Genomic DNA, 72,089 nt, shown 5'->3' with positions numbered 1-72,089 from the left:
GTAAAATAAATGCTAACTGCCAGTTTTTTTGCTTTTAACCAAGAATCGAGAGTGTTTTACGTCCATATCTATAAATAATTTAGGGATTTAAGCATTTATTCACAAGAATTTCAATGTAAAAAGCTTTTTGTGGTGATAAGGCGGCGCCACAGTGGCTTAAAGACTAGCAGCGCATTCACATATTTACATTAAATAAATGCTAACTGCCCGTTTTTTTTTTGCTTTTAATCATGAATCGAGACTGTTTTACATCCATATCTATAAACAATTTAGGGATTTAAGCATTTATCCACAAGAATTTCAACGTAATAAGCTCTTTGTGGTGATAAGGCAGCGCCAGAGCGGCTTAAAGACTAGCAGCACATTCGAAATATGTATGTAAAAATAAATGCTAACTGCCCATTTTTCTTGGTTTTAACCAAGAATCGAGACTGTTTTACGTCCATATCTATATCTATAAAGAATTCAGGGATTTAAGCATTTATTCACAAGAATTTTCAACATAAAAAGTTCTTTGTCTGTGTTTCCACTCGGTCAGCTTTGACGGAGATAGCCCCCCCATGAATCGGCCCCGTGCCCCGTGCCCCGTGTTCCATCAATACATTATGAAGGTTTTTGTACAATGAAAGATTATTTTTGTGGACACACCCAGTGCAAGTGATCATTTCATGATTTAAACGGTGGACTTTTACAGAAGTGGGGTCCATATTTTGCAGCAGGATAGACCACTGATCTTGTGTATGAGTGCACAGGTACAGCTCAGCTGTCATATTAGAGTGGTCTAAACATATGCATTTCATTCAATAATACATCGAGAGCATGCATCCCTGTGCATTACTGTCTAAATTAATTAATTTGACGAATAATTCTTTTCATATTTATTACACTATTTCTAAAATCACGTTATGCCATCTCTTAAAGAACGCATGAAAAAGCCTGCATATTGGTGCGCGGGAGTCGGGGTGGTTGCACCATATACCGGCACTCTCCACCTTATTTCCAAAGCTCATACTCACACCTGCCCATAGAATTACCCAATCCTAGCTTAAATGCTCTTCGATTAGCGTAAAATTGCGCTTGTCTTGACTTAGATGGAGCTCAAAAATAGGACGACAGATTCTAGATGCATGTATCATCCTGTTTGAGTGGAAAAGATAAACACTGTTTATCCAAGAAACTGAAGTCATTGTAAAAACTACAAATGGGATTTCTAGAAGTATGTTTATTTTTAACCAAGCAACAATTTTGGAAAGATTGGAAAAGAATAAGATATAATTTTCAAGCTTGTTCATTTTGTGAGTTTTTTGCATTTGTTTTGTGGTGTCTAAACAAGATGAAGAGCAGGGCAATTTTCAAGTCTGTGCAGTGGTGCATCATGAGCCACAGTGGGACTTTCTCAGTTTCCTGAAAGCTACCTCTGGTGTTTGATTACTTCCACCAAGGATTAATTTGTTTGTGAAGTGAAGAGGATTATTCAAAAACTGTTTGACCATTTTCCACAAAGTTTGGAGCAGTTGGGAATTAACCATTGAGACACTTAATATATTTTGATTCATATGAATGTGCAGTTTCTGGATTTTATTTTTTTTAAGATGCCAGCGATGGAGGGTGGATTTGTCTGGTTTATATGCTTTACATTTTCACAACATGGCATTAAAATAGAGTCCAACAAATTTTAAACCAATTAAACTGATTTCTTTACCTCTCTTTAGGTAAGGTTTACACTTAGAATTTAGTATTTATACGTCAATTTCCTTTGTCTTCTACCTTACAGGACGTTGCCAGAAATCCTCACAGCACCAGTGTGTCTGTAAGGTACTAATGTGAGGAGGATCAGAGTTTGGGATGCTATTGGGAATTGTGTTCATTGCAGTTCAATCTTCATACCACCAGATGGATGGATTTGAGCTTCATGGTCAGTGATTCATGTTTGTGCCTTTTGGTGAACTCCCAGGGGGCTGTCATGTGTGCTTTGCAGAGAAATAGCTTCAATCTGGTCACTCTGCAATGAAATGCTGTAGGCACTGACTGTTGTCGCTTCCCCGTGTGCTCAATAGAATTTTGGCAGGTAGCGGGGTACAGTATTGGCTGAGCTTATTCTAACCCAGAAGACAAAAGAAGGTGCAAACCAAGGAATTAACACAAATTGCATTCAAAGCAACACGTTACTGAAATATGCTTTGTTCGTCCGACAAGTTCAAGTCAACACCAGTTGAAAAAATGTTGACATACACATACAAACACGAACACGTAGTTGTTGTGTTAATAACAAGCAGCGGGTTAATATAAGGGGCTGAGGTGACCACTGCCTAGTGATTAGTGTGACTGGTCAGTTATTAGTCTCTTTGCCATCTGCAACCCTAACCATCAATTTCAGAGTGCTAGTCACTTGAGGTCAACATACAGTGGTATGAAAAAGTATCTGAACTTTTTGGAATTTCTCACATTTCTGCATAAAATCACCATAAAATGTGATCCGATCTTTGTCAAAATCACACAGATGAAAAAGGGTGTCAGCTTATTTATATTATTATTATGTATTTTGTGCCCCCCTACCCCCCACCCCCACCCCTTTAGCAGCAATAACTTCAACCAGATGCTTCCTGTAGCTGCAGATCAGTCTGGCACATTGATCAGGACTAATCTTGGCCCATTCTTCTCTACAAAACTGCAGTAGTTCAGTCTGATTCCTGGGATGTCTGGCATGAATTGCTGTCTTTAGGTCATGCCATAGCATCTAAATAAGTTTCAAGTTTGGACTTTGACTTGGTCACTCCAGAATGTTTGTTTTGTTCTTCTGAAACCATCCTGAAGTTGATTTACTTCTGTGTTTTGGATCATTGTCTTGTTGCAGCATCAATCCTCTTTTTAAGCTTCAAGTGTCTAACAGACAGCCTTAGGTTTTCCTGCAAAACATCCTGATAAACGTTTGAACTCATTCTTCCATTAATGATTGCAAGTTGTCCAGGCCCTGAGGGAGCAAAACAGCCCTAAATCATGATGCTCCGTCCACCATGCTTCACGATGGGGATGAGGTGTTGATGTTGTTGAGCTGATCCATTTTTCCTCCACACATGACATTGTGTGTTACTCCCAAACAATTCAACTTTGGTTTCATCAGTCAACAAAATATTTTGCCAAAACGTCTGTTGAGTGTCCAAGTGCCTTTTTGCAAACATTGAACCAGCAACAATGTATCTTTTTATGACAGCAGTTACTTCCTCCGATGTGTCCTTCCATGAACACCATTCTTGGCCATAGTTTTACATACAGTTGATGTGTGCACAGATATGTTGGACTGTGCCAGTGATTTCTGTAAGTCTTTAGCGGACACTCTAGTGTTCTTTTTAACCTCTCTGAGTATTATGCGCTGAATTCTTGCCATCATCTTTTGTGGATGGCCACTCCTTGGGAGAGAAGCAACAGTGCCAAACTTTCTCCATTTGTAGACAACTTCTCTGACTGTCGATTGATGAACATCCAGACTTTTACAGATGGTTTTGTATCCTTTCCCAGCTTTATACAAATCAACAATCCTTGATCGCCGGTCTTCAGACAGCTCTTTTGACCGAGCCATCAGACAATGCGTCTCATCAAGACATTTCTTACCAGGTGTGTGTTTTATTGTGGGCACGGCAGCTTTAAACCCCTCATCAGTGATTGGGCACACACCTGACTTTTAATGTTTGGTCAAAATTGGTTTCAATTGCTCTTCAGGTCTCCTTAGGGTTCACTTATTTTTCCCCCTTCTTTCATCGTTTGCATGTTATCCTCATTAAAATATTAAAACCTATAAATGTTTGAGTGGTTTTAGTTAAAGCAGGCACTGCTTTTACGTCTGTGTGATCTTATCAAAGATCAGATCACCATCCATCCATCCATCCATCCATTATCTTCCGCTTAGTCCGGGGTCGGGTCGCGGGGGCAGCAGCTTTAGCAGGGAAGCCCAGACTTCCCTCTCCCCAGCCACTTCAGCCAGCTCCTCCGGCGGGATTCCAAGGCGTTCCCAGGCCAGCCGAGCGACATAGTCTCTCCAGCGTGTCCTGGGTCGACCCCGGAGCCTTCTGCCGAATCACATTTGAGGGATTTTATGCAGAAATGTGAGAAATTCCAAAAGGTTCAGATACTTTTTGATACCACTGTACATTACTAAGCACAATGTAAACTGTCATGCTGAGGGCACACAGATTTACATTGTTTGTTCAATGCAATATTTACTTCAAAGTGTTTTGCCTTTTGCGGTTATCACCTTTGTTGGATGTTGGTCAAATGGATCAGGCTTTTTTTTTTTCAATCCACTTTGGACTAAAATAAGACACAGACGAAGGATGGGAAAACAGTTGACAAATGCATGGTTGCTTTACGGCATACAGAGAGTACAATACAACAGCATACATTTGTATGCAACAATTAAATAATGACTGTATAATGGGGTTTCACCTCAAACCAGCCAACCAAACTCCCTCAATGCTCTTGCAAGTCTGCAGCATTTCACATTACTGCTCGTAAATAATACACAGATGTCAAAGACTGCAGGAATTATTAGGCTACATTTTGGAACATTAGCAAATATGCCATGCTGCTATAAAGTAAACTGGCAGCAAAGCAACACAACACACAGAATGGTCTGCCTCCACAGTCCTTTCGAATTCTGCTACAAGTTCCAGGGATGCTTTGTACATGAAAACTTTAGAAAAGAATGTTTAAATCTTAAGCATTACCCTTATATTGTATTCAGCTCCTGGGACCTGTTGTCAGGAATTGGAAAAACGGGTTCCACATACCCAAACCCTACATCAGTTTAATAACACCGCCAAATTTGAATAATAGAAAAAACACTGTCGATTGCTGCCTTTCCATTGCCTGCCAAAGGCACAACTCTGCCTCTTTTCCCCCCAGTACAAACAGCACTTACACAGCACTCAAATAATGTGTCTTCAAAGTATCAGCGCCAGAAGAGTCAAGTGGGGTAGAAATATTATACAACTAGTATATTATTATAATCAAGATCAAATTTCACAGCTTTCTTCAGTTGTCATCAATAATAATAATAATGTTTTATTTGTAGAGCGTTTTTAAAGATGCTCAAAGATGCTTTACAGTTAAAACAAAGAAACCAAAAAACGACCCAAGCAGAACAAAACAACAGATAAAAACCGAATTATAATTTAAAAGCCAGTTTTAAAAGGTGCGTTTTAAGCAATTTTATTAATTTAGGAAGGTTTGAACAGGTGCGGATGGGTTTAGGAAGTAAGTTCCAAAGTGAGGGGGCAGCAACGGAGAAGGCTCTGTCCCCCCAAGTTCTGTGTCTTATTTGTGGGGGCTGTACAAGGATGTTTCCATTAGATGAGCGGACGTGACGAGAGGATATGTGTGACAGAGAAGGTCTGTTAGGTAAGGAGGGGTTAAGTTATTCAGTGCTTTGTATGATTTTCAACTGTGGGGGGTGGGGTTGGGTACCGTGTCCCCTTATCCTATCCCTGAAGGCCAGTTGATGTTGATGGGAGCGCGGATGACACTGGGGACCACCCTGGGCTGCGCCGGCTCACCCCTCGATTGGCTGCGGAAGGGCCATGACCCTAGGGCGGCACCCATGTGGCATCTCCACTCGTTTGTGGGACTATCACATGTTAGATGGGACTCACGCATGACAATTAATATTATAATATCATATTGTACTATATTATATATTAGAAATTAGACACACTCAAGTAGAAAACCTCGGGTCTCAGGATTAGCGATCAGACAGCATAGAATAGGATGCCAAAATACCTGTACACTCACAAGGGATTCACACTAATACTGGGTTCTAGACCACATTGCTGATTTGTGTACTCTCCACCCCTCCCAATCACTTATCTCTCAGACCCCCCCCCCTTTCCTTGGTTATCAGGCCCCCACATGGTGTCAACCGGATATACAACTAGCTAACGATAGCACCAACATATTCATAGTAAGTTGAGGCGTTCAATTGATTTCTTCTTGTTGTTTGCGCTTCTTCTGTCTCCCGCGCCTTCTTTTCTTCTGTTCCCCCATAATCCCTTCCTGCTCGCTGCTTTCTCCTCATCAACGAGGTAAAAAAAAATATATCGTCTGATATAGGGTATGTTAGGATTGAGCTTTCATCTTCAAACTGCTTGGAAAATGGCAGGGAAGGCAACCACACGTGAAGCTGGGTCCCCGCCTCTCTTTTGCCTGCATGCTGAGCACTGGCTCGCCCCATGGCTGTGTACTGACCCCACTACTCTACTCACTCTACACGCATGACTGCAGCTCCACCTACCCTGAGAACATCATTGTGAAATTCGCAGACGACACAACGATGGTAGGGATGATCCCTTAGGTGAACGAGGCGGCCTACATAGATGAGGTCCTCAGACTTAGTGAGTCCAACAACCTGGCACTGAATATCTCCAAGAATACCTCAAAAAAAAAACACGCCTGCCCTCCTGTACATCAATTGCGAAAGCTGATGCAAGCGGAGGCCTTCAAATACCTTGTGGTTCACATCTCTGCTGACCCCTCCTGGGCAACCAATACCACCGCACTGGTTAAGAAGGAACAGCAAAGGCTACACTTCCTAAGACTGCTCAGGAAGGAGCAACTCGACACCAACCAGCCAGGCATGAAAATGGGTCAGGGGTTAAAAAGGTGAGAAGGGTGTGGAGGAAATATGTTCCAGTACACTGTATTGTACACCCCAACAAAATATTGAGCTCTGTTGACCCACACTGTGTTTCAGCAGGGCCATGCAGAGACCGGTGGAGGGGTGGGTGCTCGTAGATCAAAAGGGGCACATGAACAAGTATTTAATACACCTTAAAACAACATAACTTAAATTTTAACCAGCTTTAGATAATAATTGGCTGCGACTGTGACATACTTTAATTGGGAGGGGGCAACAGTGAATAGAAATCAAAACTGTCATCAACACTTTCTGGCTGTGACTCAGTCAGTCTGCCTCTTTTCTTCCTTCAACCTCTGCATCAAAACTTCCTTCCTCAACTTGTTCATCTGAGAACAAACCACATCAGATGGTCACTGAGCCACCAACAGCACAGTTTTCTTAAAACTATTATTTCATTATTATCCATACTTAACAACTCTAGCACCTAATGATTAATAAAGCAATGACATAAAATTCTTATAGAAAAATAACATTGTAATTGTGTTTATAATTGGATTTAATACCCGACTATCCTTGCAAACTTGTTCTTACCAGGTCTGCTATTCACCCAGCTGATGAGGTATCCACTGCCTTTAGCAGCCTCATCTAACTCCTTTTTTTTTATCCCTCAATCTCCCTTCCCTACGACGCATGTCTATGTAATGAAATATAAATATTTAAAAAAACAGACTCCCCGGTGGCTTTTAGTTTTAAAGCTTTCTTAATTTCTTTCTCACTCAATAACGATGGAGTTAGATTTGTGTTTTTATTATTCAATCAAAAAACAAAGTTACTTCTATCAAAAACAAAGTTGCTTCAATCAAAATACAGTATATACTTTTAATCCCAAAAAGTAGCTTCAATTAAAAAAAAAATGTTTTTGATTGCAAGAATAAATTTGAGACAAAAAAAGCATTTGAAAACTATTTTTCTTGATTGAAACAAATTTTTCCATTTAAGTAATGTTTTGCGTTTGGGCCACATTTTGGCTAGGACACATTTGTGTCTTTATTATTCAATCAAATAAAAAAATATATATAAAAAGAAAAACTTTGCACATGTGCCAATCACCGTTTACCAAAGCCTGAGAGGGTTTGAGTAGACTCTCTATGAAGCTTTTAATAAAGCCAAGCATTTTCTAACTACTTTATTCTTGTTTAAAAATAATTCGGTGGGGCAGTAACATGTTTGAAACTTATCATAATTCTTACATTTTGAAGTGCTTGAAAACCATTTATAAATGATACTTTGGTGAAAAAAGTGAAAAAACATGTCTTATATATATATGTATCTTTTTTCCAATGTAAAATCTGAATAAATGCATTGAACACGCACCAAAAAAATTGGGGGGGGGGGGGGCGCTACTTCGCGGTTTTCACTTATTGCGGCGGGTTCTGGTCCCCATTAACCGCGAAAAACGAGGGATCCCTGTATTTCTGAAAAGCTTTAAGAAGCAGGACTCATTCCCACCACTCGTCGGGCCGCTGTTGTGCCGACACCGGCCGTCAGCTCAAATCCAAGCCGAAAATAACGCGTCTCCGGCGGACGACGGGAGCGATGTGAGGCGCCCCCTCCATCCGAGAGAATGCCGCTTAATTTGACTCAACAGTGTGTTTCTTCATTTATATTACCGCTAAATACACAAGCTTGACGCCAATTTAACGAGAGCTATTTTTTTTCATGGGAGATTTGGCTAGCTCTGGCAGTGTTCAACGCAAGCTGCAACGAATGGCAGTAACTTTTTTATATCGCAAAACGTGAAAACGATTGAAACCATTACTCACCAAATTCAATCTGCTGGCAAATACAGGCAAGCGTGTATGCTGCGCTCTGGTCTGCCCCGATGTGGATAAGGCCTGCTTTTTGTTTTCGCTGCTTTGCAATGCAACCGAAGGCTCTCCGAGCACTCCATGTACACGCGTAAGGAGTGCGCGCGTTTGGAGTAATGGAACGCAGCTTGGGCCGATGATTGGTTCTCGTCAGCGAAGCATCTAGAAGGATTTGCGGACTGTGTTCTTAAGTGCTCAGTTTACGTACTAAGTTAATCACATGGTGATAATAATAATAATTAAATAAACCCCCCCCCCTCCCAAAAAGAATTTCTCCTCGGATCTACGCAATTCACGTAGGTCGCCCTTTTTGACTTCAAAACGGCGAATTTCGCCGAAAGGTGAGAGATTTTCATGCCTGAACCAGCTGATGACTGTCTACCGGTCAGCCATTGAGAGTCTACACACTGCAGAGGGTGATCAAAACATCACAAAAGGTCATCGGCTGCCCCTTTCCTCTCTTGCCACCATGTACAACCTTTGGTGCAAAGGCAAGAAAAGGAGCATCATAAAAGACTATGCACACCGCGGCTTCCACCTCTTCAACCTGTTGCCCTCTGGCAGGCGTTACAGGGTCATAGCGGCCAAAACAAACAGACTGATAGTTTTTCCAAGAGCTATCACCATAATCAACTCAAATTTGCACTATAAAATTGCACACCACTGACAATGTCAATGTCATTGCACTGCTAATGCCACAACATTGTCACATTCATCTCACAAAGTACTATGCTCTCAAACATCAGGTCTCAATCTGGGTACTGCATGCAATATTTGCAATATTAAATTATAGTATTTTCGTACTGTTACATCAATATCTATGCACAAAATCATATCAGGTCAACCATCTGTCTCCTACTATGAGTACAGTGGTACCTCTAATTATGAATGTCTCTACAAGCAGAATTTTCAGGTTAGGTTTTGTTAAGAAAGAAATTTCAGGTTACAAGAGCCAAAAATACTATACAGCATTGTAAAAGATAAGTATGTACTTCCTGCTTTCTGCTATTAAATGTTGCACCATAAGGTCCTACTGCCCTATTGGTCATAATATTTCCCATCATGCTTCAATAAAGCGATTCTGCTCTCCTATTGGCTTAGTGTTGTCGTTTCAATTTGCGTGTCGCAGTATGATGATATGTTCAGGCGCGAAAGTGTTGTTATTTGCGGGTCAACGTCTTCGCTAAAAGAGCACAAGTCTCCTCGAGTTTTTGTCTCATGAAGAGTTTAAGCCCACACACAGCTCATTATATTAGTAGCACATTAAAGAACAGGTCTCCTCGCGTTTTTGTGTCACAAAGAGTGAGATAGGCGATAGGTACCATCTTGAAAGAGAAGGAAGCCCGCAAAGCAGTAACACTTTAGCTTCACTCAAAAGGTAAGATTTTTTTTTCTTTTTTCCTTTGCATTATGTTTTATTACCTACAGGTATTAATGGTTCTGTTAGGTATATGGAATGATTGAAATGTGTTTGGCTGTTGTTTTATTCCGGTCTTACGCCGATTATAGCATTTAATGCAGCATTTCGGTATGGCTTGGAATGGATTAGGGCATTTAAATGGAAAATGTGTCTCTACTTACAGAATTTTCTGGTTATGAGACTACTTCCAGAACCTGTTAATTTTGTAAGTAGACGTACCACTGTACTGCAAAATTGTCATTTATGCACTGATATATTAGTACCACCACACCACTTGCTGCTAGTCATTTATTCACTTTATTTCCAATCTATGTGCCGTGTAACCTGTGTTATTATATTAGCATTATTCTATTTTTGTTTTATGTGGTGCACGTGATGGCAAAGCTTTAAATCTTGTTGTACTCCGTGTAATGACAATAAAGGCTTTCTATTCTATTAAAAATATTTATTTTTACAACAATGATGAACCCTCAACTCTGCACATCATAAACACTGAGGATATGACATTTGTTTAATATTTACACACACACACACACACACACACACACACACACACCCACACACACCCGTATATGTATATCCATATATACACAGTGGTATGAAAAAGTATCTGAATGTTTTGAAATTTTTCACATTTCTGCATAAAATCACCATCAAATGTGATCCGATCTTTGTCAAAATCACACAGATGAAAATACAGTGTCTCCCTAACTAAAACCATCCAAACATTTATAGGTCTGCATATTTTAATGAGAATAGTGTGCAAACAATGACAGAAGGGAGAAAAATAAGTAAGTGAACCCTCTACCTAAAGAGACTTAAAGAGCAAGTGAAACCTATTTTAACCAAACAATTTAAGTCAGGTGTGTGCCCAATCACTAATGAGTGGTTTTCAGCTGCCCTGCCCTCTGCTGCTACTGCCCACAAAATATTAAATGTCATGGTTCACTGATTTATTTTCCCCCTTCTGTCATTTTTTGCATACTATCCTCGTTGAAATATGAAAACTTATAAATGTTTGTTTGGTTTTAGTTAAAGCAGACACTGTATTTTCATCTGTGTGATTTTGTCAAAGATAACATCACAATTGATGGTGATTTTATGCAGAACTGTGAGAAATTCGAAAAGGTTCAGAGATATATATATATATATATAAATGGCGGAAAACACTCAGGTGACTTGAAGTTCCACTCTGAGACCCCCAATTTGGCCAAATTTCAAAATTGGCTGATATGCTCGTGTGATACATCATTGGAAAGCTAAAAATCTCAATTTTCTGGGGGAAGAAATGTTTTTAACAGCAGGGCATTTAAAAAAATAAAATTAAACAGCGAAACCCTATCTGGAGGTGGGAGCACGCGAGAGCAGAATTAAAGACGCCATGACTTTAACGAGATATTATTGCGTACTTACCTTGTTCCGATCCAAAAACTCCATGTAGCATGTATCACTGCGTGTCAAGAAACAGCTGTGAATGGCCACAGCTGGATTTTTGGGGGATTTTATGGGTGAAACATGGTAATACAACAAGGGTTGTAATGCAGAAATCACAGACATCAAGGAGTGGTCGAGATTTTTTTTTTTCATATATTTAACCTTTTAAACATTTTTTTCAGTGTTTGTTGTTTGGATCGATTATCAGAGAAAATGCGACAGTAACAAAAAAAATACCATCAAGCGATAGTTATGCGGTAGGTATCCGTGACTTTTTTTTACCGACACCATTTTTTTCATTGTGACGTAACGTAATTTGTTTAAAAGTTTAAAATATGCGAGTGAATAATTTTTTAAAGTCGTTTTTTTTTTTTTGAAAAAATGAAATATCAAGCAGACATTTTGAATAATAAATATAATTAATTACCTTCATATTATGGCTGGGTTGAAACAAAAGCGGTTGCGGACGTCTGTACACAGGGGTTGCCAGGGTAAAACTGACAAATTAAAAATAGTTCGGGGGCTTATAAATATATATATATATATATATATATATATATATATATATATATATATTAGGGCTGTCAAACGATTAAAATTTTTAATCGAGTTAATTACAGCTTAAAAATTAATCGCAATTCAAACCATCTCTAAAATATGCCATATTTTTCTGTAAATTATTGTTGGAATGGAAAGATAAGACACACGACGGATATATACATACAACATACTATACATAAGTACTGTATTTGTTTATTGTAACAATAAATCCACAAATGGCATTAACATTCTTTCTGTTAAAGTGATCCACGGATAGAAGGCTTGTAGTTCTTAAACGATAAATGTTATAGTTACAAGTTATAGTAATTTTATATTAAAACCCCTCTTCATGTTTTCGTTTTAATAAAATCGGTAAAATTTTCAATCAAAAGTAGAGTTAATATAATAAAAATAGAGTGACCAAAGTCTAAGTTTTACGTGTATTTTGCATAGCTATTTTGATATGGAATGCCAGTTCATTTTGCATTGTTGTTAAACTATGTCAGAATAGGGCCTCATTACTATAGACCAGTACTTCTCAAATAGTGGGGCGCGCCCCCCCTGGGGGGGCGCAGAGCAATGCCAGGGGGGGCGCATGTGACCTCGGGGAACATGTTTTTTTTTGTTTTTTTTTTTTTGCCGTACTGGAATAAAGTGTACTTGCACATCCACTCAGTAGGTGGCAGTGGCGCTCTCATTTTCAGAGTGCGCGCAGTATTTTTGAACTAAGGAAGAGCACTCAGCACACACAGACAACAGATATGAAGAGCAGTGTGCCACCGCTGTTTTCGAAAGCCGTTTTCCGACCGGACTCACTCAGGCAGCGACCCACTGTCTTGTCCGGTTCTCACGTCGCCGCCCGAGAAGTGCCATTTTCGGCTTGGGATCGTCACGACGACTGCCCTCACCTACGGTTCTACCTCGGCCGCCGTGAATGCGCTTTTTTCGTGCCGTTTGCCTTTTAGCTTTGACTTTTAATACAGTGGGTGATGATGAAAGACCACTGTTTACTGTGTCTAAAAATAATTATAGCAGACAGCAAGAAGCCAAATCAATTAAGACGCCACTTAAAAACATTAGACCCCAATCTCATTGTTAAGCCGCTTGATTTTTTCAGTGAAAACGTGCCGAATATAGCCAACAATCGTCCTGCTTTGTCAGTGTTATATCAGTAAGCCAGTGAGCATTGTTAGCATGCTAATTGCAAAATAACTCCACACCATTGCAACGGAGGTAAATACTGTGAGCAGCAAAAATAAAAACTGTCCTGTCCAAGGACACTTTTTTCCCCCTTTTATTCAGATTTGTTTTTTCGGTCAAATTTTTTGGCACATTGTCCTCATGAGTGAATGTTGCTAATCAATTTTAATTTGGTATTATTTACTGATTTTATTAGATTTTATTTTTCTGTAACAAATGGTCAGAAATGTACCTTGAGTGTATTTTTTAGTTTGGATGTGAATTTTTTTTTTTTTTTTAATTCAGGCAAATTGATGCACGTCAAGTCTTCTCTGTTACAAACAAAACAATGTTAATAATACTAATAATAATGTTAATAATACTTTATTATAATTTGATCTATGTTACTTTTTTTCTTTATTAGAAAAAAAGGACACAATGTTAGGCAGATGCGTATTTATAATATTAATTTTATAGACAAATGATACTATTTACAGTGGCGGCAGAGAGTTTGGGGGGGTGCGAAACATTTACGTCTTCCTTGGGGGGGGTGACAGAAAATAATTGAGAAGCACTGCTATAGACTGAAGTGCTTTTCTTTTTGTGAACATTATTTTTTTGGGGGAGAGATAGCACAACAAAAATAATATTCCTTTCACTAAACGATACTTACAGTGAGGAGAACAAGTATTTGATACACTGCCAATGGGTTTTCCCATTGGCAGTGTATCAAATACTTGTTCTCCCCACTGTATGTTTGTTGTGAAGGAGTTGCCAATAAACGGCGCGGTCCAAAGAACGCCTGTGTCCACTCGCCTTTACTGTATAACATATATCTGTACATATCTTACCCAAAATACAACAAGAGACACATAATTGCCACTAAAAGAAAGAAAACTTACCGAAATATGTGTGGAGCACAAATAGCAATCTGCATTGCATTGTGAATACAGCATAAACGTCTCACAACTACTAATTCTCCCACGTTTAGAAGAAATAACATGAGTATGGAACGGCGCTGCCCCCAAGCGGTCGGTGGCATTCTCTTCACTCTTAATGTCCATAAACGGCCTCATTGTAATCTGTTTGAGGCAATATGCGAGATGGTCATTCACCCAAGCGCCAGCAGAGGGCGGCAAAACTCCATAACAACAAGTAAGCATTTCACTGTACTGTCATTTAAATCTGTCTGAGCGGGACATCTGCGTTAATTGCGTCAAATATTTTAACGTGATTAATTTAAAAAATTAATTAACGCCCGTTAACGCGATAATTTTGACAGCCCTAATATACATACATATGTATATATTATATATGTATGTGTATACACTGTATATATAGCTGGAGTTGGCTACCTGGACAAAACCATACCAGCACAGGTATGTACATGCAAACTTCACACAATAGAGCTGGGGCTGTGATTTGAAGGCCACCAGGACACTTTGTTGCCCAATATACTTGTACATTATATAAACAAAACCATCCATATACCATTCTTGAATTGAATTAATAAAAAGCTGTATTAGAACAAAAAGCAGACTAGACACAGACAACCAACGCTAAGGTGGGAAATGAACTCACATTACTTGTGAATGCAAGGCAAGCGAATCCCCATCAGTGACAGGACTAGCCTGTGGAACATCTATTTTATTATTATTATAAGTTAGTTATCCAAGGTGGGATTTCAATATAAAGAAATATTTTTAAATTACCCTTCACTCAATCTTCTTAACAACGCTGCCACTTGCTGGCAGCTCTGTGCTACTGCGTTACAAATTGTATTTAGTGCAATTTAATGATGGTTGAAATTCTTGTATTTCTTTTTTTTTAATTAGGTGGTTCCAGTAATTCATTATAAGATGCGGTACAATTCATGATGTTCAAACATCATACAGCAACAGAATAACAACAAATTAATTAATATATGGATGAAGTGAAATGATGTATTGTGAAGGAACCAATTAATGGCCAGGCTCAAATTAGTATTGTAAGATTCATAGTTTTGTGACGACAATTCCAGAGTTTGTATAACATTAGCTACATCAAGTCAACATAATACCACTCAATCAGTCTGGCATTGAATATAATTAGACCCTTAGTATCTTTATAAAGTCAGTTTTTGATACATTACTTTATACCAGTACTTCTCAAATAGTGGGGCGCCCCCCGGCGACCGCCCCCCCCCCCCCCCCCCCCCCAGAGCGATGCTGGGGGTGGCGCATGAGACATTGGGGAACATACTTTTTTGCCGTGGCAGTGCCGCCTTCATTTTCAACGTGTGCGCAGTATTTTTTGAACCTAACAAGAGCACACAGCAAAGAGCACCGGAGATATGACAAGCTAAGACAACAAAACATGACGAAGCGTATGTAGCGTTTGGCTTTGACTTTTAGTACAGTGGAAGATGAGGAAAGACCAGTCTGTTTACTTTGTCTATAAATGTTCGCAGCGGACAGCCGGAATTATTTTTTTCAGCGAAAACGTGCCGAATATTGCCAACAATCCTCCCGCTTAGTCAATGTTAAATAAGTAAACCAGCAAGCAATGTCGGCATTATTTAACGTGGCATACCTAGCTGCTCAATGCAAAATAAAACCACACCATAACAAAGGAGCTGACACTGCCTGCAGCAAATATAAAAACTGTCCCTCCATCCAATGACACTGCCATTTTTGTTCTATTAATTTTGTTTTTTTTTCCCGGTCTAATTGTGTGGCATATTATCCTGATGAGTCAATGTTGCTAATCAATTTGAATTCATTATTATTTATTGATTTTATTAAATTTTAATTTTCAGCATCAAATGGTCAAAAAATTTATCTTGAGTAATTTTTACAGTATGTTTTATTTTTAAAATTTTTTTTTTTTTTACACTTTATTGTAAGTTGATTTATATTACTTTTTTCTTTTAAAATTAAAAAGAACACAATGTTATGCAGAGGTGTACTTACACTTACAGTGCCCTCCATAATTATTGGCACCCCTGGTTAAGATGTGTTTTTTTTAGCTTCTAATTATTTTTTAAATTCAAATAATATGGGACCTTAATGGGGGAAAAAAAATCCAACCTTCAATACAAGTGCATTTATTCAGTGGGGAAAAAATCCCACATAAAGAAATAATTATTTGACATCAAATAATGTGTGTCACAATTATTAGCACCCCTGGTGTTAATACTTTGTACAACCCCCTTTTGCCAACAAAACAAGGTCTGCGGACTGAAATGGCCTTTTTCTCTCAATCTTCACACGGTCCCAAGCTTCAACTGGGACCGTGTGCTTTGGTCAGAGGAGACCAAGAGTGAGCTTTTTGGAACCAAACACTCTAAGTGGGTCTGGCGTGCCATGAAAGATGCGCATGCTGAAAAGTACCTCATACCCACTGTGAAGTATGGGGGTGGGTCAGTGATGCTGTGGGGCTGTTTCGCTTCCAAAGGCCCTGGGAACCTTGTTAGGGTGCATGGCGTCATGAATGCTTTGAAACACCAGGACGTTTTAAATCAAAATCTGTTGCCCTCTGCCCGAAAGCTGAAGATGGGTCAGTAAAACCGATGAGCCTAGTCTACCGCTGACGTCATCCACCTGTTGGGGACGCTAAAGCCCTATAATTGTAGGCGTGGCTAACCGGCAGATTAAAAGACTAATTTCTCGTCATCTGCGCTTTGCTAAATTGTTGTATATGGTCGAATCGTCTCAAAATATGATTCTAATTCACATAATAATGCCATTTAAGACTTTTTTTCTGGTGTCGTATGCTCTTTAAAGTCCTAAATAGTCACATTCAGAATCCTTTATATGAAGAAATCCAATATAATATAATCATTCATATTTGTTTTGGATTTATACTATGCCTTACCTCTGGAAGTAGGAGTACTTAATTCTGAAATAAAGAAGCAAAATTAGGACAACAGACACAGAACTGCCTATTTTACACAGTAACAGAATGCATTTATTTCACACCTAATCAAAGTCTTACATAGTAAAATATAGGTATTAGATGCAGCTACAGCAGTTTAATTACAACATACTGATTACAATGCTGATTTCAAAAGCAGAAATGCCACTCGATGACAATAAAAAGACCCGCTGAAAATATAGTCCCTCTTACAGATGAAATATGAACATGTAACAGCCTATTATAGAAGAAATACATTCGTCCATCAGCCCTGCATGTCTTCCTACTGGTACTTAAATGCCAAAAGTGTCTGGAAAACACTGATTGTGCTTTCAAATAATATTACGCATCTGTCTTAGCATCATCTGGTGGTTGCAGTCAACACAGCAACAAGTGGTAGGTAGCAAGAAAAGTCATAAAGGCAAATGATTCCGTTGTCCTTTCATCATCAATGAATAATGATAATACGCCTAGTTGCTTTTTCCTATATTAAATAATGTGCATATTGAATTTAAAAAAATTATAATAATTATTATTATTATAAAACAGACTGAGGCAAAAACAAAGTTATTTACAATTTACTATTGAAAGTAAAGGTGACGTCTAATGTTTTAAAAAAAATAGAACACAACCATTTAACACACGTCAGTACTTCAAACTTAGGCGTTCCTCCCACAAAGATGGGCAGGACACAGTTGTCTTTGGTTCAGAAATAATGGCGTAATCACTGCCTCTGCTTCTTGAATAATTTTTCTCCAACTGTTGGAGTAGATAAGACACCAAAGAAGCTAGACAAATTGCTAAGAAGCACACACGTCACCCCATTGAGGTCACAACAAACATTTAGTGGCCTCTACTGTAGTTTACTCTAGTAGCCTTTTTTAACTAACATACTTGACAAATAACTTTCAGGATAAATGTTAAATTTGAATAGTAAATGTGAAAAGATTATGAGACAATACATTGACTCATTGGACACTCCTGAGTTAATACAAAATTCTGCTTTTACACAGATAATAATGCTTTTGTTTGACACGGTCAGAGGTAATGATACTACATTGATAAACTATAGACTGTATACAGTATATACACGTTGCATTTTCGTTTTTCCCAAGCTAAAATGAGATTCAAAAACACCAGAACTTCTCAACTTTGAGGCAGATGTTCCAACCATTCAGTTACTCACTGTGCTGCCCACAGATGATTCAAGTTGTGATCCTCATGCCATGGCACCCACTCTAAACAACTGCTGAAAAAATTGCATTGTGACCCATTCTGGCAATTGGGTGTAAATGCATATGCCAAAATCTGCAAATTTGGGCGTGCTTTTGTATCGGATTGCGGTTATGTATCATCCTCCTATGATATGCTGTGTTTGTGGAGTATCATCTCAGTGTTACTCTATCTCTGTGCATTCAAATTTACAATATGCTTATACACTACAGCGTGCTGAAAGGTTTCTCCAATTTGAAGCAGCAATGTGAAAACTGATCATCCATGCGTTAAGTTTTCTGATGCAACTGTGTGTCTGCACAGGAAAACATCATGAAGATTTATATTTATACATGACGTATGTCAACATTAAGATCATATTGATCACCTTAATATGCTATGCCTAGGTACATCAAGATAATATAAGGATATACAATGTCTGATAGTACACATACAATGGCCCTACTGCCACGCCACATTGTTTTTGTAGGATAATATGCAAGTACTACATTTTTATGGGTATCAAACTGCATTGTTAACACTTTAAAGATGTAGCAACATTCTAACAAAAATGGCCTCTTAGAATAAGTGCTTTATGGCAAAAATATGTAATCTATATCAAATAGTAATTCTTCTCTGGAGTTGTGCATTCACCCTGACTAAACCATGTTGATTAGAGCTGCTTTATACAGTCCACCATATATTGTTAGAAATCCACCCAATGATCTCCATTAATAAACGTCCAAAGATATCTTTGAATTTTGAGCGAACATTTCAATTTTACATAAGGAAATATGGGTTGCTAATTCACAGTCATCTTACATATTTTGATTTATTTCAAATATGTAATCTCGATTTTCAAATAATAATTTTCTAAATTCAATTTAATCTGTACATTTTGATCGTTTCATGTTTTCCTTGACTATCAATTTTTGGATGTCATTTGTATTTTCATAAACTGGATTTTGACACCAAGAATACCAGATTTTCCTATTAGAATTTAAAAAAAAAAAAAAAAAAACTTTCTAAGTATTGACTTTAGTTTTTAGAAATGGTTCTGTATTCCCAATAACCTATATTTGTAAAATTGATCCAATATCAGTTTAAATAAATGTTATGGATTCTCATCTGACTTCTTCATATGTACAATGTAAATATACAGTATACACTGTTCCTATTTTCATGTCTGTCGCATTGCCAGTAAATATATGTGGCACATCAGTGCTTTTGGATGCAGGTTTTCATGCCTTTGTGTGTCACGAGAGGGCAGCGTTGAGCTATCTATCCAAAAGCTGCGATTGATTGGGAACTAACTGGGGAAAGGGTCACTGGGGGTGGTATTTGAGCTTATGAAAGATGCAACTTGGCACTTATTCATCTCCAAATTGTCACTTTGAGATTTAGATTGTCCATCCTCTGCTGTAAAAGTAGAACAGTAGAATCACGAAGACTGGACATTCTCACTTTCGAGTTTGTGCTTCGATGACCAGGAGAGCAGATTAAGCGTTCATCATCTTGGTTTGCGTTTCTCCAAATCTTCAGAGCTCCTGCTGCAATTCTCAATTCAGCAGATTTCCGCAGTCATATTTCCTCCATGACCTCCATGACGATAGTCCTGGGTCCAGTAAGGATTAGGTTGCTCACAGTTCGGTAGTCCTGAGCAAGGACGTTCAATCCGTTTACTGACACCACAAACTGACAAACCTGAGGAGAGATAAAAAAAAAAAGGCTTGGATATTTTGGAGGTCAGTCAGAACACAGAGGATGAACAGAGTCAAAATTTGAACCCATGTGAAAGACGTTAGGCAGATGTCCACTGGTTCAAAGTGTTCCCCTTAACTCATCGGCTGCCGTTGACTGGGAGAGCTGACAGTGATCATTCATTGCCAACTAGCCATCAAAATGAACTGGATGTCTATCACTGTCAAAGGCAGCCAATGAGTTAATGTGAAAGCAGCTGTCTCAATTGTGACATTGGTTTGGAAAGAGTCACAGAAGCCGCCAACTTGCTGATCTGCTGCGCGTGACAGATTGAACATTCTTCCGATCACTTTTTGGGAAAGTACACGGCTTTTTCTAAATAATTTTCTGCTGGCTGTGTTCCAGTTGGATTTAAGAAAGAAACATTTTTGTGAAACAAAACCCATCTGGCATGTCAGGTTGGAAAAGTTAATTATACTGCAGCAATTCCTTGAGAGTTATTTTGAGCAACTCTTTTTCATCAAGTTTGCAAAAAGGCAGGAAGGAGGGCTCAAGTGTTTGACTAAAATCCCACTTACTTCAAGATCAGAGACTCAGAACTTACTTTTGAATGTTGGTTGTGTGTATTGTGTGTACTAAATGTTGTTATGCTCCTCCCAAATGAATGTGTTCATGTGTGAGATGTGAAATTGGCATTTGGGAAAAGTGTACACAGATGACTAGAAGGGACAGCTGGGTAAACAGGAGGCAAAAGAGAATCTAGCCATAATGTGAGCACCAAGAAAAGAGAAATTGTGTAGTGTACATGTTGGTTGTATGCGCTTCAAGTCCATTTGTCAAGTCAATTTACTTAAATAATAGGGAAAATAATATCTATTTATATAAAATAATTTCTTCTAATTTTTACTCTTGGAGTAGGCTTTTTTGTGTGTTTATGATATTTCACCATGGATGGAAAAAAGTGCTAAATGATAGCCTTTATTCTCCTATAAGGGGAATTCATTTTCACAGTCTGTCAGTCACCGACATTAATAAAAGGACAGTAAAACACATCATAAAATTGACCATAGAATCGTAACGGGAACTAGGGCTGTCCCAAACGACTAAATTTCTCCCGATTAGTCAGCCGACTATTTTTACGATTAGTCGACTAATCTAATAATTAAAAAATTTTGGGGGGGGGTTTTGTTTACTAATTTAGCAATGAAATTTTTGTTGACGCTTATCAATTCACAAAAAACATATTGGAACACTTAAATTATTTATTAAAGTACAAATAAACACGTAAATAACAATAATAACTCACAAATAAACAATGAGTTCAAATGCTGATAGAATTAACTAGTTTAGCATCCCGATTGAAAAGGTGGTCTCTTAAACTGATGGTTTACAACTTTTATTCCATCCTTGATGTAATCACACCGTAAGACCTGCGGTGCACACAAATAAAACAACACAATTAGAAATTAACAAAAACTTTTCACCTTTTTCCTTTTAAACCTTACTTATATATCAATGAATTGCCTTTACCTTAATTTATTACCTTATCCTTGACAATCTCTCCCTTGAGTGCAATCACTGTATATACTGTATATATTTATGACCTTTTAACCTTATATAATTTTCTATACCATAAAATAAACCATAACATGAAATAAACCTTTCAGTTAGCATTAAGGACAATACCAATAGCACTTATAGGCCCATTGTCAATGAAACATTATTATTCAGTAAGGCGACAGCACCCTCTGGTGTACAAAAAATGAAAAAAAAAAATAAAAAATTACAAACTGGGTGACGGCATTTGAGGTGTTTATTCACGGCCGACGTGCAGCCAAGCTTGGCATTGAAGAGACAGGACAGAAGAGTGTACCCTCCGTTGTTTCTTTGAAATAAGTCAATGTTTTGGACACTCTGGTGCGCTTTTTTTTTGGCTTTGTGCCGCTTTCCCCGCTTGCATACAGAGCATCCGACATTCTGAACTTTCCACGGATATATATATTTTTTTTAACCCTTCATTAACCGTCGACGGGATGTTGTGCTCGTCGACGGATTTACGTCATCGATGACGTCGACTATGTCGACTAGTCGGGACAGCTCTAACGGGAACTTACTCCAAAATAGGATTTGAAACAAATTTTAAATAACAGCAGAAGAATGAAAAAAGCTGTAGATTTCAGGGCAAAATGGACGTCAACCATAAGCGGATTTTAAGGGGGGAGCCGGGGGGCAGCCCCCCCCCCCCCCCCCCCCCCCCCGTGGACGAAATGTGTCATTGCATGAAATTGACTTTCCTATAGATATAAAAGTTGTAAAGCAATAAAACTGCAACAAAAATGGATGAAATGAACAAAAACAGATCATGTGACTAGCACCTTAGATGGTCTTTGCTTTGCATATAATTTTCACCCCCAAAAAAATTAGGGAGGGCAATTTTATTTTTCTAATGATTTTTTTCTTTGATTGAAAATGGCTTTTTTGATTGAAGCAACTTTTTGGGGGATTGAATGATTTAGACACAAATATCCTACCCATAAAATGGCCCAAACACAAAAAGGATTGCTTCAATCAAAGAAAAATTTTTTCAATGAAAAATTAAGTGTTCGCATTCAAAATGTTTTTTTTATGATTGAAATTTTTCTTTTTTTTGATTCGTTTTTTCTTTTTAAAAGTATATATATTTTTTGAAGCAAGTTATTTTTTGATTGAATAATAAATACAAAAACATCCTGCCCAAAATGGGGCCCAAACACAAATCAAAATTACTTCAATCAAAAAAGTTGCTTCAATTAAAAAAAAAAAATTAAAAAAAAAAATCCATCAAAGAAAAATATCTTTCACATGCATTTTTTCGAGTTTCAAATGTAATTTTTCATTCAAACTCATTATTTCTTTTGATTGAAGTGAATGTTTTTTTAACTTTTTTTCAATTGAAGAAACTTTATTTTGATTGAAAATATATATTTTGATTGAAGCAACTTTTTTTTTTTTTTTTTTTTTTTAATTGAAGCAACTTTTTTTGGGGATTGAATAATTAAGGCATAAATCTACCTCCATATGGCTCCGCCCAGGGGATACAATTTTTGACTGGGGTAACTACATTGGCACGACACCGACGGGCGTACCATATTTAATGGATGACGATCTTGGCAAAAAGTATTGCCTAAGCAGCCTGATTTAGAATTCTCCTCAAGAATGGTTGGAAACAAAAAACGCTCATTATCAACTTATTATTATAAATATTCTTGTGAGTTAATTTTATTGCTGACACTGCGTTTCGGGGTCATCAACATGTTGTACACCCCCCCCCCCCCCCCAACCGCCCCAAAAGTCAAAACTCCGCCTATGACGTCAACCCTTTGAAAAGACTCTTCTGTTTTTTTGTTTTAACTCCTTCAGACCTAAGCATGCTGCTGAAATACATGACGCGTTCGCGTCTCCAAACTAATAAATACACTGATAGTTGCTATTGGCACTCCTGGGAGATGATTGGATGAAACTTCGAAACCATCGAAATCAAATCAAAGAGGTTTGGCACGCCCTCTTTGCAATTTTTGGCTCTTTCAAAACGGATAACATGAAGTACTATTTTCTCATCAAAAACACATTACCATTAACATTAATAATAACCAATAAAAGCAGTAAATATCTATAACCAAAAAATGCACGTTGTTTTGGTGCTTGAGTAGAGTAAAAATCAGTGCAGATTTTTTTTCCCCCCAGCAGAAAAAATGCAGGTCTGAAGGGGATAAATTATCATTACAAAATAATATTATTGTGACATTGGTTTGACAAATGATTTCAAGATTAAATAGTGGGAGCAGTTGATTTAGTAACATATTTATTAATTTTTTAAGGGCTAAATGAATAAACAGTGAACACCTACAGCGTGTGGCATGGGAAAAAAATGGAGGTACAGTTGAACCTCCATAGTTTACAATGCTGCTGCAAAGACTTGTTTTATTTATGTTTTTTTAATTGCGGAAACAACTAACTTGTAAAAGTAAGTTACAACCTAAGACATGGCAACAAGTTGGTCCTGACAGTTTCAACCATCATAAACTGCTGACTACAGCTAAAATACAACAAGAGGACCGCAGGCCATCTGGCTCCCTGTCATGCCAGCACCCGGCCTTCCTAATCATTACCAAACCACAACTGCAAACTGCAGCCAATAAAAGTATAGCCCTGCTAGGATCATGACGTCACTTCTGCAATTTATAGTTATCGATTTAATCCATTCTGAAATGTTTATAAAAGTTTTTGCAGTCTGTTTTAGCAGTTCACAAATCAACAAAGAGCTGATCAAGGCAGGAAAAATGTCCAAAACTGTCAGCAAGGTTAAAAGAAATAAAGGAAAAAAGTTACTTTTTCTGAGGAGGAGGGGAAAAAACTGAAACCGCGAAGTTCACATTTCAATGATGTTCTGGAGGAGTGTCGTGTCCCCAGCTGATAATGCTTAATACGCTTTCTGAGTTTTCAGGATAGGTTGTAACAAGCATAAAGGTACTCTGAACAAAAAAGCATAACTACCATAATTTTCGCACTATAAGGCGCACATGAGTATAAGCTGCAACCCACCAAATTTGGCACAAAAACGGCATTTGTTCACGGATAAGCCGCACTGGACTATAAGCCGCGGCTGTCCTCACGTTTAATGGGATATTTACAACAAAAGATATTAACCTGTAACACTTTATTTGACAGCGGCATCATGCGAATGTTATAAGACACATTGAACACCCATGAAGCTTTAAACCAATTGGCTGCAAAGCTTCACTGCTTCAAGAAGCTTCATTTGGCCATCACAGCTCCCTTGGGGGAGACATTCAACCTCTGCTGCCCCCTGCCGTCAACACTGTTGTTATCCAACATGCCTCCTAGCATGCATTGCGGCGCTACAGATATAAATAACAATCAAAATTCACGTTCTGTGCTAATTATTTCGTCAGTTACTGTTGCAGTTGTTTCATTAATGGCGTACCGCAAGCAACACGTCACTTCCGTTTATTAATATTCATGACATTAGCTACTGTTACTAAGTAGGGACAAATAGGGACAAGCCACTGGTTGTCCCTAATAGGAAATGAATGGAAATCGTGTACGAAGGAGATGTTTACAGAGCTAAACCTACCAATTCTCTCCGAAAATGATGTGCCTAGTGCCAAATTCACTTGCAAAGATGTGGAAGAACATAAAAATGTTCAGTTAAAGAGATGGCTTGAGTGTCGAAGGCTGAAAAAGACGGAAAAAAAACGAGCCGACCTAAGCATAGCCTTCGCTTTTTTATCGACGCGACTGACAACAATGACATTCTCCTGTTTCAACAAGCTATCCTTTACCATCAGCCCTGTCTTTCTTATATATCCTCTGGTTGTCCTACGTCTCTTACCGTTCTTGGGGGTAATTTAGTTAGCTTTGTGTAGCTATCGCAAATGCTACTCAGTGACAGCCAACAAACACTTTTAATTTTTTCCATTGTTAACAAATCTTAATTCTATAACTTATCTACACTTCCTCCTTACTAAAGTTTTTTTTTTTTTTTTTTTTTACAACAGAAAATATACCAGTGGCAGTCAGATACCATTTTAATTCTTCCTAGGTCATTCATTGTCAGACAGAAGCAGCACCCGGCACGTCACGCCAAAAAATAAGTTAAAAATATCAAAATGGCTTACCTCTTTGTCCTCTGAAAGACAATGCCAACCCAACGAAATGTTTGCTGCATAAATGTTTACTGCCGAGCTGGCGTTAAAAGTCCGCGCAAGTTGATTCAGTCTTCACATTTTCTCCTCCGAGTTTTTAGTTTCGGGAAACGTATGAAGAAAACTTCCTTCATATGTCGTAATGTCTAGAGTCGTTTCTACAAGTTAAAAAAAGTGGCAATGTGTGATCAGCATGCTCGTTTTTGAAAGATTACCGGAGAAAAGTAGCAGATTTTCCATTGCTTCTATGCGAGGGCGGGTCTAAAATGTCCCACTTCTACTCTACTTCCGCTTTACGATGCGACGTCATGGTCTAAAAATAGCATGCTTTATTTGATGGTGGCGTCATAAGTCTGTTATTAGACAATCATAATTATGACATGACATTGCATTGCCATTACTGATAGCTTTTAACAGATGTCATTTAGTGTTATTCGGCAAATTATCTCACTTTTGAATGGATATAAAAGATTCAAGCTGGACATAAATGGAGTTAGTGACATAATTTGCTGGATGACACTTAATGACATAAGCATTCTGTAATGCCTATGATAGTGTCATGTCATAATTATGACAGTCTTATGACAGGCTTTTGACGCCGCTGTCAAATAAAGTGTTATCTATTAACCCAAATAAATCAACAAATAAGCCACACTGGACTATAAAATGAGGGGGAAAAGTAGAGGCTTATAGTCTGTAAATTACAGTATGATGTTGCTACAATTCTGTCCAATGGCTTAAAGGGTAAAACAAACTTTAACACACTCACAAACACAAGCACACTTGAACAGATTCTCATCTTATCTGCATACATTTTTCAGTTTGGTTTCTTTCAGCTTCCTCCCCAAATTCTCTTAATAGCCACCCCAAGTTTCGACCTCCTCTCATGGCTGTGGGCTTGTTACTCTTGGCTGGGTGCCATTGGACAGAGAAAGAGGGAAGAGAAAAGTCTCTCAGAGGAAGGAAGAAAATGTGCAGAACAAATAATAGCCACATGCTGAGATATGTAAGAGCTTGTTTTTCCTGCACAGGTGAAGATTTTGTCTGCAGATGCGTAAATCATTTATTGTGACGTTTTTTTTGTTTTTGTTTGTTTCCTCAAATGTAGTAGTAATTGATCAATGTTTAAATACACTCAACAATAATAACTATATAGTATCTTAAGGGTGCGCCTCTCGAGCCTTTTGGAGGATTACAATTACTAACATAACCTGCATGAAAGTAACTCTGCCGAGTCTATAGGTTCTTGTTTGCAGTAATTTACTAGCCAGCAGACACCCCTACATCAAGAAGACTTCTGAAAAGGGCTCAGCAAACAATAAACAGTTTCCAGCAGAGGAAGAGAGGAAGGAAGGGGAATTGAGGGACACCAGAGGGAGTTTATAAATGGACCACACAAAATAAATATTTAACAAAACAGATTACACATATTAGCATTAGAGGCAGTTTGTCAGGTGTGAAATGTTAAAATACATTTCCCGCAACTCACAAGTGCAGTTAATGTTTGTAGCTGAAATAACCAAAACTATTAAAAAAAAATTATTTTCTCTAATAACTCAACTTAAAAATACATTGTCGCAGTACTGAGGAGTGAGAATCCCTACTGCACGGGTGTTTATAATATATTGCAATATTACATCATGCAATTCTCGTATCGATTCAAAACCCGCCCGTATCGATCCTTTCACTTGTGTTTTTGGTAGAAATAAATAATTCAGTGGTTGGACTTCTACTCCCATCCAGTAGTGGGCAGCGCACAGCAGCTTTGCAGTCTGCTGTAACAAAAACATTAGACTAATCTGAGGAGAGATTTGTATGCGTAGCCCTCTAGTGATTGGCCGCCATTACTGGGGTGTTTACAGACCTATGGCCGCCCACTGTCAGTCAATGTACCGTATTCGCCCGAATATAAGACAGTGTTTTTTTGCATTGAAATAAGACTGAAAAAGTGGGAGTTGTCTTATATTCGGGGTCTAGACATTATACCCATTCGCGACGCTAGATGGCGCAAGATATCATTGAAGCGAATGCTGAACTTGAGGAGTAATACTCTGTCATGACAGATCTCAACTACTCTCAAGTTTAACCAGTTTGCATTATTTTAATGTAATGTTTTTCCTTGTTCAGATTTGTTTCAAGACTACAGTTAGTTAGACCTCACTTTGATGATTAATGCAGTTATTACAATTTTGTTGTTTTATCACAATAGATTGATTTAATTACATTTAAAAAACCAGAAGCCATTCATTTATGAATGCTATTGCACTTTAGTTTACATATTTAAATGTTCATTTATTAAGATTTGAACGAGGCAAAATAACATGCTTTTTCTCTCAAATATATTGTTATAATCATTTGTTTCAGATGTACTGTAATGATTTTCTGTATAAAAAATAATTTGGTTGTTCATAAAAAAATTTTTCAAACTAGACTCTTGAAAAAGAGGGGGTTGTCTTATAACCAGGGCGGTCTTATGTTCGGGCCAATACGGTAAATAGTAACATTAGCTGCTGTTGGCTGTGTGCTGTGGGCAGCACACCTCAGCAATGGCAGACGGGGTACTTTCGGTCGTTTTGCTCGGATTAGTCCTTTTATAAACCTGAAATTTGGGATTATTTTGGCTTTTACTGCAAAAATGGAGGCATGGAGTATTTAGAATCCTGCATTCAAGCAGGTTTGGGCTAAAGCAGATTTGCACTAAAAAAGAGAAAATGTTATAATGACAGCCATACATAAAACAAAAACATTTTTATTTGTGTGCTAGATGAGGTATAAGGAATAAATTGATATAAATGTACTTTTATGCTTTCGTGGAGATTGAGAGAAGGCAGGCGGGGCAGTGCCCCCACTAGTGGCCAAAAAATGTAATTGCATGTAATGGACTTTCCTATAGACCCTACTCACATGACGTCACAACCACGTCTCCGCGCCATATTGTCCGTCAACTCGTCGTGTTTACGCATTACCGCTACGTAAATTCCTCCTATTATGGCGTGTTTTTCTGCTCGTTAACATTAATAATCAAAATGGTGAAGGCGTGTGTGGCGGTTGGTTGCAGTAACAGAGAAGATAGACGGAGAGACTTGAAGTTCTACCGTATTCCGAGAGACCCGGAGAGGAGAGCGAGATGGACGGCTGCAATTCGACGAGAAAACTGGGCACCAAACGATCACCACAGATTATGCAGTAGTCATTTTATATCTGGTAAGATGCATTTAATATATATTTAGAGGGTTTTGGGCTGACAACCACAATTAAGATCATTGCGAGGCTAATCGCCGACAACATACAGTTTCAAATTCAAGATGCATTTTTCTTCCACCATCATTATTTTTTTAATATTATTTAGCTGGTACCAAGTGAAAGAAGCTGGCCTCGTCTACGGATCATCAGTTAAAACGGTGTGTCCAAGCCTTTTGCAAAGGGGGCCAGATTTGGTGTGGTAAAAATGCGGGGGGCTACCTTGGCTGATTTACATAGAACAATATATTTAAACAAATTTTAGCAAGCCCTTCTGTGTGTCACATTTGCTTTATTATTATTTTTTTTTAATTCATAATTTCAACAATCTCGTCTTTGTGGCATTCTCTTTCAACACTCGGGCTCTTGCGAAATACTGCTGCTGTGAAATTAAAGGAGCTTCAAGTTGCTTCAATTTCTCACTGCGTATATCTTCCCTGTAATGTTGTAGATGTTAGCTTGTCTTGTTTGGCAATATCGCGTCACATCGAACTCTTTGAAAACAGCGACTGTCTCTTTGCAAATGAGGCAGACACAGTTGTTGCGTATTTTATTGAAGAAATAGTCCAAAATCCACCTATCCTTGAAGCGTCGGCCACCGCGGTCAACTTTTTTTTTTTAATTGATTGTCGCCATTTTAGAAAATTGGAAGTAAAGGGTCACACAGGGGTAATGTTGCTTAGAGTGCTGCTGTTAAAGTTTTTCAAACTTTCGTGAGAATACGCTGAGTTTCTGTGGACAAGATAGTTGTAAATATCAGGGTAGCAGATGTCAGGCAGAGACGGCGAAGACAGCGGGTCGAAAAATATCGATTTAGGCATCAAATATGGATCTGGCGAATGGATCGACCGAAGCTTTTCCACATAACGCCTTTTATGCAACACATCCAATGAGTTTATAGTGTCTGAAAGCACCGGGGCTTCCATGAATTGCACTATAAATTGCACGACAAATTGAAACCATTGAGAATACGGATAAACAATGACGGACAATATGGTGGCCGGATACAGCGACACGTCATTGTGTGACGTTGGTGAGTGGGGTCTATATACTAGTATATGAATTAAAAAAAAGACCTAGCTGGTAAAATGTATACATTTATAAGCAATAAAACAAACAACAAAAATGAATGAAATGAACAACAATCCTACAACGTATTTCATAATGGGTCAAAAACATTTTTCGAACAGCGACTAGCACCTTAGTCTTAGGTCTTTTGCTTTGCTAAGCCAAATCTACACCTGAGGAGGCAAGGTGGATATTTGGAATTTCTTTGTTTCATGCTTTGCCCCCGCCCCCTTCCACAAATCAAACTCCGCCTATGCTTTTCTGTCCATTTTGATTTGTTTTATTTCCTAAAGTGACATACAAATACCGCAATATTCGAATCATACCGATGATCTAGATATGAGGCAATACACACCCCTACTCTACTGCGGAATTGTTTAGTATATGAAGTAATACCTATAGAATTTTTAACACAGATGGTATGAGATACAGTAGATAGTATAGTGTGTGGTATTTGCTCTTTAAAGTGACAGCGTCAGCATGCATGTATTAATTCACCCTTCGACCTCTTACGTGGATTGCCGTGTCACCACCTTGCAACGTGGCCTTCCTTCTGAGGATTAAGTTGCTGCTAACCAATTATCCATCAATAAAATGAGTCATGTGTGGTGGAAAAGGGTGAAGGGCAAGGAAACTCCTTATGAACATACTCCAAAGCAGAACAACAGAAATGCAGTATATAATTTTTTTTCTCCAAAGGCAAGACCATTATATGACGAGAAGAACAACCGATGCTGATCAGGCATCAAGCATCGCCTTCAAGTAAAAAGATACGTAGGGAAAATATATCACTTGATGTCCACTGTTTCATGCCACTCTAAAATTTTCTTTTCTAGGAACCATGTCAGTAATCATCACTTCTATGCCCCCTATCAGTGCTCCTAAACTGGTCAGTTTTGTGGATTGTTCCAGATTCAGCATGAGTTGATGACAAGTGTACTAAATTTACAGAAGGGTGTGTTTGTTTTGGTGTCACACTCAGCTCAAACATAAAGTTATGTGGATTGTCCAGATTAAGCTTGTTTGCCATTCTCCAAATAAATTACTTATTTACACTAGATGTGATCATAGGTTACTTATATTTAAAACCCTGAGAGCTGAGTAATACAACACATACAACAATTTGTATTCTGATTTTTTTACTTGTCGTATATAATCTGTAAAATCAAAACAATGTTTTTTTTCTCTCAAAATTGAATTAAAATGAATGTAGGATGTAATACAAAATAATGTGGAGGGGAAAAAAATAAAGTGCTCATAAAGACGGATAAAGTATTGATTGTATTTTCACTGGTGGAGGCAACTCTTCATCACCAAGTGATAAATAACAATTGTCAATTGTTGCTGAGATCAGTCATGTGGCACATGCAACAAACATTGCTAAAAACAAAGACCACAAGACCCAACTTTTTGTATGTAAGCAAACAGTAAACTTTAAACAATATGTGCCTTCTCAATACGCACAAAATATTGCAAATAATTTGTGATTTATATTTCCACTATTTATGTGTGATTGTGCCACAATAAATTAATGGACACACATCCAGTAAATAAAAATGTGTTCTGCACATAAAATCAATTGTATCCTACTGGGGTATAACAAACACCCCTTTGAAAAGGTGCATTTTAGAGTAAAAAAGTTTACCTTTAGGTCACACGGTCAATCCAAGTTCAGGACAGTTAATTTTACATTACAGATACATCTTATCAGCTTATCACATGAACCATGACACACATTTCCAATGACCAAAGATGACCGTTAAAGCAGAAGTGGTAAATTCCACTGCCCGTTTCCTCTTTTTTAGGTTAAAAAAAAACAAAAACAAACTTTTTATCTAGTAACGTTTTCCTTCCGTAACGAATAAACCAACAGAAGATCTTCCTTTAATCTTCACCTGTAAGCACTCACATTCGCATTTATTGTATGTTGTTATCTGAAACAGATTGGTTTGCAATTTGATTTTGTTTGCTTGCAGCCAGCCTACTGTGAGTTGTTCTCTCCTGCCCTTCCAAATCATGGTAGCAACAGAGCAAAGCATTCCCAGCATTCCTTGCTGCCACTGTGCTTACACAACTTCACAGCAAGGGAAAAATGAACCTGCCTTTCTTTGTTATAGCACTTTAATCACGCTCTCATTCCTTATATCACTTCCCTTTCACTGCTTTGATTTGTGTACAATAATTTTTTTTTTTTTTTTTTTTTTTTTGTTGTACTAATGCCATCTTTGGATGCATACTGTGCATAAATGTGTAGTGTGGGCATCCTTACTTTCATGCCAGCAGCTGCTGCGGGACCTCCGGGGTCCACCGCCTGAATGTGGCAGGGCTTGCTACCTCGCACGACGAAGCCCCATCCCACAGCATCACCAACAATCTGAAGAAGGCCAAAACGAAAAGTTGTCTATGGTCGTATCACATGATGCTTCATACTGTGATCCTGCTCAAGGTATAATCATGTACTTGCAGGCAATGTAACAACTGAATGTCTACCGGTATATTACTTTAAGTTGGCCTAAGGGACTTGTGATCTGCGTGTGTTCATAACAGTGCATTAATGTGTGACTCTTGTGTATCCTATACAAGTGGGGGTGTGCGTTCGTGGGTGTGCTCCTTACGGTGAATGTCTTCTTTAAAAAAGGTCCTCCTGGAGTCTGGAGCTCCTCTGGACTTACGTGTCTCTTCAGAACTGTCCAAACAGAGTACGTTTATTAAATGATTAATGCCAACGCATAAACACACGTACTGTGGGGAGAACAAGTATTTGATACACTGCCAATGGGTTTTCCCACTGACTGTGTATCAAATACTTGTTCTTCCCACTGTACAGTGGGGCAAATAAGTATTTAGTCAACTACCAAATGTGCAAGTTCTCCTTCTTGAAAATATTAGAGAGGCCTGTAATTGTCAACATAAACCTCAACCATGAGAGACAGAATGTGAAAAAAAAAACAGAAAATCCCATTGTTTGATTTTTAAAGAATTTATTTGCAAATCATGGGGGAAAATAAGTATTTGGTCAATACCAAAAGTTCATCTCAATACTTTGTTATGTACCCTTTGTTGGCAATAACTGTGTGGTTCTGGGATTTTTGCTCACCGTTCTTGTTATCATTTTGACGCCACAGGGTGAGATCTTGCATGGAGCCCCAGATCGAGGGAGATTATCAGTGGTCTTGTATGTCTTCCATTTTCTAATAATTGCTCCCACAGTTGATTTTTTTTATACCAAGCATTTTACCTATTGCAGATTCAGTCTTCCCAGCCTGGTGCAGGTCTACAATTTTGTCTCGGGTGTCCTTCGACAGCTCTTTGGTCTTGGCCATAGTGGAGTTTGGAGTGTGACTGACTGAGATTGTGGACAGGTGTCTTTTATACCGATAATGAGTTAAAACAGGTGTCATTAATACAGGTAAAGACTGGAGCCTCGTTAGACCTCGTTAGAAGAAGTTAGACCTCTTTGACAGCCAGAAACCTTGCTTGTTTGTAGGTGACAAAATACTTATTTTCCACTCTAATTTGAAATTCTTTAAAAATCAAACAATGTGATTTTCTGTTTTTTTTTCCACATTCTCTCTGTCATGGTTGAGGTTTACCCATGTTGAAAATTACAGGCCTCTCTAATCTATTCAAGAAGGAGAACTTGCAGATTTGGTGGTTGACTAAATACTTATTTGCCCCACTGTATGCACACATGCAGTACTACACGCAAATATGGTCGCGAAACAGCCAACATGGTGTGCCTTAATAAATGAATTAACTAGTTAATAATTTCAGGTGGGGCTTTAGTGCACAGCAACTACACAGGGCACACCATGATTATATGTGAAAAGATTGTGTTCACCCCTTCAGACCCGCATTTTTTCTGCTGGGCAAAAAAAAATCTGCACTGATTTTTACTTGACTGAAACACCAGAACAAAGTGCATTTTTTTGGTTGCGGATATTTAATGCTTTTATTAGTTATTTTTAATGTTAATGTGTTCTTAATGAGAAATGAGCACGTTATGTTATCCTTTTTGAAGTTGCGTTTGGTCAACCATTTTCAAAGAGTCAAAAATGGCAAAGACAGCATGCCAAACCTCATGATTTGATTTCGATAGGTAAAGTTTCATCCAATCATCTCCCAGAAGTTTCAATAACAACTAAATTCAGTGTTTTTATTGGTTTAGAGACGTGAATGCATGACGCATTCACGTCCATCAGCAACATTCTTAGATCTGAAGGGGTTAAATTATTGCACAAACGCTGGAATTCAAATCAGATTCCTACAAGCTCTTTATTTACTTTGTAGAAACAACATTAAATATTGAAGCAATAACAGATACCAGTTGTTTAGGTGGTTTGAATGTGAAATATATGACTTGGCTCAAAGGCAGTTGGAAAACACTAGTTTAGTTTTAACTGTAGTGTGGGCATCCATTGGACCCTGTGGTCTCTTATCAAAGTTTCTTTTTCCCCCCCGAGATTTAAAAAAAAAATTGTTTTAGGTTTTGTTTATTTAATTCCTTTTAGTTTTTTCTTGCCCTACAGGAAGGGAGTTGGGTGTGGGGTTTAGATAAGGGGATCTCAATAACCATCATTAATCAATCACTTTTATTATCAAAACTTTTATTTACGATCATATTTATTTTCATTATTGGCACTCATTCATTTAATGGTTATATTATTATTACTCTTTCACTGTTAATCATTTATTCATACTTTGACTAATAACTATCATTATGATAGTGTTTTGAATGTCAATAGTGTGCTTGTATAGCCCTGTTTTGGATGACTTAAGGTTCTATAAATAGATTTGACTTGACCAGTGGTGAGAAGGACAAGAAGAAAAACAACAGGAAAGTGAGCTGTCATGCTTTCAAAGGTATAAGACTTTAGGTTGATCCTAGAAAAGATCATTACCAATTACATTTGCTGAATCATTAGTGCTCAGCCTTATGCAGCTTTGAAACGTTTAATGACGGATTTTCTTGATATAATTTCAAATGAGTGAGTTTTATGACAGTAACGTTTAGGATGATTGAATGTGTTCATGAATCTTCTTAACAGCTGGAAGTGCTTGCAACATCTTTTCTGTGACTTTGGGTGATTTAATAGCATGTCTTAAAAAAATCACTTGATTGGTGTGGGAGTGATAAACATGCCCATGCTTGTGTTAAGAGGTTTCTGAATGCATGGTTGGTTATGAATCTGAAATAACTGGTAATTCTAACCAGGTAAGGGAAACAAAAGGCCACACACAAGACATTCCATTCTTTAATCCGATCCACCCTGCATTTACGTGATCAAAAGTCTAGTAATATTTCTTGCGTTCATTGTTTTTATTCCAAAATAGGCAGCGGTACATTAAAATCCATGTATTCATTTTATTAAGTCATACATCACATTAGATGAATATATTGATTTATTGCATTGTTTAATTATCTATTCAATTGAAAACTGTAATGATTAAATATAATTTTAAATTAAGTACAAATATATTTTTTAAAGTTATATGTATTGTTATTTTATTGTATTATTTTTTTCCTTATGTATTTTTTTCTTTTTTGCCCCTTTTTTCACCTGCTTTTAGTGCAAAATGCTTCTATGTTGCTTAATAGTGTGATGGTTGTTTTGTGTGTGAGTTAAATGAAAAACAAAAAGAATAAAAAATACATATTTCATACTTTTTTAATGTCTTGTCTACATTGTCTCTTGCTGAACTCTTTACTAAGGGTAAAACACTCAAAGGTAGAAATTTACTCCTTACTTCTGACACTTAAGAACAGGAAGCATAGTAAGAGTATTTCAAATGGTTCCCCTTATTTCCTATACAAGCATAACAAAAAAACTGTGTGAGCTGTATCAAATATTCTAACATTAAATTCATATTTCTGTCTCGGCATTTTAAGTTCAAATTGAATGATGTGATAGGTGAACTACAATGGCAATGCTTGTATGACTTGCCTATATTGTTGACAGTTTTCCCTCTTTTTTTTTGTTTTTTTTTGTGTTTTTGTTTTGTTCGCGTGCAAATGTATGGCAAAGGGGAGATTCTTCTAGTTCACCCGTGTGTGTAAGTGTACTCTATGTGCGTGAGGGGAGTTCCTTTTCCTCCTTTTGTTGTAAATGAGAAGTTTTGTGCCAATCAAAGGACCACCAAGGACACCTCAAACACGCACGCATGTGCATTTGTACATGCAGACAAGTGTGCGCAAGCACAAAGACAAACACACAAATTATTAGTCATATGCTGAAGGTTTCCTCCTCCACGAGTCACACTGCATAACTGGAACAGAACGTCTTCAATACCCTTTCATGAAATTTGTTGCAATGTGAGGATATTAAAAAAATGAATTAATCTAATTTGATTTAACCCAAATTAACAAATGACATAGAAGATAGTGGCCGCCGGAGCTGTTTAGTAAAGCAGATGTCGCATGCTCACCAGATTTGGGGTTGCACAGGACCGGTGGGCTGCTGCTGAGTGTGGGACTACTGCTGTAGTAGCCGCTGCTGCCACAGCTGCTGCTCATACTGCTGCGACGGACCCCGACTGCCATCTTTATCTCTTTAGTCGGACTCACTGTGGACATGGCACACACCCAGAAAAATAATAAAAATTCAAATTTGTGTGAAAATGTTAAAGGTTAAAACAATACAGTGTACAAGATTCTTTAATATCAAAACATTTACAAAAGCTGTGGTGGGTAGCCCATTTGGTATGTGGGCCTCCATTGTGGACAGGGCACTATTTTACAAAATATTGTGCAAAAATGCATTTTATCAACCTCTACACTGAATATCATATAGAGCAGTTCACAATGAATATTCATCTAAGAATATGACAAACATAAAACATGCATGTATTTATTTATTGAATACTATATCAATATTACTAAAATATATGGTTATTAAAATAATGTGCTTTAACCACCTTAAAAAAAACTTTACAAACGTGTCCCTATCCATGGCAAGAACAAGTAATGGAACATGAAAAACTAAACAATTTTAAACAATATAAAGCACCACATCCAGTGAAACCTCTGAATGATCACCCATCAAATCATTTACTACCTGTTGCATTGTCCTCTAATCAATTTTTGGTGCACAAGCAATCACAGTAGGTAAAATGCCATTGTCAGGGGTGGAGAGTACATTAAATTTAGCTTTGTTTCAGTCACTAAGTAGGTTTATTTTGTGCATTTTTTAAATCATTAATTTAAGTCAATTTTGTTGTAAGTAATTTACTCAGTTTATTTAACTTACTCATTTAAAGACAAAAAGAAAACATATGAGTCGAGCAAGCAATCCCTTTTTTAATGTTGGCATTGACTTGAAAGAAGGTCATTTTATGAGACCTGCCAATGTTGCTTCTTAACTTCTGCTTATATTAGATTATACCGAATAATTTTCAAAAACAGAGACATTCGTATTATTTGACTGAATTGCTTTTAAAAGTGTAATAGCATTATAGTATATATTCAGATTCACCTGTTTTGGCATGGTTCACAACAGCCTCAAACTCAAGCCACATGTAAGCAAAAACCATGCTGCTCAGCCTCTGGCAGGAATGTGAATATCCACGTATTATGGAAAAACAAGCATTATTGTTGAAAGCATAATTCCGAATGATCAAACAGTTACTGCAGCAAATTGTGCATAAAACATTTTATTTTATTAGTTTGATTTTTTTTATAATTGATAATTTTATCAACAAATTTGCTGCTATCAGTCTAATTTTAAACATCACAAAATCTGTTCCGCAAGACAATAATTTTCAAACTCTTTCAGTTCAGAGTGAGTGTGTGCGTGTGCTCGTGCCATGCATGTGGCAAAATGCAGACTACCTGATAAAAAGCTAGTGTTGCCTCCGTCAGAGTTCTGCTTTCGGAGACAGAAGGGGCTGTCGTGGCTTTCAGGGATTCCACGACCCCGCTCATGGAGCAGCTCCATTAACCGTCGCCTTCGTCGAAAGTTCATCCTGAACTGGAAGAGGAGGGGCCCGTCCACAAAGTGATGCTTGTTTGTGACTGGTTAAAGAAAGCCAGAGTACAATTTAAGGAAAGTGGATTACAAGATAAAGGGCTTTCTGAAAGAGCCACAAAGGATTTTGATTAAAGTCAGATGATATTGAACTAAAGAGCAAATCATCTAAGCTTCATGAATATGAAACAGTACACTGCAAGTCTGCAAGTACTCTGCCTTTCTGTTTGACGGCAAACCTAATCAGACTTTTGGATGCAACTAAAACCCTTTTTTTAACCTGTCCTGTTCAGCTGCTAGGACACAGAGAATAGGAATCTGAGTGTGGTTTGAACCATTTTCAGGTGTCACATGGGAGTTTGAAACAGTGTATCACAAAAGTGAGTACACCCCTTGCATTTCTGCAGATATTTAAGCATATCTTTTCATGGGACAACACTGACAAAATGACACTTTGACACAATGAAAAGTAGTCTGTGTATGTAATAGAGTTTTTTTTTCTTCTCAAAATACCTTAAAATATAGCCATTAATATCTAAACCCCTGGCAACAAAAGTGAGTACACCCCTTAGAAAATACGTACATCCCTAAATCTCCAAATTGAGTACTGCTTGTCATTTTCCCTCCAAAATGTCATGTGACTCATTACAGGAGTGCTGTCAGCATTGCTGCAGAGATTGAAGAGGTGGGGGGTCAGCATGTTGGTGCTCAGACCATACGCCGCACTCTACATCAAATTGGTGTGCATGGCTGTCACCCCAGGAGGAAGCCTCTTCTGAAGACGGTACACAAGAAAGCACGCTCGTCTCATCTGACCATAGGACATGGTTCCAGTAATCCAGTACTTCTCAAATAGTGGGGCGCACCCCCCAATGCCAGGGGTGGCGCAAGTGAGCTCTGGGAACATGTTTTTTTTTTTTTTTTTTTTCGTACTAGAATAATGTGTACTTGCACATCCACTCAGTGGGTGGCAGTGGCGCTCTTGTTTTCAGAGTGCGCGCAGTATTTTTGAACTAAGCAAGAGCACACAGAAAAGAGAGATGAAGAAGAGCTGTGCGCCGTTGTCGAAAGCCATTTTCCAACCGGACTCACGCAGCGACCCACTGTCTTCTCCGGTTCTCACGTGTCCGCCCGAGAAGTGCCATTTTCGGCTTGGGATCGTCACGACGACCGCCCTCACCTACAGTTCTCCCTCGGCCACCGAGAATGCGCTTTTTTTCGGGCCTTTTGGCTTTGACTTTTAATACAGTGGGAGAAGAGGGAATAACCACTGTTTGCTCTCTAAAAATGATTATAGCGGACAGCCGGAAGCCAGATCAATTAAGACGCCACTTAAGGACATTAGACCCCAATCTCATTGATAAGCCGCTTGATTGTTTTTCAGCGAAAACGTGGCGAATATTGCCAACAATCGTCCCGCTTTGTCCGTGTTATATCAGTAAACGAGTGAGCACTGTTAGCATGCTCAGTGCTAAATAACCCCACACCATTGCAAATGAGGTGATACTGTGAGCAGCGAAAATAAAAACTGTCCTTCTGTCCAAAGACATTCTTCCTTTTGTCCAGACACTTTTTTTTTTTTTTTTTTTTTTTTTTAATTTATTCTATTCTATTCAGTTTTGTTTTTTCGGTCATTTTTTTTTTTTGGAATATTGTCCTCATGAGTTAATGCTTCTTATCAATTTGATTTTTTTTTTAAATTATTTACTGATTTTATTACATTTTATTTTTCAGTATCAAATGGTCAAAAATGTACCTTGAGTGTATTTTTACAATTTGGATGTGACTTTTTTTTTTTTTTTTTAATTCAGGCAAATTGATGCGCATTAAGTCTTTTCTTTTACAAACAAAACACTGTTAATAAAGTTATACTTTATTCTACGTTCATTTATATTATTGTTTTTTCTTTAGTAGAGTGGCGGCAGAGAGTTTGGGGGGGGCGCAAAATATTTACGTCTTCCTTGGGGGGGCGTAACAGAAAATAATTGAGAAGCACAGCAGTAATCCATGTGCTTTGTTGACATGTCTTCAGCAAACTGTTTGCGGGCTTTCTTGTATACCTGCAGAAATGCAAGGGGTGTACTCACTTTTGTGATACACTGTATACTCCCATTGTGGCTGTTCATTATGTTTTATACATTTGGACAAAACAGTGATCGGGACGGGGTTTAGAGGAGACAGAAAGAAAGGGAGCAGAAAAAAGAGGGGAAGAACAAGCAACAACAAGAAATACATTTTTACATGCCTATAGTAGTGCTATCATTAGCTAATACATTTACCCATGGACACCATGTGGGAGGCCTGATAACTGAAGAGAAAGAGGAGGGGAGGCAAGTCAAAGGGGACATGATTAGGCAGGGTGGAGCGTACACAAATCTGCAACTGAGGTGTAGAACCCAGTATTATGTGAATCACATGTAAGTGTGTATATATATTGATATCCTGTTCTATGCTATCTGATCGCTAATCCTGGCACTGACAATCTCTCTACCTGAGTGTGTCTAATAGCGTGCTGCACGAATGCTATTTTTAGACCGCAGGGCTGCGTGACGTCACCATCGTAAACCGGAAAGGCGTCAAACAAAGCAGCGCGCTCGCATTCAACCCATGCTAGTACTGCTTGTTTTCTGCCGGTAATATTTCAAAAAAAGAACATGCAGATTAAACACTGCTGCTATGGAACTTGTAAAAACGACTCTAGATATTACAACCGCCCACATATGAAGGATGTTTTCTTAATACGTTTCCCGAAGCCAAAAAAACTCAGAGGGAAAAAATGTGAACAATGGATCAACTTGTGCGGACGTCCGAAAGACCGGTTTAACGCTAGCAAGGTGAAGCCATTCGCCTTCATATGCAGGAAACATTTTGTTGGGGGCCACTGTCCTACAAAGTACAATCCTGATCTATTGCCTGCCCCGAAGATGTAAGCCATTTTTATATTATTAATTATTTTTTAGCGTGGTGTTTTGCCGTGCTGCTTGTCTGACAATGAATGACCTGAATGAATTAACATTTTATTTATATACCACAGTTATGTAGGCCTTTTTTTCTAAAATACGGATATTTAAATAAATTAGCCATGTTTGGCCTTGGTCTTCTTATAGTAACCCTGCTGATGCCGACAGGTAGGCTCTGGATTTAACAGTTTTACCTTTTCTGTTGTAAAGAAACAATCTTAGTAAGGGGGAAGTGTCAATGAATTAATAAAAATTGAGATTTCATATTAATGAAAAATTAAAAATGTTCGTTGGCTGTCACTGAGTAGCATTTGCCTTGTTACACAAAAATGGCAATATAAATTACCCCCAAGAACAGTAAGAGACGTAAGACAACCATAGGATATAAAAGATAAGAAAGACAGGGCATATAGTGGTAAATGATAGCTTGTTAAAACAGGAGAATGTTATTGTCAGTGGCGTTAGACAATGCAGACAAAAAAAAGGTTTCGATAAAAAAGCTACCTCTGGATAAGGTCGGCTCTTTTTCCTCTTTTTCAGCCCTCAACACTCAAGCCATCTCTTTAACTGAACATTTGTATGTTTTTCCACATCTTTACTAGTGAATTTGGCACCAGGGACATCATTTTCAGAATCGGTAGGTTTAGCTCAGTAAACATCTCGTTCGTACTTACATGCATCTAGCACAGGGGTGTCCAAACTTTTTGCAAAGGGGGCCAAATTAGGTGTGTTAAAAATGTGGGGGGCCGACCTTGGCTAACGACCTTTACGTAGAACAATATATTTAAGCAAATTTTAGCAAGCCATTTTGTGTGTCACATTTGCTTCATTGTTTTTTTTAAATTACGTAATAATTTCAACAATCTCGCAACTAGCCTTGTGGCGTTCTCTTTCGACTCTCAGGCTTGTACGAAATACTGCTGCTGTGAAATTAAACTATCTTCAAATTGCTTCAATTTCTCGCTGCGTATCTTCCCTGTAATCTTGTCGTACATGTCAGCGTGTTTTGTTTGGTAATATCGCCTCACATTGAACTCTTTAAAAACAGTGACTGTTTCTTAGCAAATGAGACAGACACAGTTGTTGCGTATTTTAATGAAGAAATAGTCCATTTCCACCTATCTTTGAAGTGTCTGCCTTTCGCAGTCAACTTTTTTTTGTTGATTGTCGCCATTTTAAGAAAATTGGGAGTAAAGGGTCACACGGGGTAATGTTGCTTAGAGTGCTGCTGCCTTTTAGTGGGTAAATGAGGAGCAGCATTTAGTGTGTAAGCTACTTCATATGCTGGTGGCAGTACTGCTGACCAATTTATTAAGTCTGTGTGCGGGCCAGATAATATTAATTTTATGACAGTGGCTGGGGGCCGGATGAAATTTGACCACGGGCCGCATTTGGCCCCCAGGCCGGACTTTGGACATGTCTGATCTAGCATGAGGGACAGATGCGAGTTTGACCCCCCCCTTGCAACAGTTGCAAATGTCATGAATATTAATGAGCAAAGTTGACATGATACTTGCGGTACGCTATTGCACCCAGTCATGCGTGAACCCACTCAATTCTTAATTAACAAATTTATTGATTAAAATGAGTCTTGATAGTCACCCATACCGTATTGTGGTTCAGCTGGAGGTGAGTTCTCACAAGTCTTACATCTTCCCCCAAAATATTTTCTTTAAATAAAAAACCGAACCTATGAGGCAGGTCTGTCTCACGCAGCTTTGTGTGTTGTTACATGAAACAATGATCCCCTCATGTTTACTTCCTCGAGAAAGGGATGAACACAAATTAGGACTACTTTCACTTTAAACTAATTGTAATCTCACATCACGATGAAGGACAAAATGCTAAAAGGGGAGTTTAAACAACCAAGTGATATCACGAACAAGCCTCATGACACACTGTCTTTCGGTGTGTGTGCAATGTAACACAGCACATTCCAAGGCCATGGAGATGCTTGGCTCTGTTCCAGGGACGCACACAGAGAGAAAGAGTTCTTTGTCTGCTCTTTTTCACTCACTCTGTCAATTACTCACATGGAAAATATTGAGGACAATTACGTCCAATAATACTATGTTTATTAGACATTGTTCCCAACAACCGTTTACTATAACAGTAAGTTGTGGACGGTCACATACATACAATACAGTCATGTGACCGTTTCTCAGTTAAGACTAATTGAATCATGTATGACATCCACATCAAATTGAATATCATGTGGACACTTGACTGAAAATCGTTACAGATTTCCAAGTACGCCTCAGGGCCAAAAACTCCAGCCATTATATTTATTAACTTTGTACTGCATACATCAGCGGGGACTTAGTTCTCCTTTTTAGTTGCTATTGCCGTTACTTCCCATTTTAATCTACCGTAATTTTCAGACTATGAGGAGCACCTCACTATAAACTGCCACCCTCCAAATTTGACATGAAAACAGCATTTGCTCATTAATAAATTATTTGACAGCGGGGTCATAAGACTGTCATAAGACAGTCATAAATATGACGTGACACTATCATGAGCATTAATTAATGCTTATGACAGATGTCATTTAGTGTCATCCGGCATATTATCTCACTTTTGAATGGATGTAAAAGATCTAAGCTGAACATAAAGAGTCAATGACAAAATTTGCCGGATGACACTTAATGAAATCTATCATAAGCATTTAATAATGCCGAAGACAGTGTGATGTCATAATTATGACGGTCTTATGACAGTCTTATGACGCCGCTGTCAAATAAAGTGTTACCTATCAGCCCAAATAAATCAACAAATAAACCACACTGGACAACCGCTACTTTTTTCCCCTCATTTTGAATCATGCAGCTTAAAATCCAGAGGGGTTTATTTGTTGATTTATTTGGGTTAATAGGTAACACTTTATTTGACAGCCGCGTCATAAGATTGCCATAAGACCATCATAATTATGACAATACATTATTAAGGGCATTAATGAATGCAGATGTCATTAAGTGTCATCCGGCTAATTATGTAACTAACTCCATTTATGTCCAGCACGGATCTTTTACATCCACTCAAAAGTGAGATAATTTGCCGATTGACACAAAAAGATGTCTGCATTCATATGATGGTCTTAAGACTGTCTTATGGCGACACTGAAATAAAGTGTTACCAAATTCCACAACTAGCAATTAATCAAACAACTACAACAGTAACCAAAGAAATAATTAGCACAGAACAGGAATTTTGATTGTTATTAACATCTGTAGCGCTGCAATGCATGCTAGGAGGCACTTGGACGACAACACGTCGCAGCAGCGGTTGATTGTCTCCCACAAGGGAGCAGTGATGGCCAAATGAAGCTTCTTGAAGCAATGAAGCATGGTGTTTGATTTGGTCTTATCACTGTCCTATGATGCCACTGTCAAATAAAATGTTGGTGTAAATGTCCTATATACCCTACCCACCGACGTCACAAAACCACGTGCTCGCTGTATGGTTCCGCCCACTTGTCCGTCATTTTGTCTCTGTATTAGCATTGGTTTCAATTGATCGAGGAATTTAAAATGCATTTCATGGAAGACCCGGTGCTTTCTGATGCTGTAAACTCACTGGATGTGTTGCATAAAAGGCGTTATGTGGAAAAGCTTCGTTCTATACAGTCGCCAGATCCATATTTGATGCCCAAATCGATGTTTTTCGACCCACTGTCTTCGCCCTGTCTGCCTGACATCTGCTACGCTGATATTTACAATTATCTTGTCCACATAAAATCAGCCTATTCTCACGAAAATTTGAAAAACTTCAAGAGCTTGGAGGCTTATAAATACTTCGTTGCTGGTTGGGTGAAACAGGTCCTCATCCACGAAAATTCGGCAGGAATCCAGCTTGTGCTTGGAAAGGTGAGTTACGAAATTTTCAATTCAAAATCTTTTGTTATTGCTAACATCCACTGTCAAGTCTAATGTATTTCATGTCGTTTGTCAATGGAGTTAAGGCTTTTAATGTTTATATGGTTTAGCGATAGCACTCTCACTACATACATACGTGTATGTTGTCGGCGATTAGCCTAGCAATGATCTTAATTGTGGTTATTTGTCAGCCCAAAACCCTCTAAGTATATCTTAAATGCATCTTACCGGATATAAAATGACTACTACATAGTCTGTGGTGATTTTTTGGTGCCCAGTTTTCACGTCGAATTGCAGCCGTCCATTTCGCTCTCCTCTTTGGATCCCTCGGAATACGGTAAAACTTCAAGTCTCTCCTTCCATCTTCTCTGTTAGTGCAACCAACAGCCACACACGCCTTCACCATTTTGATTATTAATGTTAAGGAGCAGAAAAACACGCCGTAAATAGGAGGAATGTACGTAGCCGTAACAGGTTAACACTATGTTTTGACGGACAATTGGGCGGTACCATTCAGGAGAGCGGAGTTGTGACGTCACGTGGGTAGGGTCTATAATACAGTCAGGACAGCTGCGGCTTATAGTCCAGTGCAATTTATCTATGAACAAATGCGGTTTTCATGTCAAATTTGGTGGGTGGCGGCTTATAGTCAGGTGCGCCTTAAAGTGCGAAAATTACAGTAGTTTGTAAACAAGAAGTAGCTTGAAATGCCTGTTAATAGGGGCAGAAGTCTTATTGACAGTTAACAAAATTATTTGATTGTGCTGATATTCACAAAAGGTTGTGCAAAAAAATATTAAACTAGATTTCACTAGTTTACATCCATTCTAGGGCTGTCAAACGATTAAAATTTTTAATCGAGTTGATCACAGCTTAAAAATTAATTAATCGTAATTAATCGCAATTCAAACCATCTATAAAATATGCCATATTTTTCTGTAAATTATTGTTGGAATGGTAAGATAAGACACAAGACGGAAAATACATTCGACATACTGTACATAAGTACTGTATCTGTTTATTCTAACAATAAATCAACAAGATGGCATTAACATTTTTAACATTCTGTTAAAGCGATCCATGGATAGAAGGACTTGTAGTTCTTAAAAGATAAATGTTAGTACAAGATTGAAATTTGATATTAAAACTAGAAATCCGATCACATCATTTTCAAAGTATCTGAATCGGCAAAAAAATATCGGACATGCCTTTTTTTAATATAGATATAGATTTTTTTAAATTAAATCGTTTTCTAAATGTATTTAACGTTACAGACATAATATGTTAAACTCATCCAGAGTCTTTAGTTTTGGCTTAAGGTAGGGTTATCAAATTTATCCCGATAATGGCGGTAATTAATTTTTTAAAAAATGTGTCATGTTAAAATATTTAACGCAATTAATGCATGCGCTGCACGACCCACTCACGCATTGCCGCGCTCAATCTGTAATGGCGCCGTTTTACCTATATAGAGAGCTAAAGGGCAGCGTAAAATGAGTAGAGTGAATTTTGGAAGCCTTTTGAGCCTTTTTTAATTGGCTAAAGCCTTACAATCCCTCTCCCTTTGATTAGAAATATCGTGGGAAGCAATGTGGGGAAGCAAGGCAGTAATTGATATTTTTCTTAACACCCTATGTTATTTCCCAACGCAGAGAAGATATATCAATTGGTAGCACTACGCACAGTCATGGTTCCACTTCCCATCATGCATTTGGGCATGGCTACAGTATCATTTACTGAAAGCTCAACAAATACACTAGATGACAATATTTAGTCACAATATACAAAGTCACATTTGTCCTTTAAGAATTACAGGTCTTTCTATCCGTGGATCCCTCTCACAGAAATAATGTTAATAATGTAAATGCCATCTTGAGGATTTATTGTCATAATAAACAAATACAGTACTTATGTACTGTATGTTGAATGTATATATTCGTCCGAGTTTTATTCATTTTTTTCTTAATGCATTGCCAAAATGTATATGATCGGGAAAAATTATCCGGAATGATTGGAATTGAATCGGGAGCAAAAAAAAAAAAGCAATCGGATCGGGAAATATCGGGATCGGCAGATACTCAAACTAAAACGATCGGGATCGGATCGGGAGCAAAAAAACATGATGGGAACAACCCTAATTAAAACCCCTCTTAATGTTTTCGTTTCAATCAAGTTTGTAAAAATTTTCAATCAAAAAAAAAAAAAAAAAACTTGTAGCTCGTCATTGTTGATGTCAATAATAATTATGGTGCTGAAACCCATAAAATCAGTCGCACCCAAGCGCCAGCAGAGACAAACAAAAAAACACAAGTAACAAGCGGAAATGACACTTTGCTGTCATTTTAATCTGCTTGAGCGGTGCATGTGCGTTAAATGCGTCAAATATTTTGATGGGATTAATTTAAAAAATTAATTAACATCCGTTAACGCGATAATTTCTACAGCTCTAATCCATTCATATTCTTTGGAGCTTGGCCTCATTCAGTTCACAGATTAACTGGAGCTTAATTCGTCTTTCAATCAAGTTGTTCCCCAAAAACAGCAATGCAACAGCAGATGCCCCTTACCCCACCTCACCATGCTGGATGATCCCGTGTTCAAGCAGGCGTCGACCCAGTTGCTCCGCCTCTTCCCTGGTCGCAATCTCCCCTTCCTGGAGGAGCCAATCGATGAATTCGGAAGCTACTAACGTCCGCTCAAAATTTCCACCTTCCTCCTCCCTGCTCTGTATTATGTTGTTCTCCGTGTTCATCAACCTAGACAGCATCGGTGGACTGAAGTCAGTGGTCATACAACAAACGTATGAGTAGGAAATACAGTTTTAATTTTTGAGCAACACAAAAAATGTAGGGGGCCTCAACATTCTTTATCTGTTGAAAAGAGGACTTATTTTTTTGTTTAAAACTGAATCTCTAAGATTTATGTACACAGGTGATCAAAAATTAAAGAAAAATAACATTATAGTGAAAATTATTATGTGATTTTTTTCCCCTAAGTAATACAAACCAAAGTTGAACACCTTCCAAATTAGCAAGTCAGACACATTCCCGACTTTATAATCTGAATAACTGGAGATTTGAAAGATTAACAACGTTAGTTCTTGAAGCTCGCAAATCTTTTAAGCTGCTGGGAAATAAAACTAGTACTTATGCAAAAAGCCAAGTTAGAATATAAATCATTCATGAATAAAGGACAATTTACAAGTATAATTTCCTAAATCAAAACAAAACAAATACTACATTGTAATACGTGAGTTACTAGTATGAAACAGCAAAATATTCAAATACAAACAAATGAAACCATAAACCAAAAAGATGACCTAAAATTGAATAAAAACTCAAGAATCCTTTAAAGAGTAAATCCAAATGACCACAAAATGTTGTTAACATTTTCCACTTTAAGATTTAAACAAAATGATGTAGGACAGATTCACAATCACAATAATACTTGAAATAATAATTGAAAATTAAAAAAAAAAAAAAAAAAACACACACACAAGTAAATTAAAATCTATAAGTGTGTCCTATTTGGATGAGTGTAATTGCCTATAAACATAACGAACGTCATTAACGTAAGACAAGTATACATGTAACGTAAGGAGCAAAATTGCTGATTCTGTACATACTCTGCACAAAAACACGTCACTCAAGAACTGCCGTCAACTCAGTGAAACAACAGTGCACGCAGACATACTGTGGTCTGCTGCAGCAGATGAGTGAGTCACCTTTCAAGCAGAACATGTCCAAACATGCACACGCTGAGGCAAAGCCATGCAATAAAACACACTGTATCTTATCTGTTTCATGCTCGTTCGTCACACTCAAAACTGTAAACTTTCTCTGAGGAAGTACAGTACACGTAGGACAGTATTTACAGGATCCCTGTTCTTCATCAGTATGATATCAAACGGCAAAATGATTATTCGCGGTACGTCTGAGGAATGTATCACAAAGAAGCACAAAATTTTCTCCGATGATTATGTCATAGTGTACTGGATTTTCGTACACAACGCTGTCTACACAAAATTATTGAATTAATGGTCTAATGTTTTCCATACAACTATTTATGATATAGATTTACAAACATTGGTAATTTATACACTATCATTTATAATTTAATAATATTTTTTAAAATTTAACATACCTTATTTTTTATGTTTTTTTTTTTTGTTATTTAAATTTTTTATTATTTTTTTTTGGATTTTTTTTGTTATTTAAATTTTTTTTTTTTTTTTTTTTTTTGTCCATAAACCCCTTATGGATCTTTCATGATTCAGGGTTATGAAAATAAACATGACATGATTCCAAACTATGCACATATTCAGGTTATGCCATCAGCAGGTAAATGAGAATACAGTCGTACCTCTATAAACGAATTTAATTCGTTTTAGGACCTGGTTTGAAAGTCGAAATAGTCATATGTCGAGCAGGATTTTCCCAGAAGAATACATTATAATACGATTAATTCATTCCACAGCCCAAAAACCTACGCTAAATCCCTAAAAAATACTGCAGGTTCAGTTACTAATTTTTTACTTTTTTATTTTTACACATTTATACACAATTACACATCGCAAAACAAATACACAATAAATAAACATTGAAATAATAATAATAATAATGAATCGGAAATAAAGTGTTTTTATTGCCACCTTAACTTATCAAGACTGGCGAACGGAGGGCAGAGGAGACAGCAATTGGAGGTAAAGAAGGATACATCTGCTTGAGGACCGTTGAGATCATAGACATTTCTGCCGTATTGCCAAGCCAGTTCACTAACGTGCACACCACATTCAGATTTTTCTATCATTTCCTTCTTAACTCAATGGTAAGCGTAACCTTTTTCCTTTTTAACCACCTTCACTAACCTTCTTGGGACCCATGTTGATTACTCCAACAAGAAAATTTGCCATGCTACCGTCTTATAGGAAAAAATTGAAATTGCGACGCTGTCGTAAATCGTCGTATTTCGAGCATGTCGCATATGTCGAGACAAATGACGAGTCAAATTTTAAGTCGGATGTCGAAAGGTTCATATGTCGATGCGATCGTATGTCGAGGTACAACTGTATATAGTGTCAAAGTGCTTTGAGTGCCTTGAAGGTGGAAAGGCGCACTACAAGTGTCAATCCATTTAACATTTCTGTCACCATCTGAGGGATGGAACTCCTTTGTGAACTGAGAACTCCCTGTACCTGATGACCCTGAGACATTTACTACACAACTGAGCTGTTTTGGGCTGTTGATGCTGTAACATTATGACATCTGCAAAGGCAGATCAGTTTCCAAAGCATCAATTTGGCATAATACAAATGGTTCGGCATTGCAATTGTCAAAAGCCTCACTTTATGTCAACTTACCAAAGTGCTATGGTAACTAAATGGCATTGCAGTCTTTAGAAAAACTAAAAACATAGAGCAAGTCTTCTGGTTGTCCCAGACAGTGATATACAGTGGTACCTCGACATCGCATCGCATGGACATACGATCCTTTTCGACATCCGACGTAAAATTTGACTTGTCATTTGTCGCGACATGTGATGATATGCTCAAAATACGACAATTTATGACAGCGTCGGAATTTAATTGTTTTCCTGCAAGACGGACGCATGGCGGATTTTCTTGTGAGAGAAATCAACATAGGTCCCAAGAAAGTTAGTGCAGGTGGTGAAAAAAAAGGAAAAAGGTGATGCTTATTGCTTACCATTGACATTATGATGGAATTGATAAAATATGAGCGTGGTGTGCGCATCAGTGAACTGGCTCGACAACAAAAGGCCGGAATATGTCTATGATCTCGACTGTCCTCCTCTTACCGCCGCTCACCAGTCTTTATAATTATTATTATTGTAACATCGGCAAAGAAATCGCCAACTTTGTCAGGTTTTTAATCGTTTATTTGAGAACTTGTGCAACACAACACAACTACTGTTCGCCGTAGCCAACGCCAGCAACAAAATGAATATAGAAAGTAAAAACTCTACCGAACCGCTCTCACGCTGTCATAAATCACACAGTGCATCCAGGAACAGCATGCAAAACACAACCGCCTCATTACATCCCGATTCGTTATTATTATTATTATTATTATCATTTATATTATGAATATTCAAATTTGTATTTATAATTTATTTGTTTTGCTATGTGTAATTGCTATTTGAAATTATTTCAGCAGTATTTATTAAGGGTTTAGCGTAGGTTTTTGGCCTGTGGAACAAATTAATCGAATTATAATGTATTCTTATGGGAAAATCCTGCGTTGACGAAAATTCAAATAATTTTGTCTAGTTTTAGTCACCGTTTACTCAAAAAATTTTTGTCTTTCAAACGTGTCAGTCCTAAAATAAAGGTTTCCATTTTTTTCCCAACAATTTCCAGTGAACATTGACAGACGAGCACATATTGTAGCGTCTTCGAGGACAACCCCAACATCCTGGTGATAAAACACTCTAAGCGGCAAAACAGTACATTACTTTCAATTAATTATACCCACCTGGACGCCATATAACTGTGTAAAAAAAAAGTTTAGCAGTATGCGCGCCATTATCACTAGCCTAATGCTAACGCTACGAGTTACAATTAGTGTGTGATGATCAGTGATGATCACTCAGCACAGACTTTTAAAGGCTAAAGCAACATTGCATATTCTCTCTAGACAAGCTAAGAAAACAAATCTTACTATGTGTTGCAAAACAAGCAAGCCTGGAGAGGAAAGGACACCGTTGAGCTGGGGGTGGGGGAGTGCACACGTCACACAACCAGACTCTGCTACGATGCAGGCTAACTACACATAAAAATGTCACACATCATGAATATGTGACAGAAACTATGGCGCATTTTCGCCTCGTTATCTTCAGACGAAAACTATCATTAGTTTCGTTATGTTTTAGTCTCCGAAGACACGTTTTTAACTTGTTGTAATCTCGTCATCGTCGTGAAAAAATTGTTTGTCGATGCAATATTTTTGTTATAGTCATCGTCGATGAAAACAACACTGGTATGTAGCGGTACCACTGTTTAATTTAAAAAAAAAACACACACAAAAAGATTGACGTCCTCATATTTGTCTTTATTTTTACTGCATCGTCTTTGTCTTGTCATAATTTTATCGCACTCATTGTTGTGGTTTACTGATGGCTTCACCTCCTGGATTTATTCAGCGTATGTAGGTCATTGTGTACATTTCATTGAAAGATAATGACACAGCATGAAGGCTTGTTCCAGATGTCAATGCCTCTGTTTCAAATAGATATTGTCCTCTCTTGAGAAACACAGAAGGAGCTGCTTTCAGGTTGCTAATGGGTGAAATTAAACAAAATTACACTTACATCAGCTGAGTACGTTCTGAAACTCTGGGAAAATAAATTGGGAGTACTTTCAGTCTGCAGCATCCTCTCAGAGGGGTTCATTAAAGGAGATTGTCAATACTTATCCCAGCTAGTGTCAAAACAATTGCCTGTTGTTCAGTTCGTTTCCATTGTTACATTTAGAGGCTTCAAGTAAAGACAATGAAATAAATTGTTGAAATGTCATATTGTGATGGAGTAGGACCTTTAGTAAGAGGAGCCTCTCTGCTCAATATGCGTGTACAAATTGCGGGTGAAATGTTCCGTGAAAGCTGACTGTGTACACAGTAGTCATTCAGCCTGCTTAAAGATGTTAAGTCAACAGCTTGTGTTAGCTCAAAGGGAGAAGCACAGCAGTTGTACGAACAGCACCTACAGGGTTATGCAAGTCATACAGTATACATAAGTGTATGGGTTGGGCTTATTCAAAGTGGAACAAAGCAGGCAGCAATGACCTATTAAGCACTATGCATGATTAAGTCTAACCCAGTGCAGGAGATTTGAGCGTTATCTCTAACAGCCTTTAACAGAAACCTTAAAAGAAAGGACATTTTTCAATATTGTATAGTGATAAAGACACATAAGTAGGCCTATGAACACCACTGGGCCAGCAGTACACTAAATGGGACAAGTTATACAGTCAATCTTATCATTGTGATAAAAACATTACTCTGATCCCAACCCCTATCATCACTTGATAGCTATTCTGGATATTTTGATTTTATCAGGAACATTTGCGTCTCAGCCAAAACAAACACCAACCCACTGAAGAGCCATAGACTTCATAATGATATTGACGGGTCATATTCGACCTTCAGTGCACCACGCCTTCTAGTAGGGGGCCATCCCACAATCCGCTACAGTTATTCGCAGTCGGTCGCAGCGACACATGCATCGATCCAACACCCGATTTATGTTGAAAAAGTACGAAAGCTATACTATATACAAACAGGAAGGATTGTCTCAGGAGTGATTTGTTGAAGGATTCAAGGTAATTATTTTATTTTTCGTACCAGGCATGCATTTTGGAACGTGAAAAAAATCAATGGGAGAAATTAGCCGCGACAGCATTGGCATTATACTTCGCAATATTTACGTGAAATAAACGATACCTGCACGTTTTTTTGTTTTTAACCAAGAATCGAGACTCTTTTATGTCCATATTTAGGACAATTCAGGGATTTAAGCATTTATTCACATGAATTTTCACCTGAAAAGCTGTTTACATATGGCGGCCGCCACACTGACTGACAGACTAGCATCGTACTTTGACATATTTACGGAAAATAAATGCTAACTGAACGTTTGTTTGTTTTTTTTTTTTTTTTTTTTGCTTTTAACTAAGTATCGAGACTGCTTCATGTCCATATCTATAAATAATTCAGGAATTTAAGCATTTATTTACAAGAATTTTCACCGGAAAAGCTCTGTTTTCATATGGTGGCTGTCACATTGACTGACAGACTAGCATCGTACTTTGACATATTTACGTAAAATAGATGCTAACTGCCCTTTTTTTTGTTTGTTTGTTTTTTTGCTTTTAAGATTCTAGACTTTTTTACATCCAAATCTATAAAGAATTCAGGGATTTAAGCATTTATTCACAAGAATTTTCAACGAAAAAAACTCTTTGTCTGTGATTCCACTTGGTCAGCTTTGACGGCCACGCCAACAATGCAGGCCTAACCCTAACCCTATTAATAGACCCAGCGCCCCATGTCCCGTCAATATCATTTTAACAGTGCACTAAAAACCTTTTTTTCCCACAAGGTAGAAAAAAAATATGGCATAGATAATATCAGCAAAATTTGTGATGGTCTGTTAGTGTCTGTGTGTCCTGGGTTGCACTGCTCTTTATTACATAAAGCTTCGAGGGTGGGGACGGCAGATGTCTGTGCTTGGACTCTTATGCAACTGGTTTATACGCATTTGTTTGTGTGTTGTCTAGGAACAGAGAAAATTTTGAAGTTTGTTGGGAGCAGAGTGAGTGTTAAGAGAGATAACGAAGGGAGGCAGGGCGCGGGAGTGTGTCAAGATGGAGTTGATACAGCAGAGACAGCTGAAGACACACTCACATTCAAAAAAAGTAGACACAAACCAGAAGAAAAACAAAACAAAACACTCGTTCCATTCGCGCTGTTTGGCCATGCCTTTAACTTAACTGGCATTCCAATAATCTTATGTTCCACTGCCTGAAAAGCTTTTAAAATAATTGTGGTCAATGTAATCTCAGAAGAATTAAAAAATAATAGTGCTGCAACAATTAATCGATTAACTTCAGTATTCGATTAGAAAAAAGATTCTAATTAAATTTGGCTGCTTCTAATATTCATTTAATTAAAGTGGCATTGTAATGGTTTGTTTTGAAAGTGTTTGCGTTTAGTTTTATTGATTTGGGTTGATACACAGCCTTCAAGTCTACCTCATTTCTCATGGCTGAATCCATCTGCTCCCTGTTAAGACCAACATAAGCTAAGTTTTTGTTTGAGTTATTATTTTTTTTAAATGCATTCGTAATTTAGTTTATAGGTATATTTAACCATTTTTTTTTTGTGGGAATATGTGTCCAAACCATTTGTTAAGAGCATTGTAAAAAAAAATGTTTAAGCTAGCGAACTTTTGCTATGTAAGTTAGCCAACTGTTCTTTTGTTGTAGATGGATCCTCATTTATTTTTATTTTTTTAAAATAGTTTGAGGCTCAGCTCAGGTAATTTTATGTTTAATTAAGTTTATGTTCCCTAACCAATTACTCGATTATTTGAACTAAAAAGTTAATTGATTAATCGACTACTATAATAATCGATAGCTGCAGCCCTAAAAAATAATGTTTGATGCATTATCACATGTGTTTTAGCTACATACTTCTCATAGATGCGTTGCCCCCTCATGAAGACCTTGGCTTCGTTGTCCAATGGAAAGGTACCGTCGTCCTTACGGAAGCGATAGAACAGCTTCATGTCTTTGAACTCCCGATGCTCGTCACACACTGTAAAAGCACAAGTATGCAAGGAGCATAAAGCTTTATTCTAAAAAAAAAAGTGGACTTGAAAAGCACATATAGGAACAAAGTACCGCCCAAAAAATTGCTGCTAACTGTAAATACATTGGATACTCTACATCGCATTCCTTTCTGGGAGGCTGACCCAAAATGCCTTCGGTAGGAAAAAGTAGGTCAGCAGATTTCAAAGACGATGTGTTCTTGCAGTACATTAATCCATTATACTATTATGTAAAAACACATCCAGAACTATAGCATTAACTATGAGCACCTTCATGTAATGACACGCAGTAATATACTGGCCCATCCTGATTCCTAAAAACAGAGAACAATACCATATGGGCGGATGAAAAAAGTGCTCGTTACTCGCTGATCACATCTGAGGCTAGAAATGGCAACATGGTGGCATTATGGTTTCTTCCAACATTCCTCCAAAAATGTGCCTGTGTCTTTAGAAAAGAAACTCAATTCTAATTTGTGCCTGTGCATGAGATGTTAGTGTTAACAGTTGCATACTTGCTGTTCTTAGTTACCTCTCAGATAAAATATCTATCCAAATTCTGATCAATAGCTCCATGTAGAAAAGTAGAGGAGACAGTTGTTTTTCTCTCATCGTTGTTGTTGTTGTGGTTTAGGGTTAGTTTTAGCCTCGCTCCCATTGATGTGTTTAGTATGGCATGTTTACTGCAGTTTTCAAAAGAGCTGATTTCAAGGAGAAAAAAATGCCCACCCCAAGACAAAGAGAAAAAAGTAGTGGATGATACTTACAATGTTTGTTTTTAAAGTTCTACTGTACATAAATAAACAATTAATGATGTAATATTGTTTGAAGGAGTTCTTGTTATGTTTGCTGTTGTACAATTTAACGAGTAACCTCCATGTCTCTCTAATTCCACCCTGCTCAAATTCATCAGGGAGCTGGAGCCAAATTGTCTTACGAGCATGAAGAATTATTTGTTAAGGGGCAAGGGTAGTTCCCAGAAAATGTCAAGAAAAGAAAGAAAGATGCTTTTGAGCATGAAGAATTATTTGTAAAGGGGCAAAGTGTCCTTCTCAGAAAATGTCAAGGAAGGAAAGAAAGCAGGAAAGAAAAGAAGGAGAAAAAGAAAGCAAGCAAGAAAGAAACATTTAGAAGAAGAAAGTCAACTAAGGGGCCATTTACACGACAACGGCAACGGGGATGACAACGCAAAAACTTTTCCAGAGAGCACTACCGTTTATACGGCGACGGCGTTTTGGGCGGCTTAAAACCTGTCGTCACCGTCTAAAGAGTTGCGTTTTGGGAGACAATAGACATCCGTACTACGGAACAGTAGGTGGCGATAATGCTAAAATATATTTGTCAGTGAAGGGGGTAAAGATACTGATGACGTCAGTGCACGCTGACATTCCGAAAGTTTGGAAAACACGTCTTCAAGTAGCGACCATGTACACGACTAACTGCGTTCAACATTATTCAAGAATTTAGTCAACTATCGTATTCACTACTCTAATTCGAGCGTGATGCGCTTCTCCATCTTGTTATTTGACCAGGACGAAAGAGCAAACAGCAGAAGGGAAGGTGTTGAGCTACCCCTCTGTTATTGAAAAACTTGATACGCTCCTCAGCCATGGGAGTTAGAACACGGAAAAAATGAATCCTTGGCTTTCTTTCTGTTTTTGGTGCTGCCACCTACACAATGGGAATGCACACTACATCGGCAAATTGGAAGTTTAATGCACTTTTGCGTTTCCGTGTGCACGCCGTTTTCCCCACACATAATTGTCGTGTAAAGGCGAAATTAAAATGGCAAAACGCCACTTTTGTGTTATGACGTGAGATCGTTGTCATGTAAACGTGGCCTAAGCGACAAGAAAACTTCATTGAGAAAGAAGAGAGCCAAGAGACGAACCCAGGACCACTCAATTTTGAGGCAAATGTCCTAACCACGAAGTCAATGGGGTTGCCCCGGGTTAATTTTTTTTTTTACTTATTTATTTTTTGCCTGGTATACCAGACTCACCGCTGTTCCAGCGATTGAGTTTGGCGACCGTCCGGCCGGGCAAATTCTGAGAGCGGAGCAAGCCACAGCAAACAGACAGCGGAGTGGACCAATCAGCGACGGGCAGACGTGACGTTGTTAAAGCGACAAGTAATTAGCGTGAGCGGAGAATGGAGAAGTTTATTCAACATGGCTAGCGTGAGCCATGTTGACTGTTGTCAATGACTTGTTTCGATGTGTTTTTAGTCATTTAAAACTGGTTTTACCGCGGATTGGAATATATTCTCGGCTCTCCCGTCGCCATCTGTGTTGTTGTAGAGACAACTTTCGGCGCGCAAGAGTGACGTTACTCATTAAGAACACGTCACGCAAATAAACAAATCTGATTGGACGGTTGATTTTGTACCATGCTCGAGAGGCCGTTAATGGGTTGGGTCCTAGACTATTTCTCACAGTGTTTGAAAAATACAGGGAGAATAGTCTGGCTGTGCCAGGTAAATTAATTTTAGTTTCTTTCCTCCAAATAAAAGTCCAGCAGTGTAGTCTTACCGTGGTGGATAATGCTCTGGTCCAGAAGCTTCTGCATGATCTGGATGGCTGTCTCTCGCTCGGAGGCCTCCTTGTGTTCAATTAGCCAATCAACAAGCTCTTTGCCCACGAAGCAGTTTGGGTATGTGCGCAAGTGATGACGCCGATCCTTGATGACCTTCCCTTCGTGGAGTCGCAACCTAAAAGACATGATACATATATGTATTGTGTTTCTATAGTAAATAGAGAAGACTGTTTAGCTACTAGTATATTCTACATCATTAGAGTGCCAATTTGAAGTAAAAGGTCCATTTGTAGCTGTCAACAAAGCAATACATGCTGCTGTTTTAGTTAGCAATTCATTCAAACAGAGTCAATCGTTTATTCATTATTAGATGTGTGTGAACATTTTAATGATAGGGGAAAACCTTCTGTTTGAGGAATTACAGGACACTTTGTTAGAGTAAATAGCCTAAATATTTGCCTTGGGTCATTCTTGTGTCCGACAATAACATGTCAAGTCTTGTGAATTAAGTACATAAGCAGAGGTGGGTAGTAACGCATTGCATGTACTCCGTTACTTTTACTCGAGTAACTTTTTAAGAAAATTGCACTTCTAAGAGTAGTTTTACCAAGCCATGCTTTTTACTTTTACTTCAGTAGATTTGTGAAGAAAAAGAAACTATACTGCCAAGAGTAGCTCTACCAATTTCACCAATGAGATGTCACACCAATAATCTCATAACTCGATTATACCAATCAGATGCAAGCTTGCCATTCTATGATCACGCCAGCCTGTTCAATCACGTGTCGTCTTTAAAGCACCGTAAAAAATAAATTATTTGACATATATAGAGTGCTGCCCTCAACATGACTGGAAAGCGTGGACTGTAACCTCTCTCCCAGTCTTCATTTGGCATTGATTGACCACGGAAAAGCAGAGATATGATCCTTCTAATTTCTTAATAGTAATAATGAAGGAACTATTCACTATTCAAACTAGGAACCACTTTCTCCACTAGAGGGATGCATGCACTTTGGATGAATGATGCTTCATTTCTGTCATTTTTTTCTCTTGCCGGAATTGTTTTTTTTTTTTTTCCCTTTGGCTTAATGAGGTTATGTAATGGGTTATTGTACAGTATCGTTGTAACAACAGTTCATATAGATAACTTTGTGCTGATAAAAAAATTAATAAATTTGTAAGCAGTTACACTGTTACTCATTACTTGAGTATTCTTTTTACCAAATACGTTTTCACTTGTACTTCAGTACATTTTTTGGATGACTACCTTTACTTTTACTTGAGTATTTTTATTTGGAAGTAACCCTACTCTTACTTAAGTACAAATCTTCGCTACTCTAACCACCTCTGTACATAAGAAACAATTTATTTTCTCAAAATTCAAGAAAGAGTATTCATTTTATGTTGCATGTTGATAATGTTGTTACTGTTAGCACAACATTATACAACACACGATCCAAACTGATAGTATGAAATCAGTTAAACTCCAGGGTTGCTTTGTAATGATCATCTACAGCTATCAACAGTTCAGTCAAGTAAATTTTACTGTATGACGACTTATACAGCCCTTTACTGGGTCTGGTTTTACCTGGTCTCAGTTACCTCTTTCTGAACCTACAGTAAGTACTGTCAATGAACTGACAAGTCTCAGCCAATTATCCTACTTTCCCTACTTGCTATGTGCATCCCGCTAACATAATGCAAAATTCATGATAACAGTCCATGTCTGCCCAACAAGACCAACATACATGCACTAGGGTACATACTCGTCTGCCAAGTGTCCAAATGAGCAAACAAACCAGCACTTAAAGATATCCACCCACAGTGGCATCATCATTTTCATCTTTCTTTTTCCACTCAATTAACTGCTAAATCATCAGAAAAGGTGTGGACTCGAGGTCAGAACATTCTGTAGAAAATATTATGTTAAGTGAATGTGGTCTCATCAGACCATATAGCATAGCATGTTTTCATTGAAGATGAGCTCAGATAAATTGCATATAGACACTGTGGCTTTTAAAAATACACAACTTGTTTGTGCCTGAGCCTTTCCAGTATGTTCCCACGCCCACCATAACTCCACCTACAAGTTGTATTTCCACAGAACGCTGCTGCACTACATACATTACATGCCCATAGAGTGCTTCATAAAATGAGGAAATCTCCCCTTCCTTGTGTTGCTGAGTAACAAATGGACCTCTTGAAGACACACTATTCCATAAGAGCACTCGCAAATGTCAAATGGTGGCCTCCTTCCAGGCGTAATGGCTAATGCATATGATAGACTACCCTGTATATAACTTTTAGTAATGTCAAAGGCAAAGTTACCACATTCCCCCTGATAGTGCAAGCCTCTATTTTCCTCTGTAAACAATTAAACAGTTTACTTGTGAAAAAAAGTTGTGGCAAAAAGTGTTTCCTGCACGCACCGTTTTTGTAGTGTGCTTTTTCGGAATGTGCTGCAGTAGCCATGCTCATGATAATCATGCCTTCAAAATTAAGAAGATATAATTTTAATTTAACAACTTCCCTATCATGTGAACAGCAGTACAGTGGTACTTCTACATACGAAGTTAATTCCTTCCAGGAAAGTCTAAATTGTCGTATGTTGAGGAGGATTTTCCCATAAAAATACATTATAATTCCATTAATTCGTTCCACAGCCCGAAGACCTACACTAAATCCTTAATAAATACTGATGGTACAATTGCAAATAGCAATTACCCAGAGCAAAACAAATAAAGTATGAATACAAATCGGAATAATAATATAATATTACATTAATAATAATAATACCTGTAGTAATGTAACGAATCGGGTTTTAATGTGGCAGATGTATTTTTGCTTGGTGTACCTGAACGCACCGCGTGGCTGACGTGTCAAAGTGAGGGAGAACTTTTTACGTTCACTTCACGAGTTCAGTTGCGCCGGACAATAGGCATGTTGTGTTGCACAAGTTCTGAAATAAATAATTAAAAACCTATCCTGGGATTTCTTTGGTTATGTTACAATAATAATAATTGTCACCTTAATTTATAAAGACGAACGGAGGAAGACCGCCGAGATCATAGACCGTCTACTGCTGAATTGTTGAGCCATTTCACGGTCGCGCACCCCACGCTCATATACAGTGCCTTGCAAAAGTATTCGGCCCCCTTGAATCTTGCAACCTTTCGCCACATTTCAGGCTTCAAACATAAAGATATGAAATTTAATTTTTTTGTCAAGAATCAACAACAAGTGGGACACAATCGTGAAGTGGAACAACATTTATTGGATAATTTAAACTTTTTTAACAAATAAAAAACTGAAAAGTGGGGCGTGCAATATTATTCGGCCCCTTTACTTTCAGTGCAGCAAACTCACTCCAGAAGTTCAGTGAGGATCTCTGAATGATCCAATGTTGTCCTAAATGACCGATGATGATAAATAGAATCCACCTGTGTGTAATCAAGTCTCCGTATAAATGCACCTGCTCTGTGATAGTTTCAGGGTTCTGTTTAAAGTGCAGAGAGCATTATGAAAACCAAGGAACACACCAGGCAGGTCTGAGATACTGTTGTGGAGAAGTTTAAAGCCGGATTTGGATACAAAAAGATTTCCCAAGCTTTAAACATCTCAAGGAGCACTGTGCAAGCCATTATATTGAAATGGAAGGAGCATCAGACCACTGCAAATCTACCAAGACCCGGCCGTCCTTCCAAACTTTCTTCTCAAACAAGGAGAAAACTGATCAGAGATGCAGCCAAGAGGCCCATGATCACTCTGGATAACTGCAGAGATCTACAGCTGAGGTGGGTGAGTCTGTCCATAGGACAACAATCAGTCGTACACTGCACAAATCTGGCCTTTATGGAAGAGTGGCAAGAAGAAAGCCATTTCTCAAAGATATCCATAAAAAGTCTCGTTTAAAGTTTGCCACAAGCCACCTGGGAGACACACTAAACATGTGGAAGAAGGTGCTCTGGTCAGATGAAACCAAAATTGAACTTTTTGGCCACAATGCAAAACTATATGTTTGGCGTAAAAGCATCACCCTGAACACACCATCCCCAATGTCAAACATGGTGGTGGCAGCATCATGGTTTGGGCCTGCTTTTCTTCAGCAGGGACAGGGAAGATGGTTAAAATTGACGGGAAGATGGATGCAGCCAAATACAGGAACATTCTGGAAGAAAACCTGTTGGTATCTGCACAAGACCTGAGACTGGGACGGAGATTTATCTTCCAACAGGACAATGATCCAAAACATAAAGCCAAATCTACAATGGAATGGTTCAAAAATAAACGTATCCAGGTATTAGAATGGCCAAGTCAAAGTCCAGACCTGAATCCAATCGAGAATCTGTGGAAAGAGCTGAAGACTGCTGTTCACAAACACTCTCCATCCAACCTCACTGAGCTCGAGCTGTTTTGCAAGGAAGAATGGGCAAGAATGTCAGTCTCTCGATGTGCAAAACTGATAGAAACATACCCCAAGCGACTTGCAGCTGTAATTGGAGCAAAAGGTGGCGCTACAAAGTATTAACGCAAGGGGGCCGAATAATATTGCACGCCCCACTTTTCAGTTTTTTATTTGTTAAAAAAGTTTAAATTATCCAATACATATTGTTCCACTTCACGATTGTGTCCCACTTGTTGTTGATTCTTGACAAAAAATTAAAATTTTATATCTTTATGTTTGAAGCCTGAAATGTGGCGAAAGGTTGCAAGGTTCAAGGGGGCCGAATACTTTTGCAAGGCACTGTATATATATATATTTTTTATCATTACGATCTTCATTTCAATGGTAAGCCTCACCTTTTTCCTTTTTTTCACCAACTGTACTAACATTGTTGGAACCCATGTTGATTTCTCTCACAAGAAAATCTGCAGTGCGTCCGTCTTGCGGGAAAACAAAGAAACTGCGGCGCTGTCATAATTCGGGGTATTTCGAGCATGTCGTCGGATGTAAAAACAAATGGCGAGTCAAATTTTACGTCGGATGTCGAAAAGATCGTGTGTCGAAGCGATCCTATGTTGAGTTACCACTGTATTTTAAAGAACTGGCCAACATACAAGTATAACACCATTTACCATTTATCAACATACTTTATCCTGATCAATACTAATAACAAAAGTGTGCACTGAGTCAACTCTATTTGAATTCTAAGCCATGAATCAGAACTGACAGAGTACGAGTTACTATTAGCTTTTATATGTTGTAATTGTAACCAAAGCAGGGAGTAGAGGTCAACAAAGGAGTGTGTCAATCATTACACACTATGCTTTTCAAGCTTCCATGCTGACTGTGATAAGACACAAAAGCCTAGTTTCCACCTAGCAGTACTGTTTGATTAAGGTGGGCTAGGTACAAAATTTTGTGAATTTTCAATGTGAAAAAAGCCCTTTTCTAATGAAATTTTTCTTTGCCTTCACTCTGCAATGAAACTGCATTAAATATCGCAGTCGATCCGTCACGATCCATCTACTTTCAACAGCACTCCTCATTCAGGTCATGAGTGAGCTACAGCTTGTCCTGGCAGACCAGAGATGAACGGCAGGGCTAGTTGCCAGGCAATTGCTGGTCATAATCATAGAGCCATTTTCACAAACACCTGGCATATCGGCCTAAGTACCTTTACGTTGTTTTAGGAAACTCTTGCTGGTTCTGTTTGTTTTTTGTGAGTTAGACATGGCAAACACTACATCACCGTACTGCCGTCTCAAGAACATCTGTTTATATCCATACTTACCTCACTTTTACACTATATCACTGCAACAACTTCCTCACAATCTAAAAGGCTCTCGATAGCCAGGCTCCCTTCATATCCCATGGTGTGCCCAAGGCCTTCCCCAGGACTAGTTGCCATGCAATCACAGTTCAAATGTGAGGGAAAAAAAAAACTTTTTCAAGCACACCTAGCAATATGGCAATTTAAGTCTTCGAAAACTAATAACCACCAAAAATGTGGGAATACCTAGGGAAAAAACACACCAGAATATCAGAGAAGCTATTAAAGCCACACATAGACTTCACCATAAGGTAACAAGACAGCTCCTACAGACATTGCGCCACACCTTCCCGTAGGGGGTCGATTCAGGCAGAATGTTGAGTTGGCTTTCACTGTGATAAAGTCAAACACACGCTGCGTTCTAACGCTGGATTTAGGTGGAACCAGGACGAAGGTTTTACTGCTTACAAGCAGGCAGGAGTGTCTCAAGAGTGATTTGGTCGAGGATTCAAGGTAATTATTATACTAAATTATTGCTGCAACGATTAATTGATTAACTCGAGTATTCGATTAGAAAAAAAGATTCGAATTAAATTTTGCTGCTTCGAGTATTTGTTTAATTAAAGTGGCGTTGTAATGGTTTATTTTGAAAGTGTTTGTATTTTGTTTTATTGATGTGGGTGGATACACTGCCCTCTAGTCTGCCTCATTTCACATGGCTGAATCCAGCTGCTCCATGTTAAGACCAACATAAGCCAAGTTTTTGTATGAGCTAATGTTTTTTTAAATGAATTCATAATTTAGTTTATAGATATATTTAGCCATTTTTTGTGGGAATATGTTTCTGAACTGTTAAGAACATTGTAATTAAAAAAAAAAAAAAAAAAAAAAAAAAAACGGTAGCCTTTTATAACATTTACGCTAGCGAAATGTTGCTTTGTTAATTAGCCATAGTTCCTTTGTTGTACATAGATCCCTGTTTATTTATTTATTTATTTTTATAACGTTTGAGGTTTAGCTCAGGTATTTTAATTTTTCATGTTCCTTATTACTCGGTTATTCGAACTAACTAGTTCATCGATTAATCGACTACTAAAATAATCGATAGCTGCAGCCCTATACTAAATGGCACCATACATACACTTTGAAACGTTGTGGGGGGAAAAAAAAAAATCAATGGATAAAATTTGTGTAACTTTGGCTTGAAATAATTAAGTAAAATGAACGATAACTGCCCGTTTTTTGCTTTTAACCAAGAATTTGGACTGTTTTACATTCATATCTATAGAAGTACCACAATTTACAAGAGTTTTCAACTTGAAAAACCGTTTTGTGACGGCCGCCACGTTGGATTACACAATAGCGTAACTTTTGCTAGAAATATCTAGGTAAAATGAATGATAACTGCCCATCTTTTGCTTCTAACCAAGAATCTAGACTGTTTTACATTCATATCTATAGAAATTCTACGATTTACAAGAATTTTCAACTTAAAAAAACTCTTTTTTGTGACAGCTGCCACGTTGGATTACACAATAGTCTAACTTTTGCTAGAAATATTTAGGTAAAATGAACGATAACTGCCCATTTTTTTGCTTTTAACCAAGAATCTTGACTGTTTTACGTTCATATCTATAGAAATTCGTCAATTTACGCATTTATTTCTAAGAATTTTCAACTTAAAAAGCTCTTTGCTTTATGACAGCTGCCATGTTGGATTGCACATTATATTATAAATATACACTCACCGGCCACTTTATTAGGTACACCATGCCAGTAACGGGTTGGACCCCTTTTTGCCTTCAGAACTGCCTCAATTCTTCGTGGCATAGATTCAACAAGGTGCTTAACGCATTCCTCAGAGAGTTTGGTCCATATTTACATGATAGCATCACACAACTGGTGCAGATTTGTCAGCTGCACATCCATGATGCGAATCTCCCGTTCCACCACATCCAAAAGATGCTCTATTGGATTGAGATCTGGTGACTGTGGAGGCCATTTGAGTACAGTGAACTCATTGTCATGTTCAAGAAACCAGTCTGAGATGATTCCAGCTTTATGACATGGCGCATTATCCTGCTGAAAGTAGCCATCAAAAGTTGGGTACATTGTGGTCATAAAGGGATGGACATGGTCAGCAACAATACTCAGGTAGGCTGTGGCGTTCCAAGGATGCTCAATTGGTACCAAGGGGCCCAAAGAGTGCCAAGAAAATATTCCCTACACCATTACACCACCACCACCACCAGCCTGAACCATTGATACAAGGCAGGATGGATTCATGCTTTCATGTTGTTGATGCCAAATTCTGACCCTACCTTCCGAATGTCGCAGCAGAAATCAAGACTCATCAGACCAGGCAACGTTTTTCCAATCCTCTATTGCCCAATTTCGATTAGCTTGTGCAAATTGTAGCCTCAGTTTCCTGTTCTTAGTTGAAAGGAGTGGTACCCGGCGTGGTCTTCTGCTGCTGTAGCCCATCTGCCTCAAAGTTTGATGTACTGTGCGTTCAGAGATGCTCTTCTGCCTACCTTGGTTGTAACGGGTGGTTATTTGAGTCACTGTTGCCTTTCTATCAGCTCGAACCAGTCTGGCCATTCTCCTCTGACCTCTGGCATCAACAAGGCATTTCCGCCCACAGTACTGCTGCTCACTGGATATTTTTTCTTTTTTGGACCATTGTCTGTAAGCCCTAGAGATGGTTGTGCGTGAAAATCCCAGTAGATCAGCAATTTCTGAAATACTAAGACCAGCCCTTCTGGCACCAACAACCATGCCACGTTCAAAGTCACTAAAATCACCTTTCTTCCCCATAGTGAGGCTCAGTTTGAACTGCAGGAGATTGTCTTAAACCATGTCTACATGCCTAAATGCACTGAGTTGCCGCCATGTGATTGGCTGATTACAAATTAAGTGTTAATGAGCAGTTGGACATGTGTACCTAATAAAGTGGCCGGTGAGTGTATATACACATTGTACATAGAAAAATGCAAAAAAACAACAACAACAAAATGCATTTTTTCTTTTGTTTAATAAAATTAAAATGATTCAGCATGCGTTCCTCAAGTTTAATACTTGAGGAACGCATGCTGAATCATTTTAATGATGTGAAAATTGAGTGATTTATTAGCTGTTGAAAACTTGCGTCAAAATTGCCTTAAATAAAAAAACCAAAAGTTGCTATTTTTGGCAAAAACTTAAGTGATTTGTTAAATATTGCTATTGGTCCTAATAATATAGGTATACGTATATCTTTGCGCATCTAGTGTAAAATCTGAGAATTTTATAGCCATTTGAAGTTTTGTTATACTTATTAATCAGGATTTTATTATGGAACGACTTTGAATTTTTTTTATGCCGCTGCACATGGAGACTCATATATGCCTGGGAGGTGCCTGTTTTGGTTTTAGGTCGCTAGCGGCTTTAAAAATTTTTAGTTTTTTAAAATAAGCCCCCTACGAAATAGCCCATAGCCCCACGACCCGTCAACTGATAGTGAAGTCTATGAGCCACACAAGAGGGCCCAAATTGAGATCTGGACTCGGGACCTCTTGAGTGTAGGTCAAACGCAGTACACACAGACACCGTAAGCCAGGGGTCCCTAACCGCTGGGCCGCGGACCGGTACCGGTCCGTAGCGCATTTGGTACCGGGCCGCAAAAGAAATAATAATGTATTAATGACTGCATTGTGCCAAATTAACTTTGGCCTGTGCCCCTTAACACACCAGTATCCCGGTTTACTCTAGATATAATACTACAGGATGGAATGTTGTCATAGAAATCCATTGATTGGACTGCTAGCAGTACGTCTTGTTTTGTATATCTGTGTGCGCTTGTCCTCGATAATAATGTCTGACGTAGGGCGGGCACATCACATTTGTTCCCGGAAATAATTAGCCCCCACACTAGAATGACTGAAAAACAGAAGTCTTTGGACAGATTTTTTTACGGGGAAAAGGGCACCTGACGAGCCAGAAGATGAGCCTACAACCTCGAAGAAAACAAAATGTATGCTTCTTCCCAATCACTAAAGGCCCATGAACTGCGAAAGAGTGGATTCATGACCCGTTTGTGAATAAACCGAGTGATTCGAACATGTCTGTACAACAGGAGGATCAATTTGTAGAGATCACAAATGACTGTGACCTTAAACGTACATTTGAGAGAATAACTCTGCCGAGGTTCTGGATTAAAGTCATTCCGGAATATACTGACATCGCTAGGAGAGCATTGAAAACACCGGTCCGTGAAAAAAAAAGACCCAAATCACACCGGTCCGTGTGCAAAAAAAGTTGGGGACCCCTGCCGTAAGCCACACATCATTTATTTTTGCATTGCCACCACAATTAACTACAACATGTACAAAATTACACACCTATTCCAGAGACCACAATGTACTACTTCCCCATGACCTTCACAGCCACCCCAAACATCCTATCCTGTAAGGCATCATTCAGTATCCTGAAATACGCTTTGGGTCGCAAGTTTGACGCTTTTACTTTAGAAAAGCAGAAGCTGAATCGCCAGCCGGCCAATTCAATGCTTACGGTCTACAGTCACATGGTCAGCTGGGCCACGAACACTGACAAACACTGCATACAAAGAGACACACTGGTGCTCAGTGAAAGCACACTGGAAACTTTGTGCTGACAATAGGCATCACTCTCCCGTGGAAATGAATGTAAGAGGTGCCACAGCAAATTTTCCCAAATGGGGAAACATTACAGCTGTATTTCAGTTGAGGGGGACAGGGCTTAAGAGTGAAATTCCAGAGATTGGTGCCATACTTTTCACTTGGAACCACTATTCATTGCAAAATTCATAGACCATGCCGCAATGGTGGGTGGGGCCCTGCTTCAAACTGAAAGGGTCAAAGTGTGGTACATGTTACCAACCTTACCAGTCCAGGCCAGTCCTTGATCTGACATTATGGGGTTAGTAGATTCACCCATGCAATGTTAGTAGAGCAAACAAGATCACTAGGATTCTGACCAGTGAAGGGTTGCGGCGTGCATGATGAGTCCAATATGCATAGCATTTCTTTGTGGGGGTTGGTGAATCTGCATATTTTTTTAAATTGTGGCTGTAAACATGGTTCGGTCCTCTTTAAGTACATAAGATAGTGATTACCAACCACTGTGCTGTAAGACATTAGTGTGACAGTGCAAATACGATGGATTAATCTACCTAGTACAGTGGTACCTCTACATTCGAAGTTAATTCGTCCCAGGACCTTGTTTGTTAGTAGAAATGGTTGTATGTCGAGCAAGATTTTCCCATAAGAATACATGTTAATTCCATTAATTTGTTGTACAGCCTGAAAACCTACACTAAATCCACACAGAGCAAAACAAATAAATTATGAATAAAAATCGTAAAACAAATATAATAATAGTAATAATAATATGTGTAATGATATAACAAATCGAGTTCTAATGTGGCGAATGTGTTTTGTGTGGTGTACCTGAACGCACCGTGTGGCTTACTTGACAGAGTGAAAGAGGGACTTTTTACTTCTGCAGCGGACAGTAGGCATGTTGTGTTGCACAAGTTCAGAAGTAAATGATTAAAAACCTGACGAAACTGGCGATTTTTTTGGCGATGTAACCACAATAATAACTGTCACCTTAAGTTATAAAGACTGGCGAACGAAGGTCGGAGGAGGACCGTCGAGATCGTAGACATTCTACGGCCATATTGTCCAGCCAGTTCACGGACGCGCGCACCATGCTTATGTTTTTCTATCATTTCCATCTTCATTTCCTCAAGCCTTGTCTTTTTCCTTTTTTCACCACCTGCACTAACATTCTTGGAACCCATGTTGATCTCTCTCACAAGAAAAATCTGCCATGCGTCCTTCTTGCGGGAAATTTCATATTTCGAGCATGTCGTCGGATGTAGAAACAAATTGCGAATCAAATTTTACGTCGGATGTCGAAAACATCGTGTGTCGAAGCGATCGTAGAGGTACCACTGTATATCAGCTTCATATACAGTACTGTAGTAGCAAGCAGAGCAAGTGTTTAGGTGCACTGACTTAAACTGTGAATATTCTTGTTGCCGTTTTTACAAGTGGACAATAGCTTTGTGTTCAACTAGACAACAACGAGATAATTACTTAGTACAAATATTTTGGGGGAAATTTGTTCAGTTATGTGTTGAGGTTGTTATCACTCAAATCATGAAATACAACAACATGTTAACATGCAAATCATATATGAATAATCAGTAAATGATCATCCATGCACCCAAACCGCGTTAAGGGTGGAGTTGTAGCGGAGATTAGGGCAAAGAGCGCCCGACCTACCTGAGCTGCTCACCGGTGACCAGCACCTCGGCCAGTCGCTCCAGCTCCGCAGCCTTCTTCTGCATGCTGTTTGCGATCCCGTCCATCTCTCTGCCAAAACGGTAAGACATCACTGGTGCAATTCGTGGAAGGAGTGGTATCATCATCTTATCAGGCAGCATTTACATGATTCGCTCACCTTTCGAAAACCATGGAGAGCGGTTTGGGTGGATTTTACGCAAAAAATATAATAAAATAAACGACCGAAACAAAATTCGTCGTGTACGACATTACTCCATCCCGGGAAATTGCGTGACACTATGCGGGACAGTGAGGAGACATTCGCGGCGTGTAGATTCCATCAGCTGTGGACTGTTCCTCGAAGACGTCCGAACGTGTGCACGCGCTCATTCATAGCTTCGTGCACACCTCCCAACAAGGCCCCTCTGTCCTTGTCCTGTACGCCTCCCTGAATTCACTTTGTGCACAGCTCGTATATGCAGCGTTGTGTATCCAGCATGCCCGGCCAAAATCAGGCACACACGCCGTAAACATAGAGGACGCCTGCACGATTTTTCCCCAAACACACTCCCGCATGGGCAGGATTCAGATGACGTCACGGGGGAGTTGACCGCGGGGGCGGTGCTACGCGGATACGCTCGATTTACTTTTCCCCACATCCCGGGATTTAAATAGTGGGAGGTACTGTCGCCGACGTGCCGATGTAGCAGCCATATTGGAAAGGTCGATGTTCCGACTTCCAATGTAGACTGGATTTGATGTTGTTTTTTCTATGTTGTCGTGTCAGCGGACATTGAAAACAAGTAGAGTCTTTATTGATAAAGTATTATGAAGTCGAAAGTACAAGTCTCCATAAAATACAGTGAGGAGCAGAAGTATTTGCACCCCTTGTGATTTAGCAAATTCACCCACTAAGATAATTGGTAGTCTGAAATTTCAATCATAGATGCATTTCCACTCATAGAGACATAATCCCCCCAAAAAATCCAGAAATTACATAGTACAATGTTTTAAATGTATTTGTAATATACTGGGGTTCATAAGCATTTGTACCCCTGAGAAATAGCAAAAATTATGACACTCGTAGAGTTGTGTCAGTCTACCTTAAAAAAAGTCCACCTTTACCCCATGAGTAACCACCCACCCACCACCTATTTGACCTCAATATGTCACTTGTGCACCCTACAGTCAGTCATAATCCAACTGCTACTATCGGCAAGACCAGAGCACTTTCAAAAACGCTAGAACAGGGGTGTCCAAACTTTTTGCAAAGGGGGCAAGATTTGGTGTGGTAAAAATGTGGGGGGCCGACCTTGGCTGACGTCCTTTACATAGAACAATATATTCAAGCAAATTTTAGCAAGCCATTCTGTGTGTCACATTTGCTTTATTATTTTTTTAAATGAATAATTTCAACAATCTCGCAACTAGCCTTTGTGGCGTACTCTTTTGAATCTCGGGCTCGTGCGAAATACTGCTGCTGTGAAATTAAACTAGCTTCAAGTTGCCTGAATTTATCGCTACGTATTTACCCTGTAATCTTGTCGTACATGTCAGCGTGTCTTGTTTGGTAATATCGCCTCACATTGAACTCTTAAAAGCAGCGACTGTCTCTTTGCAAATGAGGCAGACACAGTTGTTGCGTATTTTAGAGAAGAAATTGTCCAATTTCCACCTATGCTTGAAGCGTCGGCCGTCGCAGTTGATTGTCCCCATTTTAGAAAATTGGGAGTAAAGGGTCACACGGGGTAATGTTGCTTAGAGTGCTGCTGCCTTATAGTGGGTAAATGAGGGGCAGCATATAGTGTGTAAGCTACTTCATATGCTGTTAGCAGTTCTGCTGACCAATTTATTAAGTCTGTGTGTGGGCCAGACGTTATTAATTTTAGGACAGAGGCTGGGGGGCGGATGAAATTTGTCCACGGGCCGCATTTGGCCCCCTGGCCGGACTTTGAACATGTCTGCGCTAGAGAAAAAAAATGTTGAGCTCCACAAAGCTGGAAAAGGCTATGGGGACATTGGGAAAGCAGCTTGGTGAGAATAAATCAACAGTTGCAGCAATTGTTAGAAAATGGAAAAGGCTAAACATGATTGATAATCTATCTCGGACTGGGGCTCCATGTAAATTCTAATCTACCTCGGACTGGGGCTCCATGTAAATTCTGTCCTTGTGGGGTTTACTCGTGATGATAAAAGTGAGGGCTCAGCCTAGAACTACACGGCAGGAGCTGGTCAATGACCTGAAGAGAGGTGGATGCACAGTTTCAAAGGCCACTGTCTGTAGAACACTATGGTGCAGTGGTTTTATATCATGCATTGCTCAGAAGGTTCCCCTGTTGAGTCCAGTACATGTGAAGGCCTGTCTGAAGTTTGCTAAGGACCATCTGAATGATGCAGAGGGGTCATGGGAGAAAGTCATGTGGTCAGATGAGACCAAAGTAGAACTTTTTGGTGCAAACTCATCGTGTGGAGGAAAAAGAAGGCTGAGTACAGTCCCA

At 38.5% G+C, this 72,089-nt stretch overlaps 1 protein-coding gene across 1 annotated transcript; it reads right to left on the bottom strand.

Annotated features, from left to right (window-relative positions):
• Window positions 1-19,187: 19,187 nt before the first annotated feature.
• On the bottom strand, window positions 19,188-70,162 carry deptor (DEP domain containing MTOR-interacting protein). Its single transcript, XM_057834160.1, has 10 exons — window positions 69,770-70,162; window positions 69,592-69,681; window positions 57,563-57,741; window positions 54,896-55,019; window positions 47,266-47,444; window positions 37,718-37,900; window positions 36,316-36,453; window positions 32,505-32,575; window positions 32,159-32,263; window positions 19,188-19,879 (listed from the first exon to the last, which is right to left on the bottom strand). The coding sequence occupies exons 1-10, from the start codon at window positions 69,781-69,783 to the stop codon at window positions 19,757-19,759; spliced, it is 1,206 nt and encodes a 401-aa protein (XP_057690143.1). The 5' UTR covers window positions 69,784-70,162; the 3' UTR covers window positions 19,188-19,756.
• Window positions 70,163-72,089: the final 1,927 nt, after the last annotated feature.

The sequence above is a fragment of the Corythoichthys intestinalis genome, chromosome 4 (assembly GCF_030265065.1).
Source record: "Corythoichthys intestinalis isolate RoL2023-P3 chromosome 4, ASM3026506v1, whole genome shotgun sequence".
NCBI classification, from domain to species: Eukaryota; Metazoa; Chordata; class Actinopteri; order Syngnathiformes; family Syngnathidae; genus Corythoichthys; species Corythoichthys intestinalis.
This window is presented reverse-complemented; position numbering and strand designations above follow the sequence as displayed.

Excerpts from the sequence above, each read along its gene's own strand:
- deptor (XM_057834160.1), bottom strand. Across the intron at positions 37,901-47,265 it reads ACACGGGATCATCCAGCATG|TCACAAACAAGCATCACTTT; the intron begins GTGAGGTGGGGT and ends TTCTTTAACCAG. Across the intron at positions 32,576-36,315 it reads CCTGTGCAACCCCAAATCTG|TTCTGAAGAGACACGTAAGT; the intron begins GTGAGCATGCGA and ends CTGTTTGGACAG.